The 72089-nt window shown below is 38.4% G+C and overlaps 2 protein-coding genes, 1 long non-coding RNA gene and 1 pseudogene across 11 annotated transcripts; 1 reads left to right on the top strand and 3 right to left on the bottom strand.

Moving 5' to 3' along the window:
* Positions 1-14423: 14423 nt before the first annotated feature.
* On the bottom strand, positions 14424-26802 carry LOC111884658 (peroxisomal fatty acid beta-oxidation multifunctional protein AIM1). 5 transcript variants are annotated; one of them, XR_008225158.1, is made up of 10 exons: positions 26789-26802; positions 26619-26695; positions 26230-26284; positions 26098-26133; positions 25835-25978; positions 25729-25767; positions 15196-25524; positions 14981-15129; positions 14745-14881; positions 14424-14660 (listed from the first exon to the last, which is right to left on the bottom strand). XR_008225158.1 is itself a non-coding variant. In XM_052765463.1 (8 exons), exons 4-7 carry the CDS (start codon positions 25844-25846, stop codon positions 14791-14793), a joined length of 291 nt encoding a protein of 96 aa, XP_052621423.1. In that variant the 5' UTR covers positions 25847-25991; positions 26098-26133; positions 26230-26284; positions 26619-26701; the 3' UTR covers positions 14424-14660; positions 14745-14790. The 5 variants fall into 5 exon arrangements, 2 of the variants coding, with proteins under 2 accessions (XP_052621423.1, XP_052621422.1); XR_008225157.1 differs by having other exon boundaries at positions 15196-25767; XR_002847838.3 differs by lacking the exons at positions 15196-25524; positions 25729-25767.
* A 367-nt stretch (positions 26803-27169) lies between these two features.
* Positions 27170-47335, bottom strand: LOC111884659 (uncharacterized). Of its 5 annotated transcripts, XR_006184783.2 has the most exons (8): positions 47134-47335; positions 39099-39198; positions 28882-28944; positions 28492-28768; positions 28215-28385; positions 27488-28033; positions 27273-27392; positions 27170-27189 (listed from the first exon to the last, which is right to left on the bottom strand). It is a non-coding gene; the product is annotated as an uncharacterized LOC111884659 (long non-coding RNA). The 5 variants fall into 5 exon arrangements; XR_002847842.3 differs by lacking the exon at positions 39099-39198 and having other exon boundaries at positions 47134-47333; XR_006184785.2 differs by lacking the exons at positions 39099-39198; positions 47134-47335 and adding an exon at positions 29805-30120.
* Positions 47336-50045: 2710 nt separating this feature from the next.
* LOC111884635 (peroxisomal fatty acid beta-oxidation multifunctional protein AIM1-like) lies at positions 50046-53719 on the top strand (annotated as a pseudogene).
* Positions 53720-62802: 9083 nt separating this feature from the next.
* Positions 62803-66939, bottom strand: LOC111884657 (receptor-like protein kinase HSL1). The gene is made up of 2 exons (XM_023880957.3): positions 63872-66939; positions 62803-63501 (listed from the first exon to the last, which is right to left on the bottom strand). Exons 1-2 carry the CDS (start codon positions 66492-66494, stop codon positions 63110-63112), a joined length of 3015 nt encoding a protein of 1004 aa, XP_023736725.1. The 5' UTR covers positions 66495-66939; the 3' UTR covers positions 62803-63109.
* Positions 66940-72089: the final 5150 nt, after the last annotated feature.

Here is a 72089-nt window from a genome sequence, read left to right as displayed (position 1 = left end):
AAGAAACCAAGAAGGTCTATACGACAACTCCAACAGTAACAACAATACTTGTACCACAAAGGAACCATGTAAACAAATACACAAAGTGTAACATTTGTGATAGAAACCACCTTGGAGAGTGTTACCATTGCACCCGGTGCAACAGGAAGAGCATACTATAAACTTCTGTAGGAACTTTACGAGCAAAGAAGGAAATCAAAATTTTTTGGAACCAGATCTGGCAATGGGGAAAAAAGAGTATGTTATGAGTGTGGAGAGAAATCTCACCTCGCACGAAACTGCTCGAAAATGAAGAACAAAGGTGGAAATGCTCGTGGGAGAGCATTTGTGATAGGGAACAGGGACGCTATTCAGGATCTGTCTGTGGTGTCTGGTACGTTCCTTAATAGTAACTTGTATGCTACAATACTTTTGACTCTCGTGCCGATAAAATTTTTATAACTTCGTCTTTTCAACTGTAACATCCTGAATTAGCAAGAGTAGGGTTGAAGGGCTAAAAGTGTTAATTGGGAAAGAGTGACTCGGCGAGTTCATGGCTGGACTCAGCGAGTAGAGTCGCGACTTGGTCGCGTGTTAAGTAGCCGACTCGGCGAGTAGGCGCTAAGTGGAGAAAAACCCTAATTCTCGGAGTTGAGCCCTATATAAAGAGCATTATGTTTCCTCCCCAGCCTCTTTATTCCCCCTTTGAGTCCCAGAAACCCTAAATCACGGAGAGGCACCATTGTTGAGTGGATTGGAGCTTGGAGAAGTATTTGTTGAAGAAAGTTTGGGGGTTTGAAGGTATGGAGCAAGGGGCTTTGCTTGGATTCGAGTTTCCTTGCAATTGGGGCGTTCTTCTGAGGTAATATCTCGTTCTTAGGATGTTGTTATCTTGTTTCTTCATTTTGGGGTTTGAGGGAAGCTTATCTTGGGCTATATTGGAGTGTAGAGGTTAGATCTGAGGTTGCTACCTCAGATCTGAGATGGAGAAGAATCAGAGAGCATGAAAGTCCCTATGTCGGAGTGTTTAGTGAAGCCTTCATGTCCCAAACCCTAACCCAAAGTGCAAAAACCCTATATCTCGTAGGATTCACGTAATGTTTGCAACTTTACGTGATGAATGGGTTGTAGGAAGCTAGATCTATGTTTTGGATCAATTGGATGGCCTAGGGTGCTTCTGTATGGATTCAAACCGGTGGTACTCGGCGAGTCACATGGGTGTACTCGACGAGTTGGTTGAAGATGAGCTGGGACTCGACGAGTTGGAAGAACAACTCGGCGAGTCGGATGAAGATGGCCTGGAACTCGGCGAGTTGTATGAACAACTCGGCGAGTAGGTTGAAGATAGCCTTAGACTCGGCGAGTCTGTTCTTGGACTCGCCGAGTCTTGTCGAAGAGTCCCGATGTTCTCTGGTTGAGTCGAGAATCGGTGAGTCAAGGGATGACTCGGTGAGTTGTGTGCGAGTGGACTCAGAGTTGTTGGACTCGGTGAGTCTCAGGTTGACTCGGCGAGTTAGGTCGCGGATTGAGGGAAGTTCTGAGTATGGGGACTCGGCGAGTCATCGGGTTGACTCGGCGAGTAGGGTCAGTCAGGGGTTGACTTTGACCTTGTCTTGGACCAACGGTTGTCCAGTGGTTTCCAAGGGTATTTTGGTAATTGTTGATTATTGTTTTGAGTTCAGTGCATTGGTGATTGACCAGTGGTGGAGATCGTATCAGTGATCAGAGCAGCTTGAGTTATCTGCTCAGTCGGCAGTTTCGAGGTGAGTTATCCTCACTATATCAACAGGGTCTACGGCACCAAGGCCGGCCCTTATCGGATTGAGATCTAGGTAGTTGTTATCTTATTGTTGTGATATGTTTGCATCCTGAGAGCTAGGGTGGTATATGTTAGAGACCTGATTGAGATCGGTATCCTGAGAGATAGGGTGATGCTATGCTAGTGACCTATTAGGTCGGTATCCTGGTTAGGATGATGATATGCTATGTGATCTGTTTGATCTGCTTGTTGACTGTGAATTTCTATATGATTGTATGTATATGTGCACATGGTTGTTTGGACTGGAGTGGGGTTGAGGCGGGTCCTGCTGTGTGCTGAAGGCCAAGATACCCAGGGCGGACCGGTTGTCCCGAAGGCCCAGCGAGCGGTCCGGATAGGCTGTAGGCCCCGAAAGGGCGGACCAGACCTGCCGAAGGCTCGGAGAGTGGACCAGATAGACTGAAGGCTCGGTGCGGGCGGACCAGTCATACTGCAGACTCAGAGAGTGGACCAGGTGGATTGAAGGCCCGGGAGCGGGCGGACCAATCACACTACAGACTCGATGTATGTGGATAGACTCAGAGGGTGGACCAGGTGGACTGTAGGCCGGTGCGGCGGACCAGTCACACAGTAGACCCGAAGTGCATGGCTGTTCTGTGATCGGTTATGTTATGGCATGTTATCCGTGTATGGTATTTGTGGTTGGTATTTTGGGGATATCTCACTAAGTTTTCGGGCTTACAGTTGTGGTTTCATGTTTTTCAGGTTCTTCAGGAGACTGTGGCAAGGCGAAGGCGTGATCGTACCGCTTCTCATGATTTCGTAGTATAGTGATTCTGGGAACACGTTAAATGTTTTGTAATGAAAACCTTTTTGTAAAAGATTTAATGGAGTCGAGATGTTTTTGAAAAATTTAAAATTGGTTGTATTTTTCGGTCGTTACAAGTTGGTATCAAAGCCTTGGTTTGAGTGAATTGGAGGAACATTCGTGTGACTCCAGTCTCAAATTGAGGAGAGTTTTCAAAAGAGTATTTAAAATGGTTTTCAAAATGATTAAGGGAGGACACGGAGGTACGATCAGTCGGAGCCAGTAAGTAACCCCAAAATACCATACATGTTACTTGTTTTTCAGCTTTGATAGAACAGCATGCTAGAGTTAGGCTAGGGATCTTCAGGAATTCATGATAATGTTGCCTGATTTGTGATGCCTGTAGCCTAGGGTTCCTTATGGGAGATTCTTAGTGTTCCTCTAGTGGTGAGGGTTGAGCGTTGTTATGCATGTTTCTCTAGGGTGTTGTGGTAGTACTTCATCCAAATATGGGTAGGTGTAGAAGGTAGTAAGGGCCCGTACTATTGAAAGCACAGGACCCATACGTGTATCAGGGAAACCATGATCTCCAGGGTTGGGTTGAGAGAGTTGGATCCCAGGTTTGTGGGAAGAGTCTGAGAGTTTGTGTGGTGTTTTTCAGTATGGAGATTCTGAGGCATGATGAGAGTGGATCCGGGTCAGGATCGGGAGCTGGAGAGAGAGTTCCGGGCGAATCGTTGCCGCCCGAGGTTATCGGTCAGATGAGCACGAGCGAGTTGGATGCGAGGATTCGTGAGATCCTGCGTGATGAGATTGCTGAGTTGTTTCGGGCTGAGTTTCCAGAGCTGTTTGGGTCGATCAAGACCGCCATGGTTGAGTATTTTGATGAGCGCTATGCAGCTCTCACTGAGACGGCTGCCGCGGCGGCTACAGCGACTGTAGCAGCGGCAGGGGGAGGAGCATGTCGGGGCTTTCAGTATCGGGACTTCGCTAATACGAAGCCTCCCACCTTCGATGGATTTGTGGACCCGATCGTCGCTATGAGATGGTTATCAGACGTGGAGGGGTGTTTCTTCACATGTTCATGCCCTGCTGATCAGAGGGTGAGATGTGCTCTGAACCTGTTGAGGCTCGGGGCGAAGGATTGGTGGAGATTGACCACGGGGTCATATTCAGATACGCAGAGGACTGCGGTTTCATGGGATCAGTTCAGGGAAATGTTCATCACTCGTTATGTTCCGCAGGTTGAGAGGGAGAGATTGGCTCAGGAGTTCCTTGAGCTGAAGCAGGATTCGGAGTCGGTGACTGAGATCACCAGGATGTTCACCGAAAGGGCGATGTTTTGCCCTGAGTTCGCTTCGGAGCAGGCTCAGATGTCCCGATATCTAAGTATGCTCAAGAGGGACATCAGGCAGTTTGTGTCTGCGCAGAGGTGCGGGACATTGTTGGAGTTGTAGGAGGCCGCTAGGCGGCGTGAGTTAGAGATTGAGTTGCAGTTACGTGAGCTGAGGCAGGCTCCGGTGCAGTAGCAGCCGGTGCCGAAACGGTCCAAGACCGTTGATGTTAGAGTGGGGGACCTGAGCAGCCACACTTGTGGAAAGTGTGGGAGGAGTCACACCGGAGTTTGTAGGTCCGGTGGTGCATGCCGCAAGTGCGGAAAGGAGGGGCATTATGCGAGGGATTGTCGGCAGTCAGCACCAGTTCGGGATTTGAGGATCTGTTATCATTGTCATCAGGTTGGACATTTGAGGGTCAACTGTCCACAATATGCTGCAGGATCGGTGCAGGCTCCAGCACTGGCCACTTTGAGGATCACAGGTGGAGGTCAGGGTGGAGCGCAGCCCCCAAGGGCTCAGGGTCGCGCTTATCAGCTGGTGGCAGAGGAGGAGAGCAGTGGCGGAAGCAGCTGCGGGTATGTTTCTTTCTTGATGTCTTGTTATCTTGTGATTATTGTGGTGTATTGTTTATATGTGCCAGTATATTCGTGTGGTTTTCGATGCGGTATTCGTCGTTTTGCGGGTTGTGGTTTTGGTTATGGGTTATTGTTTTGGGAATTCGTTAGTTATCTTCCATGAGAGTTTTAGTGGGAAACTGGCATGGGTTTGAAGGTCGGGTAGCATCGGATTTCCGAGGAGTGGTTAGATGCAGTCTGAGTTTTCTTTCGAGCAGGTTGATCGGTGTTGATGTGAGATCTCGATGAGGTTGTTTATGCTTGGGGGAAGCAGTCCGTGTGTAAGTGTTTTCTTTATGCAAGAGTCGTTCTGGGAGGTCGGTGATGGTGACCGGTGGTTGATAGTTAGTGCCCAAGTGGGGGAGAATTGGAGAATTCTCCGGGAGATTGATGAGTATTAGAAAGTGCTTAGTTGTTGGGATTCAGCAAGTGTTCTGTCAGCCCAGAGTATAGGCTGATAGGAGTAAGTGTCGGGCATGCGGGGCGGGATACAGACCTAGGGCATTTGATTGTGGAGGGCCTGGGAGCAGGCCGGGATCGAGTATGTATGATGGAGTTAGAGTTCTGAACCCCTGGAGGGCTAGAACAGTACGCATGAGAGGATTTCCGAGAGTGATAGCTCGGAATGATGAATGCTAGTTGAGCGGTCCGGATAGACTGAAGGTCGATAGGCGTACCAGTCAGGTCGAAGGCTCGGAGAACGGTCCAGTCAAACTGAAGGCACTGAGAGCGGTCCAGATTGGCTGAAGGTTCTGAGAGTGGTCCAGATGGACTGAAGGCCTGGTGAGGCGCTCCAGTCATGCTGAAGACTCTGCAGGTATGGTTGGATCAATGTGAGGATATGGATTGTGTATGTTGCAATGTCATTGCACTGGAAGGTTTGGCCCCGGGTAGTGATCTTGATTAGTGGAGATAGTGCAGCAACTTGAGAGTCCCTGCGATGAGAGTCAGAGCATGTGAGTTGGATGGATAGCGGATACGCTAAAAGGGTGGTGTAGCGTTGGGCGAGCACCGTGGCACTTGTTGGAGTGACAATGTGGCCAAGTGGATTCCTTGGAAAAGGAAGAGAGAAAGGTGTGTAACTCCGAGAGGGAGTGCAAGTTCACGGAAGTGAAAGCGGCAGAGCAGAGTTATGATTAGAGTAATTCGAGGATGATTATCGAGCAACATGCTTACGGCAGTGAGTTGGAAGCTCATTCGGTTTGGGATGTCTGCCGAGGTCGCGGAAGAAATTCTGCAGGTGTAGAGCCAAGAGGCTCGGAAAGGGTTGTAGGAAGCTAGATCTATGTTTTGGATCAATTGCATGGCCTGGAGTGCTTCTGTATGGATTCAGACCGGTGGTACTCGGCAAGTCACATGGGTGTACTCGACGAGTTGGTTGAAGATGAGCTGGGACTCGACGAGTTGGAAGAACAACTCGGCGAGTCGGATGAAGATGGCCTGGAACTCGGCGAGTAGGTTGAAGATAGCCTTAGACTCGGCGAGTCTGTTCTTGGACTCGCCGAGTCTTGTCGAAGAGTCCCGATGTTCTCTGGTTGAGTCGAGAATCGGTGAGTCAAGGGATGACTCGGTGAGTTGTGTGCGAGTGGACTCAGAGTTGTTGGACTCGGTGAGTCTCAGGTTGACTCGGCGAGTTAGGTCGCGGATTGAGGGAAGTTCTGAGTATGGGGACTCGGCGAGTCATCGGGTTGACTCGGCGAGTAGGGTCAGTCAGGGGTTGACTTTGACCTTGTCTTGGACCAAGGGTTGTCCAGTGGTTTCCAAGGGTATTTTGGTAATTGTTGATTATCGTTTTGAGTTCAGTGCATTGGTGATTGACCAGTGGTGGAGATCGTATCAGTGATCAGAGCAGCTTGAGTTATCTGCTCAGTCGGCAGTTTCGAGGTGAGTTATCCTCACTATATCAACAGGGTCTACGGCACCAAGGCCGGCCCTTATCGGATTGAGATCCGGGTAGTTGTTATGCTATTGTTGTGATATGTTTGCATCCTGAGAGCTAGGGTGGTATATGTTAGAGACCTGATTGAGATCGGTATCCTGAGAGATAGGGTGATGCTATGCTAGTGACCTATTAGGTCGGTATCCTGGTTAGGATGATGATATGCTATGTGATCTGTTTGATCTGCTTGTTGACTGTGAATTTCTATATGATTGTATGTATATGTGCACATGGTTGTTTGCACTGGAGTGGGGTTGAGGCGGGTCCTGCTGTGTGCTGAAGGCCAAGATACCCAGGGCGGACCGGTTGTCCCGAAGGCCCAGCGAGCGGTCCGGATAGGCTGTAGGCCCCGAAAGGGCGGACCAGACCTGCCGAAGGCTCGGAGAGTGGACCAGATAGACTGAAGGCCCGGTGTGGGCGGACCAGTCATACTGCAGACTCAGAGAGTGGACCAGGTGGATTGAAGGCCCGGGAGCGGGCGGACCAATCACACTGCAGACTCGATGTATGTGGATAGACTCAGAGGGTGGACCAAGTGGACTGTAGGCCGGTGCGGCGGACCAGTCACACAGTAGACCCGAAGTGCATGGTTGTTCTGTGATCGGTTATGTTATGGCATGTTATGCATGTATGGTATTTGTGGTTGGTATTTTGGGGATATCTCACTAAGCTTTCGGGCTTACAGTTGTGGTTTCATGTTTTTCAGGTTCTTCAGGAGACTGTGGCAAGGCGAAGGCGTGATCGTACCACTCCTCATGATTTCGTAGTATAGTGATTCTGGGAACACGTTAAATGTTTTGTAATGAAAACCTTTTTGTAAAAGATTTAATGGAGTCGAGATGTTTTTGAAAAATTGAAAATTGGTTGTATTTTTCAGTCGTTACATCAACAACTTTTAAATAACGACTCTAGTAAATTAGAAGCAACATATGAAGTAGAAGTAGCAAACCGCCAGATAGAAAGCATTACTAAAATCCTTAGGGATTGCTTGTTAACCCTAAATCACCACACTTTCCATATAGATCTCATGACTATTCGTATAGGAAGTTTTGAAATTATCATAGGAATGGATTGGCTTGCTCCTCACCACACTGAGATTTTGTGTTATGAGAAGGTCGTACAATTAACCTTACGCAACGGAGAAATCATGACCATTTACGGGGATAAGTCTAGAAAAAACCTTAAACTCATTTCTTGCACAAAGGCACAGAAATATCTACATAAGAAATGTTACGCCTTTCTGGCTCACATAGTGGATACGAAGAGTGAAACAAAAGAATTAAAGGACATACCATAGGTATGTGATTTTCCCAGTGCTTTTCCTAAGGATCTATCTGGATTACCCCCAAACCGGCATGTCGAGTTTAGAATCGACCTAATCCCAAGTGCCACACCACTAGCTAAGTCACCCTACAGATTGGATCCCTCCGAGATGCGAGAACTTTCAAGCCAGTTGCAGGAACTTATGGACAAGGGTTTCATAAAACCAAGTTTCTCACCGTGGGGAGCCCCAGTCCTGTTCGTCAAGAAGAAGGATGGATCATTCTGAATGTGTATCGATTATTGAGAACTAAATAATTTGACGATAAATAATCGATACCCACTCCCTAGAATCGATGATTGATTTGATCAGCTGCAAGGGTGTAGCTACTACTCCAAGATTGACCTGAGGTCTGGATATCACCAACTCAAGGTATTGGAAGCATATATACCAAAGACCACATTTAGAACTCGGTGTGGTCACTATGAGTTTCTTGTGATGCCCTTTGGCCTAACGAATGCCCCAGTAGTGTTCATGGATCTCATGAACCGAGTTTACAAGCCTTACTTGGATAACTTCGTGATTTCATTCATTGACGACATCTTGATATACTCACAAACAAAGGAGGAACACGACCAACATTTACGATTAATTTTGGAACTGTTGAGAAAGGAGAAGTTGTATGTCAAGTTTTCCAAATTTGAATTTTGGATAAAAGAAGTGCATTTCTTAGGGCATGTCGTTAGAAATAAAGGAATACATATGGATCCCACAAAATTGAAGCAATCAACAATTGGGAGGCACTAAGGACACCAACTGAAGTTCGCCAATTTCTAGGCTGTGTTGGCTACTATCAGAGGTTTATTGAAAATTTCTCCAAAACAGCCAAACCTCTCACTACACTAACACATAAGGATGTGAAGTTTAACTGAGAAGACAAGTAGGAAGCTGCATTCTAGAAATTAAAACATATGTTGTGCAGTGCACCGATCCTGTCATTCCCTAATGGAACAGAAAATTTTGTCGTCTACTGTGACGCATCTCATCAAGGACTGGGTTGTGTACTAATGCAGAAAGGCAAGGTGATTTCTTATGCTTCGCGATAACTAAAATACACGAGGTTAACTACACTACTCATGACCTTGAGCTAGGAGTTGTGGTATTCGACCTAAAGATCTAGAGACACTACTTGTATGGTACCAAATGTATAATTTTTATAGATTAAAAGACCCTCCAACATATCTTCGATCAAAAAGAACTCAATATGAGACAACAAAGATGGGTCGAACTACTAAATCATTACGACTATGAAATTCGTTATCATCCAGGAAAGGCTAACATAGTGGCGAACGCTCTGAGTCATAAACAACATATGAAACCTAGGCGTCTACGTGCACTAACCATGACCATTCATTCCAATCAAAGCACACAAATACGAGAAGCTCAACTCGAAGTTGTAAAAGAAGAAAACATCACAAACGAAGCCCTGTAAGGAATGGATAAACAATTCGGGCTTAAGGATGACGGGACGCGATATTTCATGGACCGAATTTGGACACCCAAGTTCTGAGAAATCAGGAGTATAGTCATGGACAATGCTCACAAAACAAGATATTATGTCCATCCCGGCTCTGACAAGATGTACCAGGATCTAAAGAGGTATTGGTGGCTGAACATGAATGCAGAAATTGCTACGTACATAAGCAAGTGCTTGACCTGCTCAAAGGTCATGGTCGAGTATCAAAAGCCCTTAGGATTAATCCAAAAACCGGAGATACCAGAGTGGGAATGGGAAATGATTACTATGGACTATATCACTAAACTGCCCAGAAAATTGAGTGGTTTTAACACTATTTTGGTAGTTGTGGATAGATTGACCAAGTCCACCCGTTTACTACCAATCAAAGAGACGGATAAGCTGAAAATCTGACTTATACCTACCTTAAGAAAATCGTCAAACTTCACGGGGGTGCTAATCTCTATCATTTCTGACAGAGATAGTAGATTCACCTCATGATTTTCGCAGTCCCTACAAAAGTCCATGGTTACGTGTTTAGACATGAGTATGGCTTATCACCATGATGGTCAGAGTAAACGAACCACAAAAACCCTAGAAGATATGCTCTGATCGTGTGTATTAGATTTCGGAAACTCATGGGATATCAATTTACCCTTGATTGAGTTTTCTTATAACAACAATTATCACTCCAGCATAAAAGTCGCACCATTTGAGGCTTTATGCGAAAGGAAATGTCGTTCACTATTATGTTGGGCAGAGGTTGGAGATACTCAATTGGCCAGAAAACTTTATGGAGATACTCTATGGACCGGACCTGAAATAATCCACGAGATGACTAAGAAGATCGTGAAAATCAAAGAGCGATTGAAAACTACACGTAGTCGTCAGGAAAATTATGCGGACGTAAGGCGTAAGCCTTTGGAATTCCAGGTGCGAGACAGAGTTATGTTAAAGGTTTCACCTTAGAAAGGAATGATTATGTTTGGAAAGAGGGGTAAACTAAACCCACGATACATAAGGCCCTTTGACATTCTTTAAAGATTTGGCCTTGTGGCTTACCGCCTCAAATTACCTCAGCTGGAGAAAGTACACGATCTATTTCATGTCTCAAATTTCAAAAAGTGTCTGGCTGACGACACACTTGTCATTCCTCTCGACAAGATCCAGTTAAACACCGAACTGCATTTCGTTGAAGAATCGGTTGATATTATGGAGCGTGAGATCAAGAAATTGAGACAAATTCGCATTCTTATCGTGAAAGTGTGTTGGAACTCTAAAAGGGGACCAAAATTCACTTGGAGCGTGAAGACCAAATAAGGAAGAAATAACCCCAATTTTTCGAAGATGTTTCACCTAGCAGTTGAATTTCGGGACAGAATTCTTCTAACTGGGGAGATTGTAACAACTATAAAAATTAGGTTGATGTCTGTCGGTTGATGACCGCAAACAAATTTTCATATAAGACCTAATGCACGATATTCTCACAATTATAAATGTATATTCTAATAATAAGGATTGTTTTATGTAACTTATTATTTGTATATAACTTTATATATGCAAATAAATTCATTAATATGTGTACAAGCATGTTTATGTAATGAAGGAGTCGATTCATGAAAATACTTAAATCTATGCATGTATTATACGTAGATACAAGACATGGATGGACCTTATAATCATATGAAAAAGGGTATAACAAAAAAATGAAACATAAAATTCAAATGTATACCTAAATAGGTAGCAATACTCGAAAAATGCAACATGTATACACCAAAACTACTTCTTTTCACTTTCCACTTCTTTTAAATACTAGTTGCACTTATACCACTTCAAATTACCACCAAGTTAGGAGCTAAAACTAAAATCAACCCTTATGGGTACATTCCTTCTTCCCTCACACAAATTCTAGTCCTTTCCCTAGTGATTTTACTGCACAAGTATACTTATATTACACATATTACCGACGAACTGTGATTCCTCATCTCATTGTTCTTCATCTGCTACTCCCTCAAACACATATCTGGGATGTTCATGGCGGCTAGGGTTTCATGGAGACTGATCTCATCTCACGGCGGCGCTACAGTTTGGACAGGCGGTGCAGCTAGGGTTTCCAACGGTGGTGATGAAGATCGGAGACGTGATAACTGGGGCGGGTATGGTGGTTCATAACGGATGGGTGGTCATCGGTTTTCGGAGCTCCAAGAAATCTGAGCTCTCTTTTTCCCATCGTTGGCAGAAGAAAAACTAAACCTCACTGCCTTCTTCATTTGCCTGATTTGCCCATTATCGATGTTACGACATCTCCCCATCAATTAATGTTGGTGGTTTTAGTGTCACCATGTCACTTTAAGTAACTGGAACTAACATGTGAGCTAAGGGGCTTCATAATTTGTACACTAATATATGTACGGGGTTGTGCGGAGTGCACGCATGTATAAGATCGAACTAGAAGCCGGTTCGACGACTAGTCGGGGTCCGAGGGCAGCGCCCCTGGGTCTCTGAGGTTTCCAAAGGGGTAGCGCCCCTTTGGCTGGGTCTAGGGGCGGCAGACCTTGCGGGGTCCAAGGGGCAGAGCCCCTGGCTGGGGTCCCGCTGGGTGATTATGGTAAAACTAACGAAACTCATTAGTTTTGGTAACCCTAAATCCTCATTAGATCCGGATTATTCTGAATTGCTTCCAAAGCAACTAATGACGGCCCAACCCTAATGAAACCCTATTCTCGTTTAATATATAAACGGTTCTTTCTTCTCAGAAGAAGGTTACGAATTTTAGCTCTCGTTTTCATCAAAACTCTCATAGAATCTCTCTAGCTAATTGGCTTACGAAGTCTGTGCCTAGAATCGTAAGTGTCCACTTGGATTATCCTAGGCTGAATTTCTTGCAACCGAGGTATAGGGTAGAAATATCAGTTCGGAAAGTGTTCTCACGATCCAAGTTGGTATCCAGATCTCTACTACAAACCCTAGATTTCTTACATTTTAACTTGCAAAATCCATATGAAGAATGGGGAAGAAGAGAGAAAGAGGGAGATTTTTATTTTTATTTTCTTGTTTTTTAGAGAGAGAGAGAGAGAGAGAGAGAGAGAGAGAGAAAAAATTTTATTTTTATTTTTATTTTTATTTTCTTTTTTTTTTAATCTGCAAATCAGAAAAACAAATAAGGAAAAATATAAAATCATATTAATAGGGGCTGATCCGTCATTTTGAAAAAAAAAATTAGAACAAACTGGACCAAAGTGGCAATTTTCGACATACCACAAGGACCATTCTTGTAGTTTAGTCTTTCTTTTGGTGTAGCGAAAGTTCGAACTTGGATGGTCAAAGTGGGTTTAGAGGGTATTTGGATAAATTAGCTTATAGCTTATTAGCTTAGAGCGGTGCGAGAAAGCAGCTTTTGCAAAAGTGTTTGGATTAGAAATAAGCTATAAGTTATAAGCAAGGAGGGGATGATTTTTAAAATTAGCTTATTTGGCTTATCCCACCACAATAAGCTGATTTTTAATGTTTCCTATCAAAACACTTAAACTTTGCATATAGCTGTGGGGATAAACAATAAGCTATAAGCACCCTCTTTTTTCCCTATCCAAACACCCTCTTAATCGGATATATGGGTGTTTTTCTCAAGTTTTGTGTTAGGATTCATAAATTGTATCAGCATTTGCTTTTGCTATTATCATTTATCAAGACATCATCACACATGTGTATTATGTTTTCATCAGAGGAAATTGTGAATGACGGTTGGATTTCCTTATTGCTGCTTATAGGGTTAATTTATCGTACATTAAAAGTGTGCTTATGTTGCTTGTGTTATTCACTGTGTACCGGTGTAAACCTCTCCTTTCAAATTCAAGTTTTAATCAATACTGGTATTTTTATTGATAAACGTGCAGGGATAAATATAAGCAGCCACAGAGTTGGGAGAATGTTAGTCATGTGAAGGTTTGAGTGGTATTGTTTGTATTCTTAAATCTTGGCGACATGTTGGACGGATGGACTAACTGTCTATTTCGGTAAAAACTAAAATCTTCTAAACAAACTCCTTCATTTCATCATGAATGTTTCAAGTGCTTTAAATATAAATTGCAAATATAAAACCAACTTCATCTTTTGTTGTTACGTTCTCCGTTCAATCTCGTAGATTTATATCTATGTATAAAATAGAAACGTAAATATAAAAAGAGTAAAATACAGTTTTGGTCCCTGTGGTTTGAATGATATGATACCCAAATGAACATTGCTATTTCTTGCATTTGTCCTATTTAGGAATCAAATGAAAATATGACATTGTGGTTTTGATATACAAATATCTTCATTTAATCAAATAAAACAATATAAATATTGGATATTTTTCATAAATACACATTAAACTTAACATTAAAAATAAATCAAGTTTTAAGAAACACGTTTAGATTATAAAAATGGAATTCAATAATCAAAAATTGCATCAAAATCATAGTGCCACATGGACTAACAATCATTTTGAATATTATTGCGTTATTACTTAAAACACCTAATTTTTTCATAATTTCAATCATATCTTATATGAATATATCATTTTATAAATCCTGAAACTTTGTTATTAACAATTTAAGAATAGATGATGCTAATAGTATTATATTTATAAAAACTAATAATATAACTATTATTGTACACGTCATTTTATGGTGTTTTACAATTTATAGGCAATTTACACTACTAGAAACAGGGGTTTTAGAGACGGATGAATTCGTCGATATTCCATCGCTAAATGTTGTTTGCGATGGATCAGCGACAAATTCACTCCATAGGTACTTAAAAGGTGGCTACTGACTCAGCAAGGGTTTTAGCAACGGATCAGTTTTTCCTTGCAACAAATTTAGCGACAGAATATCCGTCGCTAAATTTCACTCAATACATTACTCAGTACTTAGCGACAAAATTTGTTAAAGACATTCCGTCGCTGTTCTGTCGCAAATTTCCTAGTTTTTTTCGGTAGCTAATCCCTTGCAAAGTTCATGTACTAAATTTGTTTTCTGTCGCTGATCTGTCGCAAACTTTAGACATGATTTTATTCAATAGCTAAAATCCCTCGCAAAATTCATAAATTAATTTTGTTCTTTTTCCGTCACTGATCCGTCGCAAACTTTAGACATGATTTTTTTTCCGTAGCTAATCCCTCACAAAGTTCATGCATTATTATTTTTTTTTGTCACTAATGCGTCGCCAACTTGTAATATCATTTTTTTTATTATGATTATAAAAGAAAAAATACTACAATCATCAAATTATTATACTAAAAAACAACAAATAATGATACAACCAAACATTATAATACAAAAACTATCAAAGTTACCAAAGTATCATGTTTCATATCATACTTAGCTTCATATAAGTCAACCCATGAACATATAGTTGTATACCCTTGCTTACATACGTGCTCTAGAACCCGTATTTATAGGTGCACTCTGCAAAAGAACATCAATATATAGCTTATGTCCCGTTAAGTCCATTAAGTAAAAAAGATCCTATGATAAAAAAAGTAAACTCACCAATGGGACACCATTCATGGCTCTTTCTTCCAATAATCTTGATGGTTTATAAAAGTTGCCATATTTTTAAAACCATTTTTTCAGACATGTATATGTGTTTACTCCCAACAACATCTGCCCAAAAAACAATGCCACCACTGCAACACAATGTGAATATGTAAATGCAAAATACATTTTTTTATCTATAATTGTTTATTCTTGCAAACTATATTGCTATTTTTCAATTATAAACATACCGATATGAAGGAAAACTCATTCCAAGAACAAATGCAATGTCAAGATCGGATGCTTTAACAACAATTTGTTCCTCTAAAACACAACATGCTTCATTCACCACAGGAAACAGCACCATCTCTACTATTTCTTCATCAGTCATGGCTACAGTCTACATAGATAAAACACAAAATGACAAAATTGCCCTTAGTATGTCCCAAGGGTACAAATGGGTTACCTTTCCTTGTGGCATAATGTAACACCCAAGATTTTGAAAGCCAAGAAAGTAAGGAAACCCTAAATTTAGGAAGGACTCGGCGAGTCCGAGCGGGATCCGAGTCGAGGACTAAGGGACCAACTCGGCGAGTCGGCCAAGGCGACTCGGCGAGTAGGGTCTGTGCGAGGAAAACCCTAAATCCGGGGCTTGGAGCCTATTTAATCGCCTCATTCTTCTTCCTAGGGCTCCTTTACTACCTCTCCAACCCAGAACGCCGCACCCCAAGCCTCCATTGTGCTCATTCAAGCTTTTAGCCATTTTTGAGTGGTTTTAAGGAAGAAGAAGAAGTGGGAATCTTTGAAGCATCAAGGAGTCGCCTTGGATCCGAAGTTTGGGGAACATTTCTGAGCATTTGAAGGTATTAAGTCGTTCCTCTCCTTTAGATCTTCTTTGGTTATGAGTTTTGGGGCTTTTAAGCCATGTCTAAGATCAATCTCGAGCTTGAGGTCCAGATCTGAGGTTGCTACCTCAGATCCATGCTTGTTTTGGTTTAGAATCCCGTAAAGTATCAGCCATTGAATGGATTTTGGAGCCCCTTGACCTTAAACCCTAGTTTATGGTGCATTTTGCCTAGATCTCCATTTCTACACGTAAAGTTTGCAACTTTACGTAGGGGATAGGCTTGGGAAGGGTAGATCTACAGTTTGGAGTCCATGCATGACTCGAAAGTCCTCTGCATGTATGTAGATCTGAATAGACTCGGCGAGTCCTTCGAGTGGACTCGACGAGTGGCTTGAAGATGAGGAGGAACTCGACGAGTGGGATGAACAGATCGTCGAGTCGGATAATGATGGGCATGAACTCGACGAGTTGGATGAACAACTCGGCGAGTTGGATGAAGATTGCTTTGTGCTCGGCGAGTCTGTTCTTAGACTCGGCGAGTCAGGTCGCGTAATCCCAAACCCTTCGAGTTCAGACTCGAGTCACCGAGTCGAGCAAGGACTCAGTGAGTTGATCAGGACAGGATTCAGGAATATGTAGACTCGGCGAGTCAGGGGCTGACTCGGCGAGTCAAGTCACGATTGGAAGGACTTTAAGCATAATAACTCGGCGAGTCAGTAAGTGGACTCGGCGAGTAGGGTTGACCTGGAAGGTTGACTTTGACCAGGAATTTGACTTTGGCAAGGGTAGACTTGGTTGACATTTGAAGGTCAGTTAGACTAAGTAATGTGTTGATATTGGTAGCTCGGGGAGCTAGTGGAGCAGCAGTTCGGAGTCAGTGGTCGGGTAGCGGTCAAAGGGATTAGCAGCAACAGTTCAGCAGTATCAGGTGAGTTTCCCTTTGTATGAATGGGTCTACGACCACAATGCCGGCCCATGTAGTTATGAGTAGAAGACCCGGGGGGTTAGCCCTAGGCACAGTATGTTAGTATTGTATTCGGACGAGGTCCAATGATAGAGGGCGGGTGCCCAAGGAGTGGTTTATGTGATAGTTTATACTTGTTGTCTGTGTGATACTTGTATGTGCCTGGTAGGGAGGTGAGTGGGGGCGAGGTCCCGTATCTCACCAATAGCAGAGTGTGGATGGTGTTCCACATCTCAGTAGCAGCAGTCCAGGGGCGAGGCCCAAGTTAGGAAAGGAGTGGGGACGGGCGGGGCTCGTATCTCACTATCAGTAGGAGTATGGACGAGGTTCCATGACTCATCAGTAGCAGGACACGGGCGGGGCCCGGAGATAGGCGAGGCCTTAGAGCAAGAGCTGTTAGTGTATGTTTAGCTTATGTGATGTTATGTGATATATGTATGTGTTATTATATGTTTGTAACGACCCGTCTCTGGTATGATAATTCCTTGGTATTTATTTTGAAGTTTTGCAACAGGGACTCGGCGAGTTCATAGCCTGACTCGCCGAGTAGGGTCGGGATTTCGAGCACGTGTTAGCTGGCGACTCCGCGAGTCCATATTCTGGACTCGGCGAGTCTGTCCGTCTGGGAGAAACCCTAAATCCCCGGGTTGCCCACTATTTAAGCCACCTTATAGCCCCCAATCTCGCCTCCTTCACCCTCAAAAGCTGTGAGAAAACCCTAATTCGATCTTGAGTGTTTTAAGTGATCTTGTGTGCATTTGTGAAGGCTTGAAGAAGGAGAAGAAGAAAGGAGCAAGGAGAAGGATTGTAGAGCAGAGATTCAAGGGAAAGCAAGAGCTCTTTGAGGTATTCTTCAGATTTCCTTCCCTTTTATGCTTTAAAACCCTTTCTAGATCTTGTTGAAGCTTTTCTCAAGCCTTATGTTGATATGGAAGCTCTATTATGCCGAGATATCCTTAGATCTGTTCATTTAGGAGTTGTAGAGCCCAAATCTATTGCCTTTATGGAGCTATTTTGCATATTAACCCTAGATCTACCCCTTTTAAGCATCTTTTAGCCTTTATTCCCTTGTTCATGTGTTGTACACGTAAAGTTGGAAACTTTACGTGGTAAATCAGCTTATTGGACTCAGATCTATCATTTGTATGTATTGGATTCGAGCAGAATCGAGTGTAGAATAGTTGCATGGCGGTGACTCGGCGAGTCGGAAGAACGACTCGGCGAGTCGAGTCGCGAGTCCCCGATTTCTTCCTTTTCAGCGAGTTTGAGGGTAGACTCAGTAATGGAGGGACTCGGCGAGTTGTTCATACAAGTCGGCGAGTCCAAGGCAATCTTCTTAAGCTCAAGAACAACTCGTCGAGTTGTTCATATGACTCGGCGAGTCGGATGAAGATTTTCTGAGTTTTTGGATCGAGAGGGTACTCGTCGAGTCGATGCCATACTCGGCGAGTAGCAGCGAGTAGGATTGAGAAGTGAGATTAGAGACTCGGCGAGTTGGCGGCCCAACTCGGCGAGTCAGGTCAACTGTGGGTTGACTTTGACCAAGAGTTGACTTTGACCTAGAGTTGACTTTGACCAAGGGTAAAAGAGTCATTTTAACCAGTGCAGTGTTTAGTATTTGATTGAGTGTGTTTATGGACTTGTAGCCGGGGAGATACCGGAGAAGCAGCAGTTAGCTTCCAGAGCCATACACACAGCAATCAGTTCACGAGGTGAGTTTCCTTTCAGTAGGAACGGGTCTACGGCCACAATGCCGGCCCGTTTAATTAGCAGTAGTCCCGGACTTTGGTCTGATGTAGTAGCTAGAGTGCTTGATGTCTTTGTGATTCAAGCATATTTGTGTTATGTGTTCCGGACTCTGTTCCGATGCAGTATGCAGTATATGTGATTATAATAGTTGTTATGTTTTATGCTATGCCATGATCAGTCAGTTCCGGACTTCGGTCCGATGCAGTCAGTTCCGGACTTCGGTCCGATGCAGTCAGTTCCGGACTTTGGTCCGGTGCAGGGGACAAGGTCCCAGACAGTTCCGGACTTCGGTCTGATGCAGCTAGTTCCAGACTTCGGTCTGATGCAGTGGGCAAGGCCCAGTATGTGCTTTATATATGTATTGTATGGTATGTGGTAGTTTGGGGGAGCTCACTAAGCTTCGTGCTTACAGTTTCAGTTTTGGTTTCAGGTACTTCCGCAAGCAGAGGGAAGAGCTCGGGATGATGGCATCGCACACACCACAGCCTCAGCTTTTATCCTGGGAGTTGATTTAGTTTTTTTGATTTGTTATGACATAGTATGATACAGTTTTCCGCACAATGTTTTTATTCTCTTTGGGATACATCACGTATGGCTTTATGATATGACACTCAGATTATGGTTTTTGGTTATATTGAAAAACGAAATTTTTGGGTCGTATTTTTGGGTTGTTTCAATGTTAGTGGGCGGGGACCTGTGACAGGCGAGGCCTAAGTGAAACAGATCTGTATCCGAGCGGGGCTCGAAGCCAGGCGGGGCCTGGAGCGGCGGGGTCGTTGTAGCGGGCGAGCCCGAAGTAGGGGGCAAAGCCCCGGATAGCGGGCGTGGCCCAGTATGTACAGTATGTGGTTATGCATGGTATGTGGTAAGGTGGGGAACTCACTAAGCTTTGTGCTTACGGTTTTCAGTTTTGTTTTCAGGTACTTCCGGTAGCGGAGGGAGGAGCTCGGGGTGATCGCATGGCACACACCATAGATTAGTCAGCCTGGGAATGTTTACTTTGATAATGAATATGTGTTTTGAAAACTTATACTCAAATTATGTTTTGAAATGATGACTTTGTTTAAAGTAATATTTTATTAAAAGAAATTTTTGGGTAGTATTTTTGGGTCATTACAAGTTGGTATCAGAGCCTTGGTTTGAGGGATCCGGGCATATTCTCGGGTGTGTCTGAACTCAAACTGAGGGGTCGGATAAAAAGTTTTCAAAAATGAAAAGTCAGTTTTGTAAGAGAGAGTTTTGGGAAGAAAACAATTTTAGAAAAGAAAAAATAATTCAGAAAAGAAAGAACTTTGAATAGAGAAAAGGGTGTGGTGCATGCAATCAACCGAGCTCAAGTAAGTACCCCAAAATACTCATACAAGTTTATGTTATGATTATCAGTTGATAGAACAGCATGCTAGAATAGGACTAAGGATCTAGGGATGATGCCTTATGTGCCTGTTATTTGTGCTTTTGAGCTGCATAGTAGTGCTGATTAGATAGTAGTAGGATAGCCTGTTTAGGTTATGCCTGAGTTATGAATTTGTGTTGCATGCTAGTTCAGATTCTTGCTATGTGGATATGATTGCTGGAGTAAGTTATGGTTAGATTTTCCCTTGTTCGAATGCTACTTGCTTTGTGCATTGTGGGATTCTGAGTGATGGGAGTTAGCCATTAGGTGGATACGACACATCCCATGCGATCAGGGTTGAATAATCTCAGAGTGCTGGATTTGGTTCTATTGCGCAGTTGTTGTCTGAGTCCAACCGTTGTAGGGACGAGTCTTTTACTTGAAGGATTATCTGAGCCTTGTCGCATGTGATGGTATCCAGGTGATGGCTAATTGGCATCACGAGGAGACCTTCAGTAGCTGAGGACTGGTTTGAGTTGAGTCAAAGGTTTCCCTAGGGTAAGCCTAGGATGAGATAATGCTGGGAGCAGTAGTAGTGGTTAAGGGATCTGGTGGAGTCAAAGCAATTCCTGAGGAAAGTACGGGTAGATGTGGAAGGTAGTATGGGCCCGTACTACTGAAAGTAGAGGATCCGTACTCGATTCGGGAAGAGCCGAGACAAGATCGGGAACCAGGTAGGGTATGTTTGATCTCGTATCAGTGATGAGTATTCTGATAGTGGTTGTGGTATATTTTCAGCATGGTGACATTGAGAGAGAGACCAGCGGGCGGGTCAGGCGCCGGAGAGGGATCAGGCTCGGGTTCAGGGGCCAATCAGCTCGAGGAGCGGATGAGAGAGTTGATATCAGCTGAGGTTACGCGTAGTATTCTAGCTCAGACTCCTGGGATCTTTGGCACGGTCAAGGAGGGTATACTAGAGATCTTGGATAAGAGGCTGGGAGCCTTCCATACTGAGATGATGGCATTGATGGGAGCGCGTACTCTGACATTTCGAGAGTTCAGAGCCTGCGGGGCACCAGATTATCATGGGGCTAGGGACCCCATTGCTAGCAGCAGATGGTTGGCTGATGTTGCCAACGCTTTTCGTACGAGCAAGTGTCCCGAGGGGGACAAGGTTAGACTCGTTTCCTGTCTTCTGAAGGACAGAGCGAGGGATTGGTGGGAGGAGATTGGTCATGCTTTGGGAGATGATGCCGCGCTGGACGCGATCACTTGGAGCGATTTCTCGGCCAGGTTCAGGGCGGAGTTTTCGCCAATGATTGAGGTGCAGCAGCTGGCACGAGAGTTTCAGGATTTGACGCAGACTATTAAGACGGTGGCGGAGATCACCGCCAAGTTCAGGGAGAGGGCTCTTCTTGTACCGCAGTATGTCGCGGACGAGGAGATGAAGAAGGCCCGATATCATGAGATGTTGAGGGATGACATCAGGAAGTTCGTGAGCAGATCCAGCTGTAAGACGCTGGAAGATATGATTTCTCGGGCTAGAGAAAGGGAGATTGATTTGGAGCAAATCCGGAAGAGGAAGCCGGATGAAGTTCAAGTAGCTGCGGGTTCGGGCAAAAGGCCCAAGGGATCGGATTCGAGATCGAGGGATCATCAGGACCGCAGTCGGTACGGAAAGTGTGGCAGGGCGCACGGGGGCGCGTGCAGGAGTGGTAGCGGTGGTGAGTCTGGCTGCTTCAAGTGCGGTCGGACTGGTCATTTCAGCAGGGATTGCACTGATACCGCCGCGCAGGGATCAGACTTGATATGCTTTCATTGCAACCAGCGGGGCCACAAGAAGGCCCAGTGCCCCAGTTTGTCTTCGGCAGGACGGTGATAGCACCCGCCCCTGCAACCTTGAGGATCACGAAGGGCCGTCAGGGCCGGGTAGAGGCACCTGCAGCAGGGAGCAGGGCTTTTCAGATGACGACCTTGGAGGTGCGAGCGACGCCGGACGTTGCAAGTATGCAATTTCCATTTTCAGTCCTTTTATTTTGTGCATGATTATATTGTTATGGTTCTGCATCATTATCGGTGTGAGTATTTTGTTTTGAGTGGTTGATTGTGATCGGGTTATATGCCATCTGCATACCTTGGATATTTGTATGGTAGTTAGGGGATGTGTTCTATTGGAGAAGGTTACGTAGGATGCAGTAGCTGTAGCATGCTTGAGAGGGATTTGGTATGTCTCTCTAGATCGGGGTTGTGTAGTGTCAGAGATGGATTGGCTAGATCCCTAGCTATGGTAAGCTTGGGTTCCTTAGCAGGTCGATTACAGGATGGTAGCAAGGATGGGGATTTCTTTTGAGTATCGAGCAGCAAGGGGTAAGCAGGATCGAAGTGGGGGAGAATCCTCTGAGTGTGCCCCAGAGAGGAGCACGCAGACCCAGAATGAGTGCGCGATCTCCGAGGAGGAAAGGAAGTAGTTCAGCGTTTGAGGGATTGAGGATTTCAGGGTTGGGAGTTTGAGAAACTCCCCATCAGCTAGTGCGTGTGATGGTAATGGTTAGTTCGTGGTTGGGGATTTAGATCGTGGATCGCCCGTAGGACTCGAGGGAGTCGAAATGAGGATCTTGAGAGCTGATGGCGCATGGGTGCCTTTGTATTAGCAAACAGTGGTGGAAGTGTTGTAAGACTACGGGGCAGCCGTAGCATTCACTAGCAGTCAGCAATGGGTGGTGATGTAAGACTATGGGTAAGCCGTAGCGTTCCTTAGTCGCTTCGTTAGCGGAGTTGGGGCGAGGCCCTTATTTCCTAGTGATCAGATGGGAATCAGGATGGATAGTGGATGAGGATGATAGGGAGTTGCCTGTATAGCCCTAGCAAGGTGAGACCTTGGGAGAGGCCGCTCTAGGATATAGTTGGGTAAGACCCGTGGGCGAGGCCCGTATGAGATTAGCAGTGTAGATAAGACCTGGGAGCAGGGTTGCTCAATAGTATGGTTGGGTGGGACCCATGGGCGAGGCCCGAGCGAGGGTGAATAGACTAGTGGGACTAGAAGGATAGAGGCAGGTGGGACCCGTGGGCGAGGCCTGTGAGTTTTAGCAGCACAGGTGGGACCTGGTAGGGACCTTAGTGTCAAGTTAGGGGATCGGGGATCCCAGGTTGTAGTGCCTGAGTGGCAAAATTGTTTGAGCAGTTATAGGTAGTCGAGGTTTCTTTGGAAGTTGCTGAGAGCGACTAGTGTTGGTGTTGGGACCAGCTACAGGTGGGAGCCGGTAATCCAGATATTGATAGGTTGGTAGGGACCAGAGTGGTCTCAGTTCATTCGGAAGGCAGATGAGGAAAGGCAGAAATATCCGGTCAGTAGTAGTGCGGGAAAGCGGGTTGTGGTGGAACTTAGTTAGTTGAGTCAGGGAATGCTCGACACCAAGTTATGTCAAGAGAGGAGTGTTAGTGGTTACTGGCGGTGATGACCTGTACTGAATTTAGCGGGAATAATGGAATGGTGAAGATAGGATCTTCACAATGTCAGAGGAAATAGTTGTTTTTGGAGCATCGCCTTGGGAAGGCAAGGGAATCGCGTGAGGAAAGAAGGGGTGAACCCCTATAGGTTTAGTTGCAGTACTTGGAGAGTACCAAAAGGATTGTCGGTTGAGTAAGTTGTGTTTCCAGAATGTTCAGGGTTAGGGTTGACCCGAGATGATTAACCGCAAGGATTGATGCTAGTCAGAATGATCGAGCGGAAGACCAGCGAAGGTAGCCAGCTGGTGTTGGAACAATTGGTGGGGTATTGGAGGCAAATAGCAGGCGGTGAGCCATGGTAAACTTTGAGGACGAAGTTTAGTTTAAGTGGGGGAGAGTTGTAACACCCAAGATTTTGAAAGCCAAGAAAGTAAGGAAACCCTAAATTTAGGAAGGACTCGGCGAGTCCGAGCGGGATTCTGTGTCGAGGACTAAGGGACCAACTCGGCGAGTCGGCCAAGGCGACTCGGCGAGTAGGGTCTGTGCGAGGAAAACCCTAAATCCGGGGCTTGGAGCCTATTTAATCGCCTTATTCTTCTTCCTAGGGCTCCTTTACTACCTCTCCAACCCAGAACGCCGCACCCCAAGCCTCCATTGTGCTCATTCAAGCTTTTAGCCATTTTTGAGTAGTTTTAAGGAAGAAGAAGAAGTGGGAATCTTTGAAGCATCAAGGAGTCGCCTTGGATCCGAAGTTTGGGGAACATTTCTGAGCATTTGAAGGTATTAAGTCGTTCCTCTCCTTTAGATCTTCTTTGGTTATGAGTTTTGGGGCTTTTAAGCCATGTTTAAGATCAATCTCGAGCTTGAGGTCCAGATCTGAGGTTGCTACCTCAGATCCATGCTTGTTTTGGTTTAGAATCCCGTAAAGTATCAGCCATTGAATGGATTTTGGAGCCCTTTGGCCTTAAACCCTAGTTTATGGTGCATTTTTCCTAGATCTCCATTTCTACACGTAAAGTTTGCAACTTTACGTGGGGGATAGGCTTGGGAAGGGTAGATCTACAGTTTGGAGTCCATGCATGACTCGAAAGTCCTCTGCATGTATGTAGATCTGAATGGACTTGGCGAGTCCTTTGAGTGGACTCGACGAGTGGGATGAACAGCTCGTCGAGTCGGATGAAGATGGGCATGAACTCGGCGAGTTGGATGAACAACTCGGCGAGTTGGATGAAGATTGCTTTGTGCTCGGCGAGTCTGTTCTTAGACTCGGTGAGTCAGGTCGCGTAGTCCCAAACCCTTCGAGTTAAGACTCGAGTCAGCGAGTCGAGCAAGGACTCAGTGAGTTGGTCAGGACAGGATTCAGGAATCTGTAGACTCGGCGAGTCAGGTGCTGACTCGGCGAGTCAACTCGTGATTGGAAGGAATTTGAGCATAAGAACTTGGCGAGTCAGTAAGTGGACTCGGCGAGTAGGGTTGACCTGGAAGGTTGACTTTGACCAGAACTTTGACTTTGGCAAGGGTAGACTTGGTTGACCTTTGAAGGTCAGTTAGACTAAGTAATGTGTTGATATTGGTAGCTCGGGGAGCTAGTGGAGCAGCAGTTCGGAGTCAGTGGTCGGGTAGCGGTCAAAGGGATAAGCAGCAGCAGTTCAGCAGTATCAGGTGAGTTTCCCTTTGTATGAATGGGTCTACGGCCACAATGCCGGCCCATGTAGTTGTGAGTAGAAGACCCGGGGGTTAGCCCTAGGCACAGTATGCTAGTATGGTATTCGGACGAGGTCCAATGATAGAGGGCGGGTGCCCAAGGAGTGGTTTATGTGATAGTTTATACTTGTTGTCTGTGTGATACTTGTATATGCCTGGTAGGGAGGTGAGTGGGGGCGAGGTCCCGTATCTCACCAATAGCAGAATGTGGATGGTGTTCCACATCTCAGTAGTAGCAGTCCAGGGGCGAGGCCCAAGTTAGGAAAGGAGTGGGGACGGGCGGGCCCGTATTTCACTATCAGCAGGAGTATGGACGAGGTTCCATGACTCATCAGTAGCAGGACACGGGCGGGGCCCGGAGATAGGCGAGGCCTTAGAGCAAGAGCTGTTAGTGTATGTTTAGCTTATGTGATGTCATGTGATATATGTATGTGTTATTATATGTTAGTGGGCGGGGCCCTGTGACAGGCGAGGCCTAAGTGAAACAGATCTGTATCCGAGCGGGGCTCGAAGCCAGGCGGGGCCTGGAGCGGCGGGGCCGTTGTAGCGGGCGAGGCCCGAAGTAGGGGGCGAGTCCCCGGATAGCGAGCGTGGCCCAGTATGTACAGTATGTGGTTATGCATGGTATATGGTATGGTGGGGAACTCACTAAGCTTCGTGCTTACGGTTTTCAGTTTTGTTTTCAGGTACTTCCGGTAGCGGAGGGAGGAGCTCGGGGTGATCGCATGGCACACACCATAGATTAGTCAGCCTGGGAATGTTTACTCTGATAATGAATATGTGTTTTGAAAACTTATACTCAAATTATGTTTTGAAATGATTACTTTGTTTAAAGTAATGTTTTATTAAAAGAAATTTTTGGGTAGTATTTTTGGGTAGTTACACATAAGATTGGCTACCCTTCTTGACTCTTCTATAACTAGTAACACCATATTATCAGGTTTTGGTTTGCTACCTTTTTCATACACATAATACCATTTTCCATTGTTTTTACCTGAAAAAGCCATGTCATTTAAACACATGAATGAAAGACAACACGAAAATGAAAATTAGTAAATTACCATTTTGCCCATTTTTAGTAAGAAGGTCAACTACAGGAGAGATGAAAGTGCGATCAGGAAAAGCAGTGGCGAATTCTTTTGACACAACAACTGCTAAATCATATCCTGTCAAGTCTTCAAAGTATCATCTAATTCTCAATTAACCTGTTAAATTCAACTAGCATAAAAACAATGTCTATTCACCAAAAGATATACAAAAACAATGTCTATTCTTATATGATCAGAAAAAGATATTAAAAAAAACATAACAGAGCAGAGCGTACCAGCTGATCTACACCACTTTCACTAGGAAAAAGAGGCTGTAAATGTCCAAAACTCATAAAGATCAGCAAAAGCTTTTTAAAAGATTAGGAAAATTTTGGAAGTAATAGAAGTCTGGAAGCAAAAACACTTACAATCGTGAGCCCAATCGATTCTTTGTTGATTTAAGGCAGGAAACTTGAGCATTCGCTGTTTAAAGGAAAGGAACTCGGTGTGTTAGATTAAGTATGCAAGGTCTTAAATTGGTAGAAGAATTTCTACCCATTTAACTTGGGAAATTCAGATTTGATAGTGGAATTGCAATGGCTTGAAACTGTGGGTAATACACATATTAATTGGAAGACATAAGTGATGAAATTTCTAATATAAAATTATCATTACTATTAAGTGATTTACATGTCAAAAACCCATCCTCAAAATCAAATACAAATTTCACACATCAAGGGCTCAAGGACACCTTAAAGTTCAAATTTAGGTACCCATCTAATGATTTATCTTTCAGACAACATAGATCAGGACATACCATCAGGATAGAAATCAAGAATATTCGAATCATCACTTGTCATGAGTGATTGATATGGAGGCGGAAGTGCGTGGGCACTACATGAGCACGTATATATATTAGATAATACCATGAACAAAAACCAATCAACCAACATAACCATGTTTCTAAAAGGAAATTTAAGAGCATACCTAGTACGAGGGAGAACAGACATAAGATGATCGAATGGTTTAAAAGGTGATCCTATCTGAAACATAACTTTAGTACTTGAAAGACCTTTAAAATCTGATGCAAATGGCCCATAATGGAATGGGTAAAACCATGTCCATACGCAACCCCGGAGAAGTAATATAGCAAAACCCAACACAAGCCTTCAGTGTATTTTTCGACCTACAAGGAATGAAAAGAACACGTATGAAATAAAGCAGATCCAATCTTTGATAATAAATGCACTTAGTAAAATAAAATAGTTGATGTGGCATATATATATACATACCACTTCTTTCCTCGTATTTTCCATATCCACTTCCGTTTCAGCAGAAAACTTGTATTTGTAATACCGTTTTCTCCACCCAGGAGTACCCAGTTTCACCTGACAAAATTTAGTTTAACCGCTGCTTAGTTGTGGTAATCTACAGCCTGAAAAGAAGGAAAGCTCACAACAACGGTGCATACCATGTCTGAAAGAAGACCGTTTCTGAAAACATCCGATATCTCACGATAGTAAGATTTTAATTGTTCATTCAATGCTTTTGTCTTCTCGATCATCTGAGCAGCTTTTGTATTCTCGGCCATCTGAGCAAACAAGAAAAAGACATGTCATATAGCTCAAATATATTATTTGGAAAGATACAAAAATGATAGAGAAAGAAAGTAGGGATCAACAATACATCATACTTGCACATCATGATCAGGTAATTTTTCGGTGTATGGTGAACAAACATCAGAACCAACAGACGAACCCTTCTGATTATGAGTACTTATCACAGGAAACAACTCCTCTTCTCTATTACCACTCTAGACAAAAGATTAATTGCAAAAGTATATTTATGAATTTGTAAGGAAATTAAAAATAAAGAAATCGTCGAAGTTTGCTTTTTTCACGGATTGCTGATCTCTTCTTGAAAATCTGATCTTCGTATGCGCCCACTGCAAGGATGAACTTTTCAACCCTTTTTAGTTTGATGTACCCTCCTTTCTTATCATACACCTTTTTCCATTTTTCAACAATTCAAAACCATAGAAACTAATGCTATATACATCGTCAAGAATGAGTCTTATAGATCAAAAATAGACTCTTCTAGGGTCATGGATGAGAAACTAAAGTTTTTATTTACATTAATTCCACCACTAATTACCTTTTCCATATTCACAAGATACCCTCCAAGGTTCTTGAACTCTTGCTTGTACACATGAATCAAAAAATTAATACCACCCTGATCAAGAATGATAAAATTTAGAATTGGGGTTTTCGACCACAAAAGCCACAATGATTTAGTTGTTTCATGAACATTTCAATACACTTTTTTGGTAAACCCTTAGAAAATTTTCATCTTTGTACTTTTTCATCATCACAAAATTTCTTGAAACCGAACTAAAAGGAAAAAGCATTCAAACCTCATGAATTTCCAAGGTTGGCATATGCGGAAGAAAATCATTTCCACCGAAAAAGCATATGAATATGAAATCGTCAATCAGTCGTTCAATATCATATTCAAATTTTTCAGGCACATTTGTGGATCTCAAATCAAGGTTAAGATATTATCTCAGTATCCAAACATGAAGAAACTGCAGTAAAAAGACACAATAAAACTAACATTAGAACTACATACAACATAGATACCAATTCCTAGCTCATGTTTAATCCATCATGCACATTTGACTCCTTAATTACCTGATGCGGCTTCCTCACAAACCACTTTGGCTTTCCAACAGCTGTAATATCAAGGCTGTTCATCTGTTGACTTATATCAACTTTATCACGGTTCAGGTCAAACTAGCAGAAGCACAGGAAAAACGGATTAGCCTGTATTAACAAGGAATTAAAAGAAAGTAAAATGTTAATATATAGTCAACTGCCTGTTTGAACCATCCTCTACATTTCATCACATTGGTTTCGAAATTTCCAGCTTGAAACAACACAGATGAGTGACTTGTTTTTGACTTATCTTCTGCAAGAACATTTTGACAATACAAGAACTTAGAATTATTAGAATTGATTGTCAAAAAGTACTGCGCTAGAAATTAACAAATAAGCACAATTTACAAGAAGTTAAACAAGAACCTCTCGCAAAATGGAAAAATGGAGTTCATGTGTAGCCAAAGCGAGCATAATAAGGTCTGCATCCTACAAACAAGAGCAGATAATGTAAGAAACTCTTATAAAGTCTAGAAATTAACAAATAAGCATAATCTAATCTGGGATGGAAATCCTCAAAGGCTGCAAAAAAGACGACTAATCTTTTACAAACAAGTGATTGTCTAGGAGCAGAAACTCTTATAAAGTCGATTAAAAAGTCAAGAATTACTCAAGAAGCCATGATGTAGACATTTCAACCTTTTTATCTTGTTTTTTCATGTGGTGTTAACTTATAAGTTTTTTTTTACTGGTGGCGTACGCCAAATTTGATGCAGATTAAAAAGTCGATTACTGTGGGTGTAGTTGGCTTGCCTAATGTAGGCAAGAGCAGTCTAATTAATAGCTTGAAAAGATGTCATGTTGCCAATGTTGGGGCTACACCAGGTCTAACAAGAACAATGCAAGAAGTTCAAGTAGACAAGAATATCAAATTGTTGGATTGTCCTGGTGTTGTGATGATTAAATCTGGGGAGAACGAAGCTGCTGTAGCTCTTCGGAATTGCATGAAAATTGAGAAACTAGATTAATCAAGCCCTAACTCAAGTTCTAATTCTAAGTGTCTATTCTTATATAGATGCAAGCGATGGTAGCCCTAACACAATAACCAAAAAGTTTCAAGGTAAATTAAACTCTAACGAAGTATATTGTGAAATTGAACTAAAACTAACCTAAGAGGGATGAGATTTACCTGAACCGGAAGGTAAATTAAACCCTAACGAATGTAAATTAAGAATAGTTTCAAATTTAAAGATGTGGAGGTTGCCGGAATCGGGTGAGTAGTGTCTTCATATGTTCGAACAGAGATGGTGAGATAAAGCAGAACCGGAACAGAGATGAAGGGAACTTACTCCAGAGTCAAGAGTGATAAAGCTGGAGGGAAGGAAAGTTACACCACCATCGTGAAGATGGAACTGGGTTGTGCCAGTTTCAGCGCGAGCGATTGGCGATAGAAAAAACAAAACGCGTGTATCCCAAATTTTGTTTCCGTCGTCGTTCTCTCGCTAAACGGGTCAGGTGGCACAATGTTTTTATCCCTCGTTGAACCCTAGCTAAGCGCCTTCATTTTTCGAGTGATTAGCGAGGAATATTGGTGCATCGTTAAATCTTTGCGAGATCCGTAGCTGATCCCTCGGTAAATCCTCACTAATATTCCATATGTTAAATAAGTAAAATATTTATCAAAAACATGGTAGATCTGTCGTATTTCCCTAGCTATAAGTCTAAATTTTGCTAGAGAATAACTCGGTAGCTGAAACTCAAGTTTCTAGTAGTGTTACTACATTGAGTTTCAACTAAGTATATCGTAATATTCCTATTTGTCATAAAAAAATCCAATGGAGTTTTTTAGGTTACCTATATATTTCTTATCTTAATTAATATATAACTTGATGATATTAATTTGGGTAGACATGCCCTACTTGTGTTTACAAAAGCGTATTTCACAAAAGGATTAAAAAAATCTTATCCTAAAAACTATAAGGCAGTTTACTACGGAATAAAACTGAAAATATGTTGTTATTATTGGTTAAACAGAAATAGGATGCTATTACTTTCAAAAGTCTTACATAGGCGGTATTTTGTTACAAATCAAGGACTGTTAAGTACATTGTTATTCATTTCTTTAATTTCCATTTGATACCCTTTAATGGTATGGAACATCTAACATTTTCTATTACTTTCAAATATCTTACATTCAATTACATGACTTTTATGTCTATAATAACCAAAAAAAGTATTTCACTACTTCGGAATCATGAATCTCAATTCAAATACATAATGGAAACTATAAGGTTCTCTATCCTGAGATTCCATCATCAATTTCAATGTGTATTAACAGTCTCGGAATTAATTTAGAAAAATAAATAAATAAAAAGAGATTGTGGAGTTCCATATATCTTGAACAACAGCTACACAATCATTTATTTGTGAAATAAAGCTTCTTTGGTGTTTAACCTAACCTTCAATGACCAGTCCCATTGTTTATAAATAGTTTAAGGATCCCAATATAAATTATCAATTCTAGTAGGTATAAATATATATTTATTTCCAATAAGAACATATTGTGTACATATAAATATAAAAATACCTATTTATATGGTTTATATTGTATAAAAGATAAAATTATATGTATTTGTACATATGACTAAGTATTAGTATGCATTTATTTCATATTTCTATGTATACGACATGCATTTATGCATATTTATATTGGTGCTTGCTTACTTTGGTTCGTTTTTAATGTATAAAATTCGTTTTTAAATGTATACATATATTCTCAAATATATATATATACGTTTTATACCTGTATAGAATCGTTTTATTATGTGATTCTACATTTATAAAGATGCTTTTAAACATTTTAAAGACATTTCTATACATTTATAAGGTCATTTGATACATATAAAAAACGTATTTATGCATATAAAAATTGTATTTATAAAAAAACATATTATGTATTTATAGAGGTATATATGATAACATTTGTGTAAAACATTTATAAATAAGTGGTTTATACAATATTATGCCATATAAATAATTGGTATATATGATAACATTTGTGTAAAACTTGTATAAAAAAAATATTATACATATTATTTCTTTATAGAGGTATATATGATAATGTTTGTGTAAACCAAAAAAATAGGTGTTTTCATATTTATATCATATGCATTGACATATGCTTATTCATATGCCTATAAAAATGTATATGTCATATACTTATTCTTATATGCATAAGCATATGCATTTACATAAGCATAATCATATGTATTTATTTGCCTTGTGTATATATTTATTCTTATGCATATGCATATATTTTTTATTATGCATCTGTCTATGCTTATTCATATGCATATGCATATACTTATTCTTATGCATATACATATACTTATGAATATGCATGTACATATTTATTCATATGCATATGAATATTTAAATGCCATATACTTATTCCTATGCATATACATAAGCATAATCATACGTATTTGATTTCTTATGCATATACTTATTCTTATGTATATACTTATCCATATGTATGTGCATGTATTTATTCTTAGGCATATGCTTATTATGAATATGCATGCCATATATTTCTTCTTCTTATGCATATGCATATGTATATACATAAGCATAATCATATGTATTTAATTCCTTATATGTATATACTTATTTTTGTGCATATACTTATTCATATGCATATGCAAGTACTTATTTTTATGTATAGGCATATACATACAATTATTCATATACATATGCATATACTTATGAATAGACATATACTTATTCTTAAACATATATCATATTATGCATATGCATATGCATATAGTTATTCTTATATGAATATGTATGTCATATACTTATTTTTATTCATATACATAAGCATAATCATATGTATTTAATTACCTAATGTATATATTTATTTTTATGTATATGTATATACTGGTTCATATGCATATGTAACATCCGGAATTCCAGGTATATTAATTATGTGTTTATTTTGAGAGTTATTAGGGCGACTCGACAAGTTGTGAGTCTAACTCGTCGAGTAGAGTCGCGGATGGCCACGTGGGATTAGTAGTCTACTCGACGAGTCCAAGAGTCGACTCGCCGAGTAGACGCTGAGTGGGAAACCCTAAATCCCCAGGTCTGGGGACTATTTAAGGGAACTTATATCCCCATTTGCGGCTCACCAGTTACCCTACACCCCTGAGAGCAAACCTTAATCACCATTAGAGATAGAGAGTGAGTGCGGAGCTAATTTTATTGGTTTTGTACATCCTTTGAAGGAGATTTGGAGAGCTTGGTGTGTTTGATTAAGGAGGAGCTATAGATCTAGAGTTCTCCAGTGGTTAGCTTCAGTGCAAATGTAAAAACCTCCTATCTTGACCTTTCCTTTTCTGAGATCTTACTTTAGGGAGATTTTGAGGGTTTTCTCCTATCCATTCTTGGCAATGAGTTATTTGAGCATATCATGAGGTTGAAACCTCAGATCTGGACTGTAGAAGGACTTGAGAGACCAAAGATCCAAGCTTTATTGGGCTAGAGTATAGCTTTTGTGCATCTAGCCCTTGTGGGAGCATGTTTTGGCATTATGAGTCTTATATGTCATGTTTAAACGTAAAGCTTGCAGCTTTGCATGACAACCGACCCTTAGGATGGTAGATATGTGTTTGGAGTGATGGATCTGCCTTAAATCTTCTGAATGAGGAATCTGATCGAAGGGACTCGCCGAGTCCATGGCCTGACTCGACCAGTCGATGAGGGTTTGTCCTGATGGGTTAATTGTGCGATAACTCGGCGAGTTGGGGGTCAACTCGACGAGTTGAGCTGGACTTTTTTAGACTTCTGAGGATACGATGGGACTCGACGAGTCGCAAGAGTGCACTCGACGAGTAGGGTCAAACATTGACTGTTGACTCGAGTTTGACTTCTGTTGAGTTTGGGTTTTGGTCAACATGAGTAATAGAGACCATGGAGAGGTAAAATCGCCTTTTATCCACATCAAAGAGTTAAAGAGAGAAAGCATAGCCTTCGGTTATTTGAGTCGTGAAAAGAGTATTAATTAGAGATATTCATCCATTGTGTTAGGCGGAGGCTAGTTCGAGATCCGAGCACGAGGTTAATTGCTCACCTGCTTGCGAGGTGAGTCTTCTCACTATACTTTACCTAGAATGGTATTTATGTGTGACCAGAAGGTCTTATGTGCTTACTTGAGTCGTGCATTTATCTGTGTGATATATATGCTATACTATGTGTTACTGAGACCGGACCAGAGGGTCTAACGAGCTATGGGACTAGAGGGTCCCAACCAGACCGGACTAGAGGGTCTAACGAGCTATGGGACTAGAGGGTCCCAAACAGACCGGACCAGAGGGTCCAACAAGTCGTGGAACTGGAGGGTCCCACTAAGACACATAGACCGGAGGGTCTTACAGTGCTATAGCCTCAAGTGGCTAATGTGTTGTATGTGGTAAAAAGCTCCTATCTTGACCTTTCCTTTGTGAGATCTTAGTTTAGGGAGATTTTGAGGGTTTTCTCCCATCCATTCTTGACAATGAGTTATTTGAGCATATCATGAGGTTGAAACCTCAAATCTGGACTGTAGAAGGACTTGAGAGACCAAAGATCCGAGCTTTGTTGTGCATCTAGCCGTTGTGGGAGCATGTTTTGGCATTATGAGCCTTATATGTCATGTTAAACGTAAAGCTTGCAACTTTACGTGATAACCGACCCTTAGGATGGTAGATCTAGTGTTTAGAGTGATGGATCTTCCTTAAATCGTCTGAATAAAGAATCTGATCGAAGGGACTCGCCAAGTCCATGGCCTGACTCGACGAGTCGGTGAGGGTTTGTCCTGATGGTTTGATTGTGCGATAACTCAGCGAGTTGGGGGTCAACTCGACGAGTTGAGCTGGACTTTTTGAGACTTCTGAGGATACGATGGGACTCGACGAGTCGCAAGAGTGCAATCGATGAGTAGGGTCAAACATTGACTGTTGACTCGAGTTTGACTTCTATTGACTTTGGGGTATTGGTCAACATGAGTAATAGAGACCATGGAGGCCTTTTATCCACTTCAAAGAGTTATAGAGAGAAAGAATAGCCTTCGATTATTTGAGTCGTGAAAAGAATATTATTTAGAGAGATTCATCCTTTGTGTTAGGCGGAGGCTAGTTCGAGATCCGAGCGCGAGGTTAATTGCTCACCTGCTTGCGAGGTGAGTCTTCTCATTATACTTTACCTAGAGTGGTATTTATGTGTGACCGGAAGGTCTTATGTACTTACTTAAGTCGTGCATTTATCCGTGTGAAATATATGCTATACTATGTATTACTGAGACCGGACCGTAGGGTCCAACGAGATATGGGACTGGAGGGTCCCAACCAGACCGGGCCAGAGGGTCCAACGAGCTATGGGACTGGAGGGTCCCACTAAGACACATACACCGGAGGGTCTTACATTGTTATAGCCTCGAGTGGCTAATGTGTTGTATGTGGTATATTGGGGAACTCACTAAGCTTCGTGCTTACCGTGTTGTGTGTTTTGTGTTTCAGGTTCTTATCAGGATCACGGGAAGGCGCCAACTTGATTGTACACACATCCGAGTTAGAGATATGTCTTTGGAGGATCCTGGATTTGTGATAAACTTTTTTAAAATGTGTTGATAATTTTTTACTTGTGAGTTTTATGAAAATGTGATAGGTGGTTTATTGTGTTTTAAAAATGAAAATTTTGGTTATAACGAAGAAGTTATGACCCGTTGAAGTTTCGCGACAAAACCGGTACGGTGCCGAATGACGTAAAAAGTACGTTTTTGATAAACTACTTTTTAGCCTTAGTGATCTAAATGAAAGTCGTAGTGTTCGTTAAACCGAGAGTATGCATAAAAAGAACTCCCAAATCTGACTTCGTATGAGGAAGTTATGATTTTTCTAAGTTTCAGCATAGCAGTAGACAGCTAAAAAACTCGAATTTTAGATCGAGTGATTTTTAGCCGACACAACCTAAACAAAAATCGAAGGTCTCGTCAATAGTAGTACAACGGTAAAAAGACAGACGAAAACGGACGTCGGAGGAAGAAGTTATGATATTTTAACGGATTTCCTGTCCCGGACTGTTAAAAATTATAATATAAAAATTAAATTCAAAATTAGCCGACGAAGTCTAAACGAAAGTTGTAGAGCGTAATTTTACCTACGCGTGCATATAAAGAACGTCAAAAACGGAGCCCGTACGCGAAAGTTATAAATTTTAGAAGTTCGGGACACAAAAATTGAGAAAATCCCAAAATCCAAGAAATAACGCATGGTCATGCTTCGGCCACGTCACCCTCGCTCGTAGCACGCCACGAGTCCGATTTGCTGAGTCATCCGAGGCCACCTGGCGAGGCGTGTCACGTTCTTCTTGAGTCCGAGGTTCGGTCCAATCAGAAGTTGCCCCGTGTCTGACCCGTGTGTCGCAACCCTCGCATCCGAAGCACAGGTCCAATCCGAAGTCGACGCGTGTCTTCGCATGTCCGAACCTCGTATGAGCCACCTGAAGCCTCGCATGCGAGCCATCTTGCGCCACCTACCCTCCACAGTCCGAAGCCTCTCCCTATAAATAGAAGGGTGCGAACCCTCCGGTGTAACTTTGGAAATTTGCCATTTTTCACCCCTAATTTCATATTTTTGCTATTTCAACTTCCCCCGAAGCCCCGGGATAAATTCCAACGCCCGAAACACGCCCCGAAGTTTCCGAGAAGCCCGAAAAATTTAACTTTTCGGTTTTGAAGTCCAACCCTCGCTGAGCCCGATTTCTCAATAAAACTCCTGGTTTTTTTGAAACGATTGTTTCAGGAAACGACCTGTTGCCCGATTATCGTTAAATCAAGTGAGTGTATAGTCACTTTCATCTTACACATAGATATGAATTATTTTATATAAAATACGTGCTATGTGTATATATGTTGTTTGTTTATTTGAGATGGATGTTGAATGAATGTTTTATACATGTTTAAAATGATTTAAAATGTATATATATATATATATATATATATATATATATATATATATATATATATATATATATATATATATATATATATATATTATTCAAATATGTTGGGTAAAACATGGGTAGATAAAGAATGAGGTATAAAAGTATGATATAGATGTACATTAGTATCTACGAATTTAGTACAGTATAGGTGTACGTTGGTAGCTATGGATTTAGCACGTTGGCGGCTATGGACTTAGTGTCTGTTGTATAAACCTTGGCGACGATGTGACTTCGTGCCTATTTGACATAAATTGTTGAGGGAAAGCAATATTGTCACCTCGATGTTTGCCTTATTTGACATAAATTGTGGAGGAAAACAATGTTGTCACCACATTGGTTGTCTTGTTTGACATAAACTGCTGAGGAAAGCAATGTTGTCACCCTATTGGTTGTCTTGTTTGACATAAATTGTTGAGGAAAGCAATGTTGTCACCCCATTGGTCGCCTTATTTGACATAAATTGTTGAGTAAAGCAGTGTTGTCACCCCGATGGTTGCCTTATTTGACATAAATTGTTGAGGAACCCCCGAAGCAATGTTGTCCCCCTAATGAAAATCCTTAGGCTAGGTCCCTTGTGATAGTTGTTTTAGGGACGTAAAGTGAGGATAACGGGAATGGGTAATTAGGGTTATTTTTGGTTGATGAAATTAATAAATTTATGGTTGATTGATGAACTTAGTAAGTTTATTATTTATTGTGGGTTGAAAACCCTATATGATCACCAGGCTTCCAAGCCTGACCCACTCAGCTTTTTATATTACATGTAGTGGACCCCGAGCATAGTTGGATGATGATGAGAGATTTTTGGATTATAGGCCAGTAGTTGTAAATAACTGTTGTAAGGCTTATAATGTCTTGTTTATGCTTTTGATCTGTATCGGAACATGACATCTCTAGGTTTTGATATAAAATGAAAATATATATATTTCTTAAAGAAAGGTTTTGATAAATTTTATCATGTTTTGTTTTCGGGACAAATTCCGCAACATCTTTTAAAAGGATTACAGTGACCTTATTTTAAAAGCATAAATTAAATCGGTCTTTTCTGGCCGAGAAATTAGGGGATGTTATAGTTGGTATCAGAGCATTCGTTTAAGCGAAGTAGGAACTTGTAGGATTTCTAGACTTAAACTTAGAATGCTAAGTGATGATTATGAGATGAGTGTCTGCCATATTTTGGACACGAGCACTAGTTTATTTTAGGAAAGATGCCTAAAATGATTTTATGTGCTAAATGTTACATGTTTGCCATATATGCCATTATTTGTTCGGATCTATGGTCTGTTGCCGACCGGATCTGGAAACCTTATGTGTGTAGGATTCTAAGTGTACGATTACGATATTAAAACTAACATGTAAACGTTTCAGAGTGATAAGGAGAATTCAAATATCTATCGAGGAGAAAGATCTAAATTCGCCTTATTTGGCATATAGATCGAAATGGCAAGAACTCGAAGTGGAGCTGGTAATGCAAGCAGAACCCAACAACCTCAACCCCAAGTGATGGAACAGGTGCCTATGGCAGGAGCTACACCAGAACCCATCACCATGGCTGGAGTACAAGCCATGATTCAGACAATGATGACTGAACAAAGGGAGGAAATGAGGCAAATATTGCTGATTTATGGAGGATTACGGTCTGAATTGAGCAATCGGCCGATAGAGGAGATGTCACTTTCTGTGACCAGAGTTGTGCTATTTTCGTTTCCCGTGAGAAGCAGAAGAAATATTGAGACTTCTGAGCTTGGGGGTAAACCGTGTGGGGTAGCATTGGTTGCGATCTTTCACAACAGTATCTAGGCAGTATGTCTACCGCAAGGTAGTATTATAGTAAGAGAGGATCATCAGTGGTGACTGAGATGATCAAGGACAATGATATACCCTATTTGAGTATAGTAGGGCATGTGTTAGCGGCAATGTCACGTAATCAAGAGGAGCATATTTTGGGTGGTGGCTTTCGTTGTCTAAGTTATGTATCGGCTATGAGAGTGAGGTCTCTTGCTTTTATGATTATTCCCGCATTGGGAGGCTGATCAAGGAGTCAGTGACTAAGTACGTGATAGTGTATTATTTCCGGACCAAGAATCAGGACTAACTCAGAACAGTGAGGTACCCTACGGTGTGTCAGTCTGAGGCTTCTAGATGACTAGAGGCAGTCACGTTGGGAGGATTTCGAGATTTTTGGTCAGAGACAAGATATTTAGAGATTGCTTGGTTCCATTGGGAAGGTCCTTGAGTGATTACGTAATACGTTTCAAGAGTTAAGTGTGACATACCTGGTGAAACAGTCTACGAAATAGATTGTTGGCATGCCAATTGATGATGGTTCGAACCCTGAGTGGGGGAGAATTAGGTATTTTATTGAGGGGATCAGCGATCCGTTCAAGTGCGGTTAGAGAATTGGTTATGGAGATCTACGGTGCGGACACATGAGGCCAGGGCTATTGGTGGTCGAGGCGAGGGCAGAGCGAGATAATGCATGTTGTATGTGTTAAGGAAAGGATGAGTGTCCCCACGACAAGAGGGTCTTACAGTGTTATACCCTCGAGTGGCTAATGTGTTGTATGTGGTATATTGAGGAACTCACTAAGCTTCGTGCTTACCGTGTTGTGTGTTACGTGTTTCAGGTTCTTATCAGGACCGCGGGAGGGCGCCAGCTTGATTGTACGCACATCTAAGTTGGAGATATGTCTTTGGAGGATCCTGGATTTGTGATAAACATTTTTTAAAATGTGTTGATAATTTGTTACTTGTGAGTTTTAAGAAAATATGACAGGTGGTTTATTGTGTTTTAAAAATGAAATTTTGGTTGAAAATTTACGTCGTTACAGCATATGCATATATGATTATTTTTATGCATATAAAGCATTAAAAATGTTTTTTAAAATGTTAATGTGCACATGAACATATGTTTTTCAAATGCACACAAAAAATATGAATATGTATTAAAAATTTATTTTTTTGAATAAAAATTTAAATATAAAGTTCGAAATATAAGGAATAATTTCACTGATTTGAAAAAAAAAATATATATATATATATATATATATTTCTTATTTTTAATTTTTTTTTCAAATCAACTAAACAATTCCTTATTTTTCAAAATCAATATTTAAAAAATGTATTTTTGATGCATATTCATATTTTTTTGTTCATATGCACATTTAAAAAAAATGTGGATATTGTCCATGTATATAAATTCCTTTTTTTAAATTTTTTACAATTCTCGTAGATATGCATATGTACATGCACATATGAAATTGGTACCCAAAATCATTGCACATAAAAAAGTTTGTTGGTTTCTGTAATTTAGTTCTCCATTGATCTTGCATGTATATATAAAGAGAGTTAATAAACATTATTTTGCTTTATGTTTGTAAAAGGAAGTCTGGTATCATTGTTTTATTATTTATAGTACATACTTAATTCTTTTATTTTTGTTATTTAAGTTGTTTATATATTATGAATGAGGTCACTCAAACTACCATTTAAGATGAACTCAAAGATGACAAGTGGGACCTCAGTCTCTAAGCAACATCCAAGTATTGTGACCACATTTATGTGGTTTAGTTACGAATAAATAATCATCTCATTGATGAAGTCTTTTAAATGGTGTAGATTAACAACCCTTGACTTTGTAAAAAATAAACTAGAAAAATTTCTGGTGTATAAAGGAGAAACGAAACAAAGAATAAAATAGGTGAAGAAGTTATTGACTTGCACAAAAAAAATTTATTAAAACGTAAGTACTTAAATTGAAAATAAAACTAACGACCCTTGACACCTATTTTATACTAGAAGAAATTGAAACATACTCAAACTTCTAAAACAATAAAATAAAAGACTTTGACTCCTAATCTAAAACTGGGAATTAATAAAAAGCAACTTTCCTATAACAAAACCGATTAACCCAACAATCACCCCCTTAATCGGATTTGTCATACGAGCCACTCGTCGTTCAAAACAATGTCGACTCCTCTTCGATTAGACCCGCTTCTTCTTTTTCCCATTTAGGACACTCGTTTTTATAGTGACCAAGCTCACCATATTTGTAACATCTTACGTGACTTTTATCCCAGACACGTTCATTACCATCTCGACTTTTCCTGGACCCCCGACCTCTTCCCCGGTCACGTCCAAAGTCATCCCGATTTGAACGTCCATAGCCACAATGCTTACAAACATGTGACTTTTCCTCACTAGCCAACAACAACCCACCTTGAGTGTCCTCCACTCTCTCGGTTCCTCTTATACGCTCCTCATATGCCTTCAATCTACCAACCGCTTCATCAAATAACATTGAATCCAACTCGAAACATTGCTCTATTGAAGCCACAATTTGAAGAAACGACTTAGGCATCGAATCTAGTAACCTTTTTACCAAATCACCTTCTTCAAGCTCATATCCAAGACTCCTTTCTTTTGAAGCTAAACCGGATAATTTTGTCACAAAATCATCAACCATTTCACCATCCTTCATGCGTAAACTTTCAAGCTCCCTTTTTAAGGTTGCAAGTCGAGCCGTTCTCACCCGATTCACTCCTAAATACCGTGTTTTTAGCCCATCCCACACTTGCTTTGGGTCGTTGTAACTCGTCATTTGCAACACCATGTCTTCGGGTATCGCTTGAAACAAAAAGGCAAGAGCTTGTTTTGACTTCTTTTGATCTGGTGCTTTATCTAACGTCTTCGGTTCGACCGTCTCCCATATGCCATGTGCATCCACAATCGACTTGACTTTGACCGCCCACACCAGATAATTCGTTGGAGTCAAAACTGGAACTTGATATGTCAACAAACCTCCTTCTTTAACCGACGACATCCTTTTCTCCTTAATCACGACTTCTTTAATCAAGCTTGTTCCGAAAGCACTCTTCCACCGGACAACAAGACAAGGTCACAACCACCTTTACCGTCTTGCGTCACCCGCAAAACGAACCGAATCAAAGCCACCCGCTTTGACGTCTTCACGTCCGTTTATTCTGCACCTCCGGTTAGTCTCTCACAAACCCAATTAAAAGAAACTGGGGTTAACTGTAATTAACCTCGAATCACACCCCCTTCAACGAAACCGCTCTCTGATACCAAGTGTAAAAAATAAACTAGAAAAATTTCTAGTGTATAAAGGAGAAACAAAACACAGAATAAAATAGGTGAAGAAGTTATTGACTTGCACACAAAGTTTTTATTAAAACGTAAGTACTTAAATTTAAAATAAAACTAATGACCCTTGACACCTATTTTATACTAAGAAATTGAAACCTACTCAAACTTCTAAAACAATAAAATAAAAGACTTTGACTCCTAATCTAAAACTGAGAACTAATAAAAGGCAACTTTCCTATACCAAAACTGATTAACCCAACAAACTTTTTATAGCTACAATTCTTCCATTAGTTAGCAAACTTTTATAAACTAAACATTGGACTCCTCGATCAAGAACTCTACCTACATTAAAATTGTTGATGACCTTCTCCAATTCGTCAGCAGTGAAAAGAATGGTTTTGTGAGCAGTTAAACCAATAATTTTTTCTTGTTGAACGAGCAATATACTTTAATATGTCTGTAAATAAATATGATTACAATAATCTGGTCTAGGATAGAAATCTTGACCTAAAGACCGGCCATGGCAAAATCCCTTACATATTTTCTGGATTCCAATAACATGTTCTTTGAGGGGTGTGGCAGTGTTGCTATTATGGAAAATAGGATTGTTGTCGCTTGATGTGTTACAACTTGTGCCAATGACTCTATAAACAACAGTGGTTATTGGAGATATGAACTTCGTTATGACCTTAAGTCATTTACCTTCGATATAACAGTGTCGGAGAGGCAAGAAAATAGATATAAAATTTGTAGGCATGCCTTCTTGGTAGATAAATATTACGTCACAAGTTTTCTAGCCCGTCTATTTTCAAGGACGACACAAATGTTCTGATATCACTTACGTGGAGTTGCAACTATACGTGTAGTTAGGTCTTGATTCCATTCTCTTTTGGTATTGAAAAATGTTTTGCTTAAACTGAGTGCTTTATTGTTGATTGTCACTCGTTAAGAGTTTATCTCTACCTACTTTCAACCACTTTAAGGTGTTGAGTTTCAACTCAAGCTTACATACAATTATTGTTAATGTCCCCAAGCCTTCTAATTGCCAAAATACAATCAATCCAGAATAGCAAGCTTCTCCTAAGCAAAACTTCTTTCTGTTTTCCTAGTTTGTACAACATATTCGTAATTGAGTGGTGTGGCAATGTTGCCATCATGGAGAAGGATGGGACTATTATTCAACTTGCGATAATGGCAATGACACTTCTAGCGACACAAAAAAAAATGATTTGGTATCGTATGTTGCCAAACTATGATTCCTTATAATCGCAACTCATTTACTTTACATCTAACAAGCTTGAAAAGGCAAGCAGATGGAACTTGTCGGTTACGACAAAACTTGTGTGGACACGCAACCTTGATTTTGAAGTTCCAGTAGACTACCAAATTTGTAAAGCAAGTAGGGGCACTATTATTACGCCTACCAAGGTTAGGTATTGGATTGTCAAATTAATAGAAGAAAAATATCACTAGGTGTTATTCTAGGCACGCAATTTTGGACTGCATTTTGTTGTTGAACAACCACTGATAATAGTCCCATCATTCTCGATGATGGCAGCATTGACACACCCTCAACCACATATATGTTATACAAAATGGAAAAACGAAAAGGAGTATTCCTTAGGAGAAGCTTGTTATTTTGGACTGTATTCTGACAATCAGAAGTCTTGGGTACATTAACAATGATTGTATGTCCGCTTGAGTTGAAACCCCAACACCTCCTAGTGGTTGACAACAGATGGATAAACTCTTAAACGAGTTACAGTCAACAATAAATCACTCGGTCCAAGCACAATATTTTCCAATACTGAAAGGGAATGGAATCAAGACCGTACAACACATATAGTTGCATATGCACATAAGTGATCAGAACATTTTTGTGGTCCTTGACAATAGATGATGGGTTAGAAAAACTTACGGCGTAATCTTTATTTACCAAGAAGACATGCCTACAATTTCTATCTCCATTTTTCTGCCTCTCAAACCCTATTAGATTGGAGGTAAGCATCTCAAGGTCAAGACGAAGTGTAGATTGGCAACAACCACTATTGTTTATAGTGACATTGCTTCAAGTTGGTACATAGTCAGCAATAATGGTCCTAGTTTCCATAATAACAATACCGCCGCACCCTTATAGACCAATGTTATTGGGTTAAAAAAATATGTAAAACTTTAGCCATAGATTATATAATATCCATAGGACAAGATTCATGTCCTAGACTGGATTTCTTGCAATCGGTTTTAATTACAGACATATTAAAAGATATTGCTCCTTCAACAACAAAAAGAAATATTGGTTTAGTTGGTCACAAAATTATTCTTTTCACTACCGAGGAATTAGACAAGGCCACAAACAATTTCAATGTGCATAGAATTCTTGGTCAAGGAGGCCAATGTATGGTGTATAAAGGAATGTTAACTAATGGGAGGACTGTAGCCATTAAAAAGTCCAAAGTTTTTGATCTACGCCATAGAGATTTCATGAATGAAATGGTAATCCTCTCACAAGTGAACCCCATAAATGCAAAAATGTGGCCACACTACTAGGATGTTGCTTAGAGACAGAGATCCCACTACTCATCTTTGAGTTCATCTCAAATGGTAGTTTCAATGATCTCATTTATAATACAACTGATGAGTTCTAATTCTCGTTAAACCTACGACTACAAAAAGCTACAAAGGTTGCTAGAGCAACTTATTTATTCGGCAACCTCATTCATATATATCATATGGATATGATGTCTTCTAACATTCGGACGAAAACTATAAAGCTAAAGTTATTCAGGTTTATATCAACATATCAAACTCACTTAAATATCCAAGTTAAAGAGAATATCCAAGTTAAAGAGACAGTTGGTTACATTGATACAGATTACTACCAAACGGTCTGATTCACAGAAAATTGTGATGTTTATAGTTTTACGGTTGTTTTATTGGAACTGTTGACAAGAAAAAATACAGTTTTGGCTATATCTAATTTTGAATCTAGAAATTTAGTTATAGAATTTATGTCGTAAATGAAGATATCATAATGTTTATGTTTGATGCACAAGTTGTTGATAGGGAGTTTTGTAAGTGAGTTAGAAGCTATAGAAAAGTTAGCAAGGCGATGCTTCGATATTAGTGCAAGCATTAAGCCTAAAATGTACGAAATTTTTAATGAGTTGGAAGCAATGTGGTTGTTGCATGTGGCTCGCTAGAGGAACGAGTGATTTTTAGAGGGAACAAGGATCGGCTATGCAATTCGACTAGCTTCTTCCTAGTGAAGTTTGTTTTTTCCTTTTCCATTATAATGCTTTAATGCAATTTTTTGTTCTAACTAGTTCCTAGTTTTTATTTTTTAATATAGTTGTTTCAAGGGAAAAAAACGAAACAATACCGAGTAAAGAAAAGGCAAGTACAATTTAAGGCGAAATCGACCTTTCCATAGTAAAATGTTTTACGTTTCAAGATATGTAATAAGTTTTGTGCATATGCGTGCATGTATCTTTTGCGTAATATTTTTAGATTAGAATTTTTTCCCCTAGACAATGATTTAAATATTTTGTTGGTTACGATGAAATTACTCATTACTCGTATTTTTTCAATTTGACTAATTGATCCGACAAATAGCTTTTTAATTTTATATAAAGGAAGGTAGATCTTTTGTCATTATCACTCTCTCTCTCTCTCTCTCTCTCTCTATATATATATATATATATATATATATATATATATATATATATATATATATATATATATATATATATATATATATAATCAAAAGTACATTGTTATTTGTGGCATTTATCCACATTTGGGTGGTAAATGCATGAATTACCAATGTACTGAATTGATTACTAACAAATACCATTCTACATTGAATGCGCACCTATTTGTTTCTGTTTGTTGCAATTTATTTTTATTTTTTAACAAAAAACCAAAGTACATTGGTATTTGTGGCATTTATCCACATTTGGATGGTAAATGCATGAAATAGCAATATACTTTTAAACTGAACCTACCATAAGTATAAATAGCTCAAATGTCACAATTATTTGTCTCCTACTCTCCTGTCATTTTATTTTATAGAACCCTATTTGTTTTTTTTTTCTTGTAAACATACACAAAAAATGTTATTTATACCATTTATCTATCTTTAGGTGTTACATGCATGAAATAGCAATGTACTTTCATGATTACTAACAAATATCATTCGACATTGAAATAGCAATGTACTTCCGATTTGCCTATAATTCAAAGTCATTTTATGTATTTATTTTTTACCAAACTTTAACTTAAGTAACAACGTACTTTTAATTTACCAATAATTCAAACTGGTCATTATTATTTGTGGGATTTTTCCACATTTTTGGTGTTAAATGCACTAAATAGCAATGTCCTTTTTGATTTGCCTATAATTCAATTTGATCTTATTTATTTTCTTTTTGCCACACTTAAACTAATATCCTTTTCTATAATGTAAGTATCATGCTAATAGACAAAAATGGGAAGTAAATTGCAAGTTTTTACAATTACCCAAATAATGGAAAAAATAGAAAATATAGAAGTATACTTTCATTTTTTTTGTCTAATATACTACTATCATTCTTTTCATTTTGTTATTTTTTTAGTTATGCATTTACCCCTTTTTCATCCATTTCTGTAATTTCATGTACTAAGGACCTTTAATGCATTTTTTTAAAATGTACACAACAAAACACCATGATAGCAATATACTTTCATTTTTATTTTTATTTTTATTTTAATTAAAACATCATTGTTAATTAAAAGCAACATACTTTCAAGTATGATGTAAAGTCAAAAAAATGTTTTAGAAAAGGCAACTTTACTTGAAAGTAAATTGTTATTTATTGCATTTACCCCAATCACGGAAATGCAAAAAAATAGCAATCTACTTTCATTTTTTTGGTTAATTATAATATAATTGTTTTCATTTTTCCATATTTTCTTGTGTGTATTCTTCTATATTACATGTGTGTTATGTTATTGTGAAGACAAAATTGCAAGAATAGTCCATGTGGTATGTCAAAACTAGCAAGTTTGGACTCGAAGGGTAGTCCAGAAGTTTCATTTTGTTGCGAGTTTAATCCAAAATTTTCAAAACTTTTATTAGAAATCATAAGCATACTTTCATAGCAACATTTCAGAAAAACAACCAATCAAAAAATACTTCATTTGCTGTTGCTGGAAAGAAGAGAAACAGCAAAAAACAAGATTTAACATCAATGTTTTTCATATATTTCAGCAACATTTCACAATAAAAACGAAGAGAAACAAGAAATCAGCAAGATTTCAGAAAAAAAATAGAGAAACAAGATTTCACAGCAAAAAAAAAAAAAAAACACGAGATCTGATTTCAGAAAAAAGAAAAGAAAAAAACAAGTTTTCTATGAAATCACTGAATTCAGGGGAACATAAACTTGCAAAAATCAACAGTTTCAAAAAACGATAACATCTGAGTAATCACTGATTTCAAAAGTCGTTCGTGTGTGTGCATCGATGAGAATAAAAGAGTGGAGGCGTTATTACCTGTAGAAGTCGTCGGATGTAGAGGCGGAGGTACTGTGGCATAGAAGTCGGAGCTAGAGGCGGAGAGGACGCCGGCGATGGCTGGGATGGAACAGCAGCAGATCAATGGAGGTTTGTGTGTGCGCGTCGATGAGAAGAAAGGAAGTGATTTCAAGGAAGAAAAGCGAGGACTAGGGCAGTTTTTTTTTTTTTTTTTCCGATGCTGAGTGAAGTCATTTTTAAGAGGCATTCTACAAAATGTAGATGCATATTATATGAGGGTACAAAGAAATGTATGATGTATATTATATGAGGGTACAAAAAGGTAGAATTTTTAAGAGGTTCTTTTAATTTTTCAATTAAGAGGTAATAATAAAAAAGCGGAGAATCAATTCATACCCAACCTCATCCACATAATCAAGCATTATTGCTTGTTCTTGGTCAATTATGTCACAAAACTTCCAAATTAAGGTGCGAAATTGATTGTTATTATTCATTGAAGTTCAATTCTTGTTGTTCATCATAGTACCAAATTGATTTTGTGTTGGATTTCCCTTTTCTTTTTGCTGTTCCTCATGTTACTCTTTTTATTGTTTGTTGTTCATCATGTACCAAATTGAAAATTATGCCCATGTTCTTTGTTGGCTTGTTGGTAGTTTGGTTGTTTTAAGTGTGTGTATCTTGCTTAGTTTGCTGAAGTTTTGTAGGCATTTTCCTGTGTTGGGGCTTTTTTGTATGGTTCCTGTTTATTTTGACCATTATGCCCCTGATTGGTTTCTTAGTCGGTGGCTGCCATTGTGGTCTATTGGAGTTTGCTGTAGTGTAGTGTTGGCTCGTTGGTGCTTTGCTAAGCTTGTTTCTAGATCACGGTTTCAAAGCCACTTCACCATTTCAAAGGCTTTTTTGCTCCTCTGGTGTTATTTTTAAGTTGATTGTTATTTTTTGAAGTAGTCTCACAAGTTGGTTGCTTTATTGCGTGTCTGGTGCTTTGGTGTTGCTTTAGTTCTCCTGTTATTCATTTCATTGTTTGTTTTCTAGTGGTCCTCTTTAGTTGTCTCAACTCTCTTGTATTTGGTCCAGTTTCTTGCTGGTTTTGTTTTATCTTTAAATCAAAATCTTTGCTGTTAAAAAAAACAGAAATTGAAAATAACAAAGTGTGATAAATTAATATGCAAATCATAATGTAATATTATATTGTTGTTTGAGAAAAAAACATGGTAGAAAAAAATATTTACATTTCCTTGTTTGTTACAACCAAAATTTGTGTGAGGAAGGAGGTTGTGAACGTAATAGAGGCGATGTGAAGGAGGGTTATAATTTTGAGGGTGTATAGGTCATTTTAACTTCAATAAGTTAAAAAACTCTTATAAAAGTCAGGTCACCTTATTTATCAAAAGCTTTTCTTTTTACTTGTTACAAAAAGTCATTTTAAAAAGTGCTAATTTGATATTAAAAAAAAGGCTTGATAACTCAATAAGTTATTTCCAAAAGCAATCCCAAACACCATCTATCATCATGTATTTGTTGAAATGCTTGAAGCCTAACCGATTCTATCCCTATGATTTTGATTACAATTGTTCAGGTTAAGGTTGATATTCTTGTATGAGTGAAAAACTTGGTATGTATTTAAAAGTTTTATTGTCATGTAGCAATGGAAACTAATTCATGTCCTTGGTATGTTCGATTTAGAAGTGTGCTTAGACCATCCCGAATGTATACCACGAAGGGTTTTGTGGACTAGGTGGCCATGACCGTGGGCACACTAGCTTGAACCTTCATGGTTCGGCGTGCTCGTGGTCCATTGTGATGGTAACCACGGATTAAAACGGCCAATCAAAATGTCCTCGGCCTTTGACTTCCCTTGACCACCATTAACAGCTTGTTTCAATATTTTTTTTTTTTTGCCTAATATTTACCTATTAATATCACCACACACCTTTATATATTTCACACAACACCTTCTTATATATCACACAATCCTTCTCTCTTTTTATTCACATTCACACATTTGTGTTGCTTGATCTTTCAAAAACCATGGCTCCCAGATAGATGAATTGGTCGGAAGAAGAAGAAGAGAACTTAGCACAAGCATAGGTGTTAGTTTCGAAAAGTCGAAGATAGTCAAATGTCTAGATATTTTTGGGGAAATGTTCAAAGCTTTTTCTATGGATTAATGGGTTGTCAAAGTTGAACTGGTTAATGTGGCCATGAATCAATACGAAAACATAAACCACATACGTTTTGCACATCTCAAAACTTAGCAAAAGTTAAAGAATTCCCCAAAATGGAAAAACATTGTTTAAAAAAATAGGGTTAAGGGTAGTTGTTTGTTTTTGCATTTTTTATGTTTTTTTGTATTTTTTTTTTAAGTTGTCGTGTTTTTTAAATTAATGTAATGTCTTTTTTTATTGAATAAAAAACTAGTTTAAAAAAATATATATGTTTTTATTGTATATTTCATTGTATTTCTGAATAAAAAACTAGTTTAAAAAAATGATATTGATACTACAGAGAAGCTTGGGGCCCAAAACTTTTCACCTTCTGTTACATCTTTTGCTAGTGCTGACATGGCAGTGAGACAACGGCCACATCAGAAGAAGTATAAGCTGAGAACTGGTCGTGTTAATGTGACCCATTCTCATAAACCTGGTAACAGGGAGCACACAAAGGCTACACAAAAAAATGATATTGTTTTACCCCCCCCCCCCCCCCCCCCCCCCCCTCTGATATTTTACATTTGTATAAACCTAATATGCTTTTGATTTCTGAAATAAATTGATTTGTGCAGGGGAACCGAGGCTTATAAGATTGGAGATTTATCAGAAGCTGAAGTATGTTATTTAAAGGATATCAGTCCAATACAACATATAGAGACACCTGGCATTTGTATACAACCTTTTCTTTTGTGTTATAGCAATCGTGCAGCTATACGCATGGCTCTTGGAAGAATGAGGGAATGTCTAAACGACTGTAGAATGGTTGTTGCATTAGATCCCAATTTCATGAAGGTCAACTTAACATCTGCAAAGTAAGATTTTTATCTGTCAGTTACTTATGAGATAGGAAAAATCATAATCTAATTATCTTTTTACATCCTATTTTCAGTTGTCATTTACTTCAAGGAGAGGTCGACGATGCATCATACTATTATAACAAATGCTTGGAGTTTGAGGAGATCGTTTGCTTGGATAGGAGAATCATAATTGAAGCTGCAGAAGGCCTGCAAAAGGCACAGGTAACTAACTACATGGTTCAAGTAGCTTTGATGCATGTTTTGCCTTTGAAACTAATTTCCCAAATTGCCCTTAGCAGAAAGTCTCAAATTATCTGAAGCTGGCTGCAGAGATTCTTGAACAGAAAACGCATGAGTCAGCAACCAATGCATTGGGAACTATCACTGATGCTTTGTCAATAAGCTCCTATTCATAGAAACTACTTAATATGAAAGGAGAGGCTCTTCTCGTGGGTACATAATCCTAAATTATTTTTAATTTTTACTCACTTGTAGTTCTTGCAGAATAATGTTTTCTATCCATTACTTCTGGTTTACAAGGAGCATATATTTACTAAATTTGTAGTCAAACTCGTACGACTCCATGACTTAATTTCATCTCTCGTACTTTATGAAGGCATTTAGAAGGAGCATATATTTACTACATTTGTAGTCAAACTCTTACATGACTTAATTTCATTTCTCTTACTTTATGAAGGCAAGAATGGAAGATTTTCAGGTGGATTTGACATCAATGTTTTTCAGAAAGCTCACAAGACTGGTATGACTTCATTATCCATCATATATGCAAGAAGCTACTAATCTATTATGTTCCTCAAATCCATGTTGAAACTTTAACCATTGTCATTGCAGGAGACATTTCTCAACTACCTGATGTATCTGTTGCCCTTGTGACCAACACAATTGAAGGTTTTTACTTTCAATTTATCTTATAGTTTTTGTATTTATGTCTACATTTCTTGACACAATTTCTTTTTTTTCTTTTTTTGGGTACACCTAAATGCCAAGAAACCCATAGTTGTTGTTGTACAAGGACTTGCACTCGGGGGTGGCTTAGAACTTGCAATGGTTTGTAGTTTTTATGAGTCAAATTATTTAAAAAAATAGTTATATTGTAAATGTGTTTTAATGTATTTGATTAATGTAGGGATGCCATGCGTGTGTTGCAGCTCCAAGAGCTCAACTTGGCTTACCTAAATTCTCTCTTGGAGTTATGCCAGGCTTTGGAGGTATGTCTGAATGAATCATGTTTAAAAATATCTAAGAAATACAAAACACATTTGAGCAAAAGGAAAAGGAAAAAAAATAAATGAAGGGATGAGGGCAAAGTCGTAAAAAGGTTGAAACTTGACATGAATAGCCTTCTTTTTCTAACTTTCTTTGTTAAGTCATTCTTTTTTGCATCAAGTCAAAAAGAAATACATGTTTCTTTTTTCCCCGATTAAGTCCTATGTGGATAAAACATTATATATGCAAAGACAGATTCTTTTTTAGACTAAATCAGTTATCCGAACCTGATTAATTGACCATTTTAGCCTTTCTGTTTAGAAATGATGGTAAAGAACAACACAACACCTTAGTTAATATGATTATACAAATGGGATTTCACTAAATAATGGAAAATATGGTTTTCAAGGTACCCAAAGACTTCCTAGGCTTTTGGGATTATCAAAGGCAATTGATATGATGTTGGTGAGCACATCTCTCCTCTCTCCTCTCTCCTTAAATACTATTTAGTATTTACTAATTATGAATATTTAAAAAAATCGATGATATTAATTTATGAATCTTGTTTGTAGATATCTAAACCAAGACTCTCTGAGGAAGGGGAAAAGTTAGGTCTCATTGACGCTATTGTCCCTCCTCAAGAATTGTTGAAAGTGGCTAAGAAATAGGCATTAGACATTGCTGAGGCCCGGAAACTGTGGGCCCACTCTCTTCATCGCACAGACAAAATCGGGTCCCTTTTAGAAGCACGTGAGATTATTAAAGCTGCTAGACAACATGTCAAACGTACATTTCCCAATTTGCCCCAACATCAAGCTTGTCTTGATGTGATTGAGGAAGGTATTTTTCGTGGAGGGTATGCAGGCGTTTTGAAGGTATTTTTATTACTTCTTTTTTGTGTTTGGATTTGTATTTTGAAAGTGATAAGTGATTTCATACTAGTTGTTACTTATATACCCTGATTCTATCTAGAGTAAATTACAAAATGGTCCTTGTACTTTCTGATTAAAAAATTACATAGTATAGTCAAAACGTGGAACCCTTTTCAATGTTGATTCTTTTTTCAAGGTTTTGGTCCTTGGAACCTTTGAAATAAGTACCAAAATGAAGAAAGATTTCATTTTTGGACCACACGCGGTTAAATCAGAAATCACAGGGACCATTTTTGTAATTAACTTGTTTATCAATTACTTCTAATAATGCAAACATTTTGTTCCTCAGGAGGTGAAGGTGTTCAATGAGCTTGTTGTTAAAGACACATCGAAAGGTCTTGTTCATATATTCTTTGCACAATGTGCAATCTCAAAGGTAATTTAAACCTTTTTCTCTTGTTTTTTTTTCTAAAATATCAAAATTTCTACAAATCTAAACTTGGTTTTCTTTGATTTTACATTTACAGGTACCTAAAGTTACTGATGTTGGTCTAAAGCTAAGAAGAGTGAAGAAAGTTGATGTGATTGGTGTAGGTTTAATGGGTCTGGAATAGCAACTGCCCTTATCCTTGGTAATATAAAAGTTGTTCTCAAGGAAGTCAACTATGAGTATCTTTAAAAGGGAATAAAAACAATAGAAGGTAGTTAGTTATCTCTTATATTTTGTAGCCAGTTTATTATGTGACTTATTGGTTATATATTTGATGACTTTTTCAGCAAATGTTAAATGATTGGTTGCAAGGAAGAAGCTACCACAGGGTCAAGGTGAAAAGGCGTTGTCATTGGTTAATGGGGTTTTGGATTACTCACAATTTAAAGATGTAGATATGGTTATAGAGGTATGATCTTTAAAAACACATAAAATGTAAACTTTATAAAAGAGATAATTTGGCAACTCTATTTGTGAATACAGGCTGTAATTGAGAACATTCTTTTAAAGCAAAAGATCTTCAGTGAAATTGAAAACATTTGTCCCCCTCATTGCATTTTAGCAACCAACACATCCACCATTGACCTCAATTTAATTGGAGCAAAAATAAAATCTCAAGATCAAGTTATTGGGGCACGTTTCTTCAGGTTACATGACAAAATCCATATGTCTACATCTTATAGGCAATTTTGAATTCATATTAACTTTTTTTTAATTTTTTTTTCTTATTAAATGATTACAGTCCAGCTCACATGATGCCTCTACTAGAGATAGTTAGAACAGAAAAGACAATGTAGGGAGAAATTACTTTCCAGCCACGCCCGGTGGTCAGCTGCCCATTACACCAAGTTCAACATTTTTACGTGGTACACCAGCTAGCAAATCAATGACATGAAGGATCAACTTATATAGTTAGGGATGTAGTATCAAGTTATATAGTTAGGGAAAACCCTTTAATAACAATGTACTATCAGATTAATATCAATGTATTTCAATTTTTGATAACTTGTTTGACATGATGGTATTGGATCAAATTGATTATTTTGGTATATATTTGTTTCCACATTTTTGTATGCATAAATGAATATCGTAAAGACACGTCGTAAATGCATATCGTAAATGGATGTTATAGTTTATGACACACAAATGCGTGTCATCTTCATTTATGGCAGGGGCTTTAATGATACGCAATGTGTGTCATAAACGTGTGTCGTAATGTTATGACACGCAAATGTGTGTCGTCCTCCTTTATGACAGGGGCTTCCTTGATACGCATTGCGCATTGTAAATGCGCGTCGTAAATGTGTGTCATAAATGTGCGTCGTAAATGTGTGTCGTCTCTTGTTATGACAGGGCCTTCCTTGACATGTATTTGCGCGTCGTCTGAGCGTTTTACAACACGCATTGCGCGTCGTAAAATGCTATTTTTCAAGTAGTGGGCAAACTTGGGTAGAATTGAGTATTTGACTAAGGATTGGTCTCGGTTTGGTTTTAGAAAGTTTGGGTTGGTTGTTCTGATGATGAGGTAGTTGATGGGCTTCTGTTGAGTAATTCAGGTGAGTTGGCTCACTATATTGTAGGACACTATGGATTGTATGTGCTTGTAGTCTTTGTGACTCCTGCTATATGCATGTATGCATGTGTGCCTGCTTCCTAAATGTATGTGGAGTGAAATATACTTGTATGGTTGAAAAGTATCGATTGAGTTGAATAGACTCGAGGGTGAAATAGACCCGAGGGAGAAATAGACCTGGTACAACCTTGTGCTGACATATGAGTTAAAATAGACTTGGGGGTGAAATAGACCTGGTACAGTCTTGAGCTGACATATATGTATGGTATATGATATTTTGGGGATCTCACTAAGCTTTGTTCTTACAGTTTATGTTTAAAATATTTTCAAGTACTTCTGCTTTCAAGATGAAGGGTCGGCTTGATCGCACGGCATCCCCTAGAGAATTATTATGCTTTGACTTCTTATGATTTTTACTTTGATATTTTGAGAATACTTTGACTCTAATCGTCTTTTGAAATAATGCATGAATGATTTTGACTTATTTAAAATAGAAAATTTTAATCGATATTTTTAGGACGTTTCATAAATCATATTATATGAGTTTCTAGTTGTTATTCTCTCTAGAAAATATTATTTCCATAAATAATAATTTCCTAGTTAGTTGTTAAAATATTATTTTCATATAATAATAAAATTTTCAATTAAATACAAGTGTTGATATAATTTATTATTAATCAAATTGTAATAAATAATCAATAAGCAGCAACTTGCTATAAGTTGTGACCCTATAGAATCATATGTAATTAGAAAATATCACTCCATGATGACTATTAGGCATATAGATCTTTCAGGTTGATTTTGGTGCAACAAGTCATGCTTGCAAGGATCTTCGTTGGTTTCAAGATTGTCAACCAATTGAAGATAAATCTGTTGTGAAGATGAGTAATGTTGCAACTGAACCAATCAAAGGATTAGGAATTTTTTTACTTATTTTTACTTTTGGAAAATGTTACGATTTAGGAAATATGTTGTATGTACCACGGAACAAAAGAATCTCTTATCTGAAGTCTTGATGAATAAGTGTGATTATAAACGGTTGTTTCAAAGTGACAAGTATATCTTGTCAAGACATGGTACTTTTTTGGATTTGGTTATGTATGTAATGGTATGATTAGGTTGAATATTAATTATCCTTCTTATTACGATTCGATTTGCATTATTAAACTTAGTACTAGCAATAACTTAAGTAAGTCTGAATTATGGCATTCCAGACTAAGACATGTTCAGTATAAATGGTTAAAATATATGTTTAAAATCAGCTTAATACCTATTTCTCACATGAAAAATGAAAACTGTAAAACTTGCATGTTAACAAAGATCACTAGACAACCTTTTAAGGATGTTAACAGAGAGAGCATGTAACATCCAATTTTTGATTTTGGGTTAGCAGATTATAATTGGATCGAATAAAGGTCTTGGGCTTCAAGGGAAGAGAGTTTAGACCCTATTTGGATGTTGATAATGTTGTTTAAGTGATTTAAGCGCTTGAATGGTGCTTTGGAGCCAAAGGGCAAAATGGGAAAAGTGAGATTTAATGACTTCTGGCATGAATTAATGAATTTAGTTCGGTATGTTTTAAGTTAAAGGTAATTATATAGAATTTTGGGGCTTATTAATACCTTTGTGTATATATATATCACCAAAAACGGAGTTGGAACGAACAAGTTATGGTTGCATAGTATTGAATGAAATGGGTGAAAACCCGTCACCACAACGTGGTGAGAAGTTCATCACAGCTTGGCGTACTATTTGGCCTAAGCCCATTAAATTAGGGATTTTCTCCATAATTAAAGGCATGATTCTGGATTTTAGATCATTTTGGCATCCTCCATTCTCTAAGATCAGCTCTTTCCCAAACCCTATCCTCCCATCTCTCCTCTTATCCATTTCATGGGTTTTTTGTGGCTTTTGGAAGAAAGATTCTTGCAAGATGGAATTTTGGAACTTTGCATCAAGATATATTAGCTCTCATCTACCTTCTGAACCTTGGGTATGATTCAAGTTTCCATATTTATGCTTATAAGTTGTTAGATCTGGATTCTAAGTTTGTATTGGTACATTAAATGGAGATTATGTTATTGAATGTGATAAAGTTTGCAACTTTACCATTCCATATTGTCCCAAGAGTGTTTTGGTTTATGGATATAATATTTCGTGATCTTTGGGCACCATGCTTGGAGTTAGGATCTTATTTTTGGTCATTTTGACCTAGGACATACATGTCCATAAAGTTACGAGTTTTATGAACAATAAGAATGTATTAAGGCCTTCTGGAGAGTATGAGACTTGAACTTATCGAATTAAGCGTTTAATAGATTAAGTGATTTTATTCGGGACCACAGTGTGGCATAAGCCTAGCCACGATGTGTTGGCTAAGAATCATCACGATCCGATGTATGGACAACGACACAGTCAAGGGTTTAGCTACGGCGTGGTGGTCAGTGCGGGTTGACCGTAGACATTAACCAATTGACTATTAGTCAAACCTTGGTAGAAGTGAGTGTTTATCTAAGGACTAGTTCTTCTAGGTAGCTTGATTTAATTGTTTCTGTTGTTAAGGTTGTTGTTGAGCGTCTGTTGTTTAGTTCAAGTGAGTTTTCTCATTGTGTTACCTGTGACATCCCCATTTTCATGGCCAGAAAAGACCGATTTTGTTTATGCTTTATAAAAATCAGATTACTTATTTTATTAAAAATGTTGTGGAATTTGTTCCCATAAAAACATGATAAATACGTTATCAAAGCATTTCTGAAGAAATGTATTTTTATTCATTTTTAAACATTTGGGATGTCATCGTCAATACAGAAACATAAGCATAAACAGAACTTACATTCATTTACACTAGTGAGCTACATCTCTTTAATCTCTCAGTGTAATGTAACTTCATATCGACACCTGTGATACAAATAAGCTGGAGTGGGTCAGGTTGGGAAACCTGATGAGTACATAGGATTTTCAACCCACAATAATATAATTATTATGTTTATAGTCAAACAATTAACCCAATTACCCATCCCCATTATCGTATTTACTCTTAAGGATCTACCCTAAGAATCATCTATTCCTCTTTCATTCATTCCTCATGATCATCCTAAGGAATCGGCATGAAATTCATCATCACCGGGTTTAGGCACTAAGTCTGCATAGTCGCCAGGGTTTATACAACAGGCACTAAGTCCGCATAGTCGCCAGGCTTTATGTACTAAGTCTGCATAGTCACCAGAGTTTAGGCACTAAGTCTGCATAGTAGCCAGGATTCGGGGCACTAAGTCTGCATAGTCGCCCGCGTTTATCTCGTTTATTGAAAGTATTGTTTTTGAGAGTCCACTCGCAATACATGTCAATGGGTTTTTAGAGTACACCGGGTGAACACATCGTTCACAACACCTACAAGTTGCGAGCCTGCTAGTGTTTCACTGGACTATCTAGAATAGTCCATGGTTGTCATCCATACTCTGCTAGATGACGGGGAAAAACGCTTGGGTAAAAGGCTTCTCTCATTGTTCACCTCTCACCCTTATCTCATGGTTTATATCACCTCTCAACTCATTATCCAACTCATATTTCATCTACCCATGTTTTACCCAACATATTATGTAGATATAAATACATACACAATTTAGATAATTTAAAACTTGTATAAAATCGTTCATCCAACATAGATAGCAAGTATACAGATAATATGCACACATAGCACGTATTTTATATAAAATATTTCATATCTATGTGTAAGATGAAAGTAACTATGCACTCACTTGTTAAGGTGGTGATTCCAAACTCAGACAACGCTTCGCTTCTTAAATATAATTTCCTTCGACGAAACCTAGTATTATTACCACTAGATTTTAGTCTAATATTTACCGTGACTAATTATTATTATTATTATTATTATTATTATTATTATTATTATTATTATTATTATTATTATTATTATTATTATTATATAAGCATTTAAACAATATTTTCCAACCACTATATACAGATATGGGCCAGACATAAAACACCGGAGGGCATGACCATTTTGGCATATAGCACTTCTGAAATTCAACAACCCTACGCGGCCCTTTCAACCAGATTCCTCATACCGCGAGTAGTTAAAAAAAGATATTATAACGACACTTATATAAGTCATAATAATAGCCCAAATATATATTATAAGTTCATAATAACAATACTAATTTTAAATATAAGCTATATTTAAAATAGGGTAAGCATAACTTACTTACAATGGGGTTTTAGCTAGGAGCCAAACTCTGCAGGGGCAGAACTTTGTCGCTGAATCTTTCTAAGAAAGATTCGTGCAGCGCTTCAGCGCTCACCTTAGTATACTAAAACTACAGAAAGAGAAGTAGAATGACGAGGGACCGAAATGCTCAGGGGATAAGAAGAGAAAGACTCTTGAATCAAGAGAATGATGCAAGAAATATGAAAGCCTAAGGCTCTTATTTATAGTAATTGAATTTTCAAAAACTACCATCATAGTTACTTAAAGACCTTATAGTTATATAAACAACTAAACACCCCTTTATAATATTATTTTAAATAGATTTAACGATATTTGTATTAAACTAATGTCGAAAGTATTCAACACTAGTCTTATAATGACCGCATCGTCGATACCTTTCTAATGATATATACATATGTATATATATGTGTACGTATATATGATTTATACTTTATTTTAATACGTAAATATGCTATTATAATTTGTAACTAGTTCATACGAACTCCGTTTTTGACGCTCTTTATATCCACGCGTAGGTGGAGACGTACTCAACAACTTTCATTTAGACTCCGTCGGCTAATTTTAACTTTATTTTTAAAGTTGTATTTTTAACGGGCCGGGACAGGAAAAGTCCGTTAAAAATTCATAACTTCTTCATCCGACGTCCGTTTTCGTCTGTCTTTTTACCGTTGTGCTACTATTAATGAGATCTTCAATTCTCATTTAGGTTGCGTTGGCCAAAAATCGATCGATCTAAAATTCGAATTTCGGGTTGTGCACTGTTATGTCAAATCATAGAAAAATCATAACTTCCTCATACGAAGTCAGATTTTGATGTTCTTTTTATGCACACTCTTGGTTTAATGTATATTACAACTTTAATTTAGATATATAAGGCTAAAAATAATTTTATCAAAAATTCACTTTTTACGTTACACGGTGCCGTGTCGGTTTCGCCGTAAAACTTCGACGAGCCATAACTTTTTCGTTATAACTCGGATTTCGGCGTTCTTTATGTGTATGGAACCCTTGTAACATATACTATAGCTTGGTTAAGATTAGTCCTTCTAAATAATCTTCCATCGAAAACTCATTTTTCATACTCGTTGTCTCTAAATTGACTAGCCCAGATCTACGAGCGTTACATTACCTATATCATATGTTGTATGTAAGATACTGATAGCTTGGGGTTGTGGATAACCCAATTTTCTGTATGTGAGTTGTTGATATCTCGGGGTCGCTGATAACCCAATTTAAAGCAATTGATCGTATCACGATCTATTTTATAAGCCTACTTGGGTATTGAGTATTTATTGTAAATAACCCAAGTTGCTGCATGTGACTTGCTAATAGCTCGGGGTTGTTGATAACCCAAATTATTGCATTTGAGTGGTTGATAACTCAGGCCTGTTGATAGTCCATAGGGTTGTTGATAACCCATAATTGTTATATATGTTTTGATGTGTGTGTTGTATGCGATACTTTAGGGAACTCACTAAACTTTGTGTTTACAGTTGTGAATTCAGTGTTTTCAAGTACTACCTATAAAAGCATGAAGTTTAGTCGATACAAGAAGTTTGGGACTTAGATTTGATATGCCTATTGAAGGATAGGACACACGCTATTAAATATAGTGTTAACATAGAACATATGAGTATGTAAACTATTGTGTGTATTATCTTCGTATATTCACTATGAATAGAAAGTGTTCAATCCTTAGTGATACCATGATATTTAAATGTTTGGAATGAGTAATATACTAATATGAAATTCAATCATCACGAAATTTTAGTTATGCATCAATTTGTTATTTGTTATGACTTTGCTTTAAGTTAATCAAGATTACACTTAAGTGGGGGAGGATTGTTGATGATTTGTATCACCAATATTATTTAAGTATAATGGGATGAACTTGTTGACCAATGTAATCTTAATAAACACACTTGTTTGAGTTTATTATGATGTAAAGTACACTAGTATTCATGGGAATAGCCATTAAACCATGGGGTCCGGGGGCAACACCCTTGGTAAAGAGGTCCAAGGGGCAGATCCCTTGGCTGGGTTTTTTGACCCTAATTTTAGACCATATTTTATAACAGTTGTACGTGGTTATGTAACTTGATACGACAGTTTTTGGCAATTTCAAGCCCTGGGTTATCTTCCTATTTTTAGTCATTCTGGAATTATTACAAGAATCAAAACTCTCCATTCTCTTTGTCAAATACTGAGTTTTATCTAATTGAAATTTCAATTGTATCATCGAAATATTTCAATCTGAAAGTATATCACGACTCTTAGTGAATCCAAACACTCGAAACACATAGATTTCTAACATGATGTAGCTCTCGTACCATTCTTCTTTTTACCTCTGTCCATTAAAATTGGGAAATAACTTCATTTCACTTACCATATATGAAAGTAAAATGTTCCCACATTAAGTAGTTTGGACAAACATTCATTTTATTCACAACATTTTGGTCACTCACATCAATAACCGGTTAATTGCTTTTGTTATCAACATCAATATCAGTTCATCCCTTAAATTCAGATATCGGTTCTCTTTACTCGTTGCTTCCATCTAAGAACACAACAGTAACACAACAAACAACACGAATAGATTACTTGTTTCTTCGGTTGATGTAAGCCAAATTAAATACAAACGATATATCATAATTAATCGATTACTAAAGGGAATTTCTACTAAATATGATTTCGACGTCTATGATGAATTTAGTATTAGAATAACAATCCTACTTCCAGTTTATAGACCGAAATGATGTTTAAAGGCGTTATGGAGGTTTTATTAAATTGTTTCAATGAATCATTATGTCATTTTAGGCTCTGCTCTCACAGAAGCCATGGTTGACTTGTTGTGGCTAACCATTTGCTTTTAATAAAGAACTGTGCCCATTGATATTATTGCATTCAGACATTAAAGCGAGTATTGGTACATTATGACTAGATATCAAATTTAATCGGTTAACCAAAAAAAAAAAATATTACCGTTTTAATAATGTTCGGTTATTAGGTTAGACGGAGTGGATTCAACGAACACACACCGCACCCTCTATTCAGCATGCTGAGTTCAGAGGCTTGACTCGGCAATGGCCACCCGATGAGAAAGAAAAATGAATAAAATGTTATTTTTCATGTTTTAATGTTTCATATGTTTTAATTTTAAGTGTCTTGTGTTTTATTTAATTTCAAGTGTACTTGTCTTTTTAATTTTAATAAAAAATTTAGTGTTATACCATTTAATTAGTTTTATATAATTTAATTTTAGTTTTATTAAAAGAAAAAATCCTGTGTCAAACTACCCATTGGGAAGACCGGAGATAGAACAATCATGATGTGATATCTATGTAACAACAAAAAGAATGTAAAATTTGCACCATTTCATCTACTTTATAAGTATTTTTTTTTTTTAATTATTTTTGGTTCAATTGGATTTTTAAATTACTATTGTTGCCGGATATTCGCTTAAATGGATTAAAAATATGTATTGCTTTACTTGATCATTTTTTCCTTTGCTTAAGTTAATAGTATTGTTTTGAAATCTAACCATTTTTAATATTCTAAAATTTTAATATAAAGCAATTAGAAAGCAAACTGATTTTTTGACTCAATAATTTCATTCTTTTATTCTGAAACCCTGTTTCACTGCTTCAGTTTGATCCGATTCAAATTCGATGAACGACCCTACGACATCAATGCTGTAATAGTTAATAATAATGAAATAGCACGATTAATAAATATACTACACCAACAAGATTTGCATTTATTTCTAGACATTCCAATAAATGTATTTCATTTGAAAATACTCAATATTTTTATGAATATTTCAAATTTTGAACTTCGTGATTATATATTATAATCTAATATTAATAAAAATATATATATAAAATATTATATGTGCTGTATATGCGTAAGTCTTCTTATTTATTTATCATACATCTAAAATCATAACTGTTTGAAGTGGAGAGTTTGACTGTTTTAGAGACAATTATATGATTATTTTGAAGTATTTTTTAAAAAGTTGTTTTTAATGTTTAGTTTTAGATCATGTATAATTAAGAATTTGAATTTTAATATCTTAATTTAGCACTTCTTTCTTAAAAACTGCATGCGACTTTATCTTACCAAGACATAAAAGAATAGAAAGATCAAAATAGAAAATAAATGGTAAAGATGGTTATTGATGATAAGCAAATAAAAAATGAGTACTTTATCTAAAATATATATGAGGAAACATATTTTAACCTTTGTAAACAATAATAATAATGATACTTTGAAAGCAAATATAAATGCCAAACTTGTATATTTCCTAACTCATTACATAATTCACCTTACAAACCAAAACTCATTATCCCTCCCCACGCCAAAACCCAACTCCTATCCTCTTTCATGCTTCCATTGATTGTACCGTACAACTCGTCCATGCACTAAAAACCAAACGATTTACAACAAAAGAGACCCGGCCCACAACCCGTTTTCAACATCCATAACCGAAAACCAATCTCCCGAAACAACCGCACGACAACTTGCACCGTACAACTCATCACTGCATCAAGAAACAAATCAATCCCACAAGACTTCAAACAACACTACCGTGATCCGACACATCATCATAATAATATGGCGTTAATTTCCCGTCTTTTGACCCAAATTTCATAGGATTTACCGACCCGATTTCTTGCAACATTTTCACAACTCTTCTCATTGATGGGCGATTAATAGGAAGTGGGCTTGTACATAAGAGCCCAATATTCAACACTTTGCATATTTCTTCCTTGAAACATGAATCAAGTTTTGGGTCGAGCACCACGTCCAGACCTTTTTGGTCTAACGTGGTGCAGACCCACTTGACCAGGTCTTTTTCTCCGAACTCTGGATCAACTGGAAGTTTTCCAGTTACCAGTTCGAGAATTACAACACCAAAGCTATAGATATCGCTCTTTTCGTTCACCCGTAATGTATATGCATATTCTGTAAACACAAAAGTTTAAAAAAAGATTAGCAATCATATTTTACCAAGTTGTACAATATGCTACACTAGCTTGTACCCTATGCATTAAAGTTCAAAGTTTTCAAATCCAAACAGTTTTGGATATAGTTAACAATAAATGCCTTTGTTTGGATACAAGATCCCATGCATTATCCAACTGTACATTTTGCACTGAAAGTTGTACATTTGTGATAGGTCCTTATTGGTAAAGTGGACCATCTAACATTCCCTAGAGATAAAGGAAAGTACAAGCTATTTTGATAAGATAATCCGATGGGCTTGTGCATGATTAACTTGTACATGATGCATTAAAAGTTATACATTAGTGAATAAGAAAAAGTATGAAATTACCTGGAGCGATATAACCACATGAGCCCGCAATAACCGACATTGATTTTCCTGCTTTATCGTTCCCATCAACAACCTTAGCAACTCCAAAATCAGCGACACGTGCTCCAAAATCAGCATCCAACAAAATATTATTCGATTTAATATCCCGATGAACGATCGCCGGAACACAATCATGGTGCAAATACGCCAGCCCCTCGCCGGCGTCCACCGCAATCTTATACCTCACCGGCCAATCAAGCAACCCACTTTTACTACTATGTAACAAATCCCCCAAACTACCATTCACCATATACTCATAAACCAAAAGCTTACAATTTCTTGTAGAACAACAACACCATAATCGAACAATATTCTTATGTCGAATCTTTCCCAATGTTTCCACTTCAGCTTCATACCCGTTATCATGACCCGGACCCGAGAACCCGTTTTCAACATCCTCATCGTCAAACCCACCCGGTTTTGACCCGGCCCAAAGCTTTTTAACCGCGACAGTTTCACCATTGCTTAACCCGACTTTGTAAACTTTTCCGGACGCTCCGGTTCCGATCACGTAGTCTTCATCTAAAGCTCCCAAGATTTCGTATTCGCTGAAACTTAGCTTGTGAAATGACATTAATGTCCATTTTGATTTATCGATTGTGGTTGCTTCTTTGTTGGATTTGAAGGTTTTGTAACGAAAGTAGAACCAACAAAGACCGAAGATTAGAAGGATACCAGTGAGGGCAAAAATGGAACGGAGTAACCAAATGTAACCGGTGTTTTTAGTGACGTTTTTTCCGTCGCATAAACCTTCGATGTCGCCACAAAGACCTGGGTTGCCTAAGAAGCTGTTGATATAGATTTTTTTGGCGTATACTGGTGGGATGTCTCCGGTGAGACTGTTGCTTGATAGATTGAGTTGATTTAGCCGGAGGTTTTGTAATCCAGTTGGGATTTTGCCGGAGATTTGGTTGCCGGAGAGGTCGAGGTAGTTTAAGACGGATAATTCGCCGATTTTGTCTGGGATGTTGCCGGAGAATTTGTTGTTCGCTAGATTTAGTTCGTTTAGTTTTCTCAAAGAATTGATTCCGGTTGGGATTCGACCCGAGAATCCATTGTTGTGGAGGTCGAGCTTGGTTAACTGGTGAATGTTAACAATGGTGGCAGGTAAAGAGCCGGAGAATTGGTTGTTACTACCGGAGAATTCGATTAAATTGTTGAGAAACCCGATCTCATCTGGTAAATCGCCGGAGAATTTGTTGTTGGCGATGTTCAGGGTTGACAAGTTCCCTGCTGCGGCGATGGTTTTTCCGATTGTGCCTGAGAAGGAGTTTTCAGCGAGCTCGAGTAATGACACCATGGGAAGACCCCAGAAACCTGCGGGAACTTCGCCGGAAATCTTGTTGTATCCTAAACGGACACGTTTCAAGCTCCGACATTTGCTCAAACTCGACGGAAGTTCACCGGAAAACGAGTTGTGTATCATTAGAAGCTCTTCTAAAGCACCCTTTTCACATAAGGTTGCAGGAATTTCACCGGTAAAAAGATTGTTAGACACATCTAGCCATGTAAGAGGTGAGTTTTTTCCAAGGTTTTTCGGCAGGCTGCCGGAAAATCGGTTTCCGAACAATCTTAACTCATAAAGATTACTGGAGTTCGATATGATTTCAGGAAAGTTACCTCCGAGTTCGTTTTCATAAACATTAAGCGATTCAAGCTGCAAAGAGCATAGCTCCTCCGGCACCGACCCAGTGAATAAGTTCATCGAAATATCAAGCAGCCGCAATGCCGTCATCTTCGACCACCCCACCGCCGGTAACTCACCGGTGAAGGAGTTGTTGTAAAGCTCAATCTGGACAACATTTGATAGGTCGGTAATCGAAATGGGTACCGGACCAGTCAGTTTATTAATAGCAAGGTCAAGATCCACGAGTTTACTGAGTCGACTCAGAGAGTCGGGAATCGGTCCGATAAGGTTGCAGCCGCTGAGCCATAACACCTCGAGGTTCGTAAGGTTTCCGAGCTCCGGCGGGATCTGACCGGGAGAAAACAGGTTGTATGATAAATTAAGCTGCTTTAACGTCGAAATGTTACCGAGCTCAGCTGGAATCTTCCCGTCGATGAGATTATCGACTAAAGAAATCACTTCAAGCTTCTGAAACAACCCGAAGCTCGCCGGAATGTTGCCGGAAAAATTGTTTCCTGTTAAATCGAGGTACTTCAGCTCTGGAAGCTCGGGCAAGCTGTGCGGGAGTGTACCAGTGAGCAGGTTCTGAGCAAGATTAAGATGAACAAGACTCCGACAAGTCGACAGATCGTCGGAAAGTGTGCCGTTGATGGAGTTATTGTAAAGAGAGATAAACTTCAGGCCTGAAAGACGGCAGAGAACAGACGGAAAAGGACCGGCGACATTGGCATTTGATAAATCAACAGAGACAACAGACCGCGTTCCTGATTCAGAACAAGTAACGCCGGTCCAATAACAAGGGGTATCGCCGGCGGAATCATTCCAGTCGGAGAAAAACCCATCTGGGTCATCAAATCCAAGCTTCAGCTGTTCCAGATAACGCCCTTCTTGATTCAAACAAAGACCAAAACGCATCAAGAACAAGAAAAACGAAACAAAACAAAGAGAGCGTGACATTTCTCTCAGGTGGTTGAATTCTTCCGAAACGAATGATTCAAAAACAAACCTCTAAAACACAAACTCACAAGAAAATTGTGAAATAAACACCCGAACCCACATCATATCATGAAATTACTCCACCAAGTGAATAAAAAACAGAAAAGAGTGAATGTATATATGAAAATGGGGACAGACACAGTGGTCCATGAAAGAGACGGAGGTACAAATCACGAGGAGTGAGGAGTTAATTATGATTAGATGGTGCTTTATTGAGCGAACTTAATTGGATGTTGGATGAAGAACAGAGAAGAAAAAGGTGTGAAAAGGGCAGCCGACAGTGGGTTTTCTACGGGGAAAAGGAAGCGCCTGCGACGGAGGCTTCAGTTACACAGAGATGGTAAAGAGAGAGTGTGTGATTATGTGTGTTTGTGTGTGTTTTTTTGGGGGGTGGGAAGTGGGGTGGGTGGGGGTGGGGGTTGGGGTTGATTACGATGATGATGATATGGTGCAAAAGAGGAGAAACATGAATTTGGATTTTGTATTCAATTCTATATATTCCCCTTTTTTGTTGTTTGTTTAATAATATTCCTTTTCTATCTATTATTTAGTATATTTTTATTCAAAGAAAAGAAAACACTCAATAACTATAAACATAATAATATGGTTTTATTTAAAGCAAGATTTGGGAAAGCTATGGATCCATGTCGATATTGTCTATATTATGTAGTGCTTGATAATAAAAACATGCAAATTGGGATTTAATATGAGTTTTGGCATATATAATGGTGTCGTTTATATGAATTCAAATGCATATTTTGACTTATAAATTTTCCTAAATGTCGTGTAAATAGTACATTGATGTTGAATGATATATAATTGTATTTCAACTGCACATATAATTTTAGTTTAAAAGATGCAGTTTGTAAAATCAAGTATATTTTTTTATGTTTAAGTTATTATCAAACCAAGAGTTGGTAAAAAAATCGGTCAAAAGACAGTTGCATGGCAATGACATGTAACATGTGCCCGAAATAATGGTCTTGTGAGTGGATGAAAGCTTTGTCTCAATGACTAGGTGATCATAAACAAAGCCTTACAACTGGTTCTTACTTATGATTTGGCCAACAGTCGAAAGATGACATAAAGGCCAAAAAAACGGTCTCTAAATTGCTATCTTTGGGTTGTCATCAAAACAAGAAGAAGTGGGCATGGGTTTCCTGAAACTTGAAGATGGTAGATTAACAACATTCTTAAATGTCTAAAAAAGTATTTACGTATTTATTTGATGGCAATTGGTATGAAAATGTGTTAATAACTAATCTTTTATATTGTTTGTCATCGTCTGAGAAATAATTATTCGTTCCTAGATCTTTTAAGAATTTGCTATCAAATCAACACGTTCTCATAATGAAACTTTTGTAACATGTACACATTCGTTTTGAGTTGTGTACACATTTATTTCGATAAATGTGATTTTTTTCATGAACGATTTGAAATATTTTACAATCATTTTGTATAGATTACCAAATAACACACGATTTGCATACAATAACATCCCAAAAGTTAAGGTAAAATTTTCATTTTTCAAAACCAAACCACAAACCATAAATGTTTACAAAATTTAGTTTCCAAAAGTCAAAATCACAAATTAGAGTATTCCAAAATCATATCTCATAAAAACTAAAGGATGTGCATGATCAAGTTTTCGCCTTGCTCCGATCATCTGAAATACCTGAAACATAAAACTTAAACTGTAAGTCAAAGCTTAGTAAGTTCCCCCAGAGTACCACACACAACCGAATAGATACCAACATGCAAATATGAGCCTTCTGCCTGATTGGACGGCCTCACAGGGCCTACAGCCTTTCAGAACCGCTCTCAGGGCCTTCGGCCTGACTGGACCGCCTCGCAGGCCTTCAGTCTATCCGGACTGCCCCTGATATCTTGGCCTTCAGCACAAAGCAGAACCGCCTCAGCCCAACAAACCATAACATGTCGACATATACAATAACAATCAACAACCAACAACACATGTAATCATACAATTCTACCAATATAACGCATACTCAGTGAACATAGGTAATCATACAGATCTACCCGTCTAACACATACTTAGCATAACATCAATCCAATATACCAGGATACATAATCTATTGGGCCAACATTGGTGCCTTTGACCCATAAGTACAGTGAGGAAAACTCACCTTACAGTCTGAAAAGATAGCTGAATAGATCACAGCTCCAACTGCTGACTCTACAAGTCACCTATACAACAAACAATAACCTAGTCTCAAACTACTGCTCAAAATACACCTAAGTCAAAAACTCAAATTGACTGAGTACGCCCTATGTACTCACTCACTACGTTGGGCGTAATCGTGAGTCACCCAAACCACCAGGTTCAAATCGACGTGTAGGTGAAATTATACTCTACAACTTTCTTTTAGACTCCATCGGCTAATTTTGACTTCATTTTTAATATTATATTTTTAACGGGTCGGGACATGAAAAATCCGTTAAAAATTCATAACCTTTTCATCTAATGTCCGTTTTGTCTGTCTTTTTATCGTTGTACTACTATTGACGAGATCTTCGATTCTCGTTTATGTTGCATCGGCTAAAAATCAGTCGATCTTTATTTCGAGTTTTTAGCTGTCTACTAGTATTCCGAAACTTAGAAAAATCATAACTTCCTCATATGAAGTCAGATTTGAACGTTATTTTTATGAAAATTCCCGGTTTAACGAATACTACGACTTTCATTTAGATCACTAAAGCTAAAAAGTAGTTTATCGAAAACTCACTTTTACGTCATACGGTGTCGTGTCGGTTCCGTCGCGAAACTTCAAATAGTCATAACTTCTTCGTTATAACTCGAATTTCGATGAGGTTTTCGCCTAAATATTTCTAACGAGATTCTTTACAACTTTCAATAATAAAATTTTACTTATTTCGAATTTTATATTTTCATTAAATTTCAATATTTGACTTTTGTTTGGAATATCATAAGACTTCAAATATTTTCCAAGTGATTTTAAACATAGTTTTACTTTATTTCTAGTAAAAACCATTTGTTAGAACTCAACGCTCAAAATCACATAATATTTCATAATATTATTCATTTTTAAATGTTTCAAAACACGATACCGAACGTGTATGTTACATGTATGGAACAACAATGCTTTGGTTAACAACACGTTTTGTGGATCTGAGCATTAGGGAAATACTCTTTATTTGATCAATGAATAGCAAGGATCTTTCGCCAAATGTTCCATTCACTGCTTTTGTATCCTCCTAACACCAAGGTTGGCAAGGGACGACAACAAATATCTTGTCATTGAGTTTAGCTCCAGTACGCGGTGGCACCAATGCCGCTTAGGGTATCATTTAGTAAACATAAATACTATGGTCATCTCTATTCCTCTTTGTTTGATGATAACCCAAACATAAACAACCGTATAATTTTTACAAACAAAAGATTAACAAGATGCTAATTTAATAAAGATTAAAAGTATATTGCCATGAGTTTGAAAATGTACTTTCTAAAATTTGAACATATACTTTCTTCGAGTTTCAAACATGTTCTTACTATAGATTTCAAATATGTTCTTTCTATGAGTTTCAACATGCTTTTCCTCTAATATTTAGCATATTTTTCTTTTGATTTTCAAATAGGTTCTCTAAATGATTTTTCAAACAAATTTTCAGTTAGGTGCGAGTTTCGAACGGAATAGAATGGTATATGCTTGTACAATTCAAAAAGGTAAATAGAAGAGCAATAGAGTAGTTGTTAACGAAAAGAGAAGTTAAGTTAACGAAAATGTTATATACTTGTACAATTCAAAAAGGCAAATAGAATGCAATAAGTCACATGAAGGCATACATACATAGCAGATTAGCAGTTAAGTTAACGAAAATGCGCCATATATTAGTTTCGAAAATGTTATTCCTATGAGTTTTGAAAAATGATATAATTTTGAATTCCCAAAATAAAATAAAAAAAGTAATCACCCTTTTTACAAAAAAAACCCTGATGTTTATACTTTATGAAAAGAGAAGAGCAATATAATAGTTGTATGTTGTGGAGTAAAAATTGTACAAAGACAATTTGCAGAAGTGTCAATATCAAAGGCTAGATTATGCATGAGAGAAGTAGGCATCAAATCATTTGGAGAAAAGGGCCAAGGAGAACAGTGTAAATAATCCCACTTCCAAAGATTAGATTCACTGACTCAGGAAATTTAGGGGAAGAAATTATGTTTTTTTCTTTTTTTTTTTTGAAATTTGAAGTCTTATATAAAATTATACTTATAAATACAAAAAATGTAATTCTATATATCTTGAGATATAGAAAGCTATGGTAAATTGAATTTATAGTGTAATTTTAGTCTATTTATATTTTAACTATATGTAAAATATATTATTTACACATTAATTTAGAAATACATTAATTAAAACAAAATTCGTTGTGTAGTTGAATATCATAAATAACTAAATAATAAAGCAAACATGAAACCTACCTTCTAATAGAAAATAGTGATTCTTTCCTTTACATATAATCCAATGTACACTAAAAGATATGTTTCCTTGTTAACACATATTCTTTGTCTACATATCGAAGTAAAGTAAAGTAAAATATATGAATTGTAGCAAATGTATCATTTCATGATCCAAAAGAGAGTTGTTCGAAGCGATGGCTATAACATGCCTATTTCATTTTGTGTTTTTGATTACCAATAAACATCCACAGAGTTCAAGAGCGTTTGTTTGACCCTCTATAAGGAAAATGTAAACTGTTTATTAGATTTAAGATATAATTGAAAAGGCATCAAATTTTTTGATTATTTCGAACACGTTATAACCTTCGCAAATGATCACCAACAAGGGCTGCTCGTTGGACTTAGGCTTCACCGACAGTTTGCCATGTAGAGTACATGTTGTAACAAGTAAGAAAGTTATTGACACTTATGTCGATATTAACTACAATCATATCACAGATGGTAACACCACATTCTATATTTGAAGAAACGTTGATTATTCCGAACATGAATACCTCAACAAATGATCACAATGAGGGTTGTTCGTTGGACCACAAATTCACCAGCAATTAACCATGTAGAGTACACGTTGTAACAAATAAGAAAACTAGTAATATGCGTGTCCAAATCAGCTACAATCATATCATATATGGTAAGTCCACATTCAACATTTTGTTAGAAATAGAGTATAGCAATTAACACTTGGATAATTTCTAGGATCGTGTTTTCAATATTTTTTGAAATTTGTACTTCGTACCTATTGCATGAGGTGCATGAATTTGGAAGTGATATAATCCAAAAACAAACTAATTCGAATTAAGAAAACACTATACCTTTGTTTGATGTGTTTTTAGAGAGACGGGAATGCAAAGAAATCGATTTGTATATATATGGATTGTAACATTTGCGTATGATGGTAGTTATACACAAAAAATGGAGCCAAAAGGGGTTGTTGAGGGTAGTTATAAGACATAACTATCTATTACATCGCCATGATGTCATAGACTATTTTTGGCAGGAGATGCAAGTTCAGACATTTTCTTGTTATAAAAATTCATTACTGCTAGGGGCTCTG

Source organism: Lactuca sativa, chromosome 7 (assembly GCF_002870075.4).
Source record: "Lactuca sativa cultivar Salinas chromosome 7, Lsat_Salinas_v11, whole genome shotgun sequence".
Taxonomy (NCBI): Eukaryota; Viridiplantae; Streptophyta; class Magnoliopsida; order Asterales; family Asteraceae; genus Lactuca; species Lactuca sativa.
Note: the sequence above shows the minus strand (reverse complement) of the source record. Positions and strands in the feature narration are given on the sequence as shown.

Coding starts and splice junctions, on each gene's coding strand:
- LOC111884658 (XM_052765463.1), bottom strand. Junction 15,130..25,728: donor GTATTATGTGTATGAAAAAG/GTAGCAAACCAA, acceptor TTATCTATGTAG/ACTGTAGCCATGACTGATGA. Junction 14,882..14,980: donor ATGAGTTTTCCTTCATATCG/GTATGTTTATAA, acceptor ATTGTGTTGCAG/TGGTGGCATTGTTTTTTGGG.
- LOC111884657 (XM_023880957.3), bottom strand. CDS start 66,494: ATGTCACGCTCTCTTTGTTTTGTTTCGTTTTTCTTGTTCTTGATGCGT. Junction 63,502..63,871: donor ATGTGGTTATATCGCTCCAG/GTAATTTCATAC, acceptor TTGTGTTTACAG/AATATGCATATACATTACGG.